The sequence below is a fragment of the Monodelphis domestica genome, chromosome 8 (assembly GCF_027887165.1).
Source record: "Monodelphis domestica isolate mMonDom1 chromosome 8, mMonDom1.pri, whole genome shotgun sequence".
Taxonomy (NCBI): domain Eukaryota; kingdom Metazoa; phylum Chordata; class Mammalia; order Didelphimorphia; family Didelphidae; genus Monodelphis; species Monodelphis domestica.
Window position 1 is genome coordinate 16,565,907 of NC_077234.1, and position 72,089 is coordinate 16,637,995.

The 72,089-nt window shown below is 39.8% G+C and overlaps 1 long non-coding RNA gene across 2 annotated transcripts; it reads right to left on the reverse strand.

Annotated features, from left to right (window-relative positions):
- Positions 1-25,810: 25,810 nt before the first annotated feature.
- LOC103099620 (uncharacterized) lies at positions 25,811-53,711 on the reverse strand. 2 transcript variants are annotated; one of them, XR_008914147.1, is made up of 5 exons: positions 53,433-53,711; positions 36,484-36,580; positions 29,429-29,616; positions 28,610-28,694; positions 25,811-27,794 (listed from the first exon to the last, which is right to left on the reverse strand). It is a non-coding gene; the product is annotated as an uncharacterized LOC103099620 (long non-coding RNA). The 2 variants fall into 2 exon arrangements; XR_008914146.1 differs by having other exon boundaries at positions 25,811-28,694.
- Between the last annotated feature and the right edge of the window lie 18,378 nt (positions 53,712-72,089).

Consider the following 72,089-nt stretch of genomic DNA (forward strand, 5'->3'; position numbering starts at 1 on the left):
TTATGCACCTGTTGAAAGGACTTCCTTGTCTTTGATTTTCAAGAGGATCATAGATCATTAGTTTATCTGGTAATGCTAGTCTAATCAAGAAATTGATATTTTTACCCAGAAATTAGTCTCTTAAACGTTATAATTGTCACAGGGATCAGTTTAACAGCCAACAGCGTTTTTTATGCAATGGGCAAACAGGAGGGGTTCTCCCACTGAATGTAGAAGAGGAATAGTTAGCTAATATTTTTGTTTCAGTAATCCTTCATGCTCTTAAAAATTATTGAGAACTCTCCCCTAAAGAGCTTTTGTTTAGGTGGATTATAGCTATCAAAATTTCCTATGTTAGGAATTTAAAAGTCTTAGTATTATTATGAAAATTGTTTTCACCCCAAAGCCTCCCTAAAATGGTTTGGGAGACTCACTCCTAAGTGTCCCTGGATCACAATTTGAAAATCACAGTAGTAAAGCATGAATGCTCTCTTTCCCCACTATTGTTTGTTAGAGTTCTAGAAAAGCAAACCAAAGGAATAAAAAAAGAGAAAGAAATGAAAGGCCTAGAGATGAGCAAAGGGAACACAAAATTATCCTTATTTGCTGTTGATGCGATGGTTTAATTTAAAAAATAAACCTCAGGGAATCAGTAAGAAACTAATTGAAATAATGAATAGCTTTAGCAAAACAGTAGCATACAAAGTAAACCCACAAATATCAACATTTCTGTGTAGCAATAACAAAATCCAGAAGGGAATAATAGAAACAGTAGTCCCATTCAAAATGACTGCAAAATTCATAAAATATATAAAAGTCAGCTACCACAGCACACTCGATACTTGTATAAAGTTACAAAAGGCTCTTTAAAGAAATACAAAATATCTTACATACCACAAGAGATATTCAGTTCTCATGACTGGGCTATGCCAACATAATGAAAATAACAATACCTAGGTATCTATATTTTGAAGCTTTTCATGCAATATAGCTTAGAGATCATGTGTATTGGGTTAGGGCTAATATTCGATTTTAATTTTAAGGGTTAATATCAGATTAGGTTAATAATAGAGCTAATATTTTTAAAGCCTTTGCACAATGCCTAGCACATAGTAGGCACTCAATAAATGCTTGTTTTAAACATTCTTGTTAAAATGTGGTGTGGTGACATCTATTAAAATATTTTTCTTGAGTTTTTTATGAATCAATGATGTTTTCTGGTGATTATGGGTAATGATCTTTATAATGGTCCAGTACAATTTATTGATTGGGTTATTCAAGATATTTTGAACCCTGTGCTTGTATTATGGGGATTTGTTACCTCTCACTCCATGCCAGATAATTTGTTTCTGATATGTAATCCTAACCCATTCAGTAAACACCAAATACTTACCACATAAAGTGATGTGTTGCCTAGTTCCTGTCATTTCTTTGCATAATCTCAGTTGATTGCTATGTCTATTCTCCTTGAGAATAAGCCTTCTATAGTTCCTTGAAGCAAAAACCTGGTTCTAACTTGCCATAATCCTGTATTTTCATAAAGATATTTTCATGACTCAGTCTTTTGCTTCTCATTCCATATATTGTTGACAGAGTTCATGTAGTTTGTCGCCATTGGAACCTTTTGATTCCAATCTCAGATCTTTGTGATTGTGCAGGTCACATCTGGAGGCAATTCATTTTCAGTTGCATTTGAGAAATCCAAAGACATTGTATCTACTGTCAGCTCTACTACTGCTCAGTGAAGTTATATCTCCTTATTCTAAAAGTGTCTCAGTAAGTGTTTGACCTATTTGCCATGTTCTCTAAGAATGACTTTCAAACCTCTTCCTTCCTTTTGGAATGATGTAGTCTATCCCCTATGCCAGTAATGGCAAACCTTTTAGAGACTGAGTGCCCAAACTGCAACCCTCACACCACATATAAGCCCCCTGCCTTACCCCAGACAGGGGAGGGAGGAAGTGCTTCCATTGGGCTGCTAAGCAGAGGGGTGGGTGAAATGAGAAATGTCCTCCGGCACAGTGGAGAAGGGGAGGGGAGCAGTCCCCTCTGGAACATGTGCCAGAGGTTCACCAACACAGCCCTATACCCTGTTGCTTTCCTCCCAGATTATATAAAGAAACAGAAACCATCATGACACAAAAAGTATTTTCCCTGCTGGACCTGATCATCTATCCCCACTCCTTCCCTAGCACATGCCCACACACCCAAATCCATCTCACTGATTTTGCATTCCAATAGCTTTCTTTATGTTCATTCTGAAAAAGTTAAAGGGGAAGAGGATGTTATCTTGCACTGTTATACAACTTTATCATAATAATTATGCTAAAAAGCAATGATTCATTGTTCTAGGAATTAGCATAGCTGCAATTATAACTTAAATTTTATTAAATGTAAGAAAAATAAACTTTAGAAATGCTTCATTTCACTTTCAATGAAAGTCCTAGTCAAATCTTTTTTTTTTCACCATTTACTATGAAATGTCATTTCCTATTATAAGTGGATTTATATTTTATTGCCTTTTTCCAGGCACCAATTAGCTTCAGATAATAAGAACCAGCTGAATATCCACCCAGAGCAAGGTAGTTAGTTGCAAGTATTACCTTTAGGGGCCCCTTTTTTGTTTTGTTTTGTTTTTTTTCCTATGAAAAAGGGAAGCAACCATATATCTATTTCATGATGTCGGCTAGTGAGACCAGAACCATAGGGAATATTTCATCTACAGCTGGCAATATTCTCATATTTACACATTTGTGAGATGAAAAACTCGGCTCCCAGCACTTCGTGTTTATCATCACTTGCTTCTATCAGTTTTTCTAAAGCTTCATATGGTGAAAGTGGTGGGGAAATTACAGCTTTCCCAGGATCTCCTTTTCCATGCTAACAAGCATCTCAAAGTGGTTTGCGTTGTTATAATATTCTTTCAAGATGCTCCCTGCGTTGGTTAACTTGGGGAACAGCTAAGCTACCCTGCTCATCATATCCAGCTCTTTTTGCCTTCATCTAAAACATCAAATCAACAGCTTTTCATGATAAAAGTTTAAAAGTATTAATTGCCCACGACCAAATAAAGCTTTGAATTATAGAATCCACAAACAGCAATTCTTTCCCCCAGGGAGAACTAGCAATAATCCCATATGCTATGTGGGAGAGAGACTCAGTAAGAACTTCTCGTGAAATAGAAAGAACCCAGGACCCCGAATCCACTGGGCAGGATTAGGTGAGCTACCTCCACAGTCCCTTCTGATTCTGAGTATCTGTCCCTTAAGCCAATATGCAAAGAAGCTTCATCAAAGGGGCCTGGAGCAGGAAGAGAACTTCTGGGCTCTACTAGCTGTATTAGCATCCCCCTCAAATGATTCTCTCTTCTGTAATCCTTCTACTATTTTTACATTACTTTACAAATAATAATTTACATGAATTAGAAAGTTAATTTGAAGAAACATCCTGTGTTGTTGTTCCAATTGATGATTAATATATAACTTATGGTACTGTTTTCACTTAAGGGTACTGCCTGACCTTGAGCAAAATAATTTCCCCTCTCTCGGTCTTACCTCTCTCCTGTGTAAAATGAGGGACTTGGGTTGTTTCATCCTTTGTATTTTGTCACAGCTCCTACAACAGTGTCTGACACACAGTAGGTAGTTAAGAAATGTTTCTTGGGAGCTGCTGGGTGGCTCAGTGGATTGAGAGTCAAACCAAGAGATGGGAGGTCTGGCCTCAGACACTTCCCAGCTGTGTGACCCTGGGCAAGTCACTTAATGCCCATTGCCTAGCCCTTACCAATCTTCTGCCTTGGAAGGTAAGGGTTTTAAAAAGAAAGAAAGAAAAAAGAAATGTTTCTTGTTAGAGGGACTCTCCGAGGTCCCATTCTAGCTATAAATCCTGTAATTCACACAGGTACTCCATGAATATTTCTTGAAGATGTCAAACAGGAGTGTTTGAATGATTGAGTTCCCTATCGGAAGCAAGCCAACTGAGGCCAGAGCTGTCACAACAAAGAAAAAGCACATATCCAGTAAATAAACAAAGAAACTGGTATTTGGATGAAATTCACATTCTAGAAGATCTCAGTCGCTTGACATGGCAGCAGGGATTTTAGAGGCAAGTTGGCTGTATTTGCAAGAGAATAGGTGTAGCCTCCCAAATCTACATTGTGTTTGCATGCCAGAAATGCCAACATTTCCATGGCTTTGTGAGTTCCAGAGTCCCTGTGTAAAGCACACTCCTATTGAACCATCAGGTGTCATGCTCTGTGTGGCTTGTGAATGTCAAAGGGAATGACTAGCTGGTAATCAAAGCAGATTCCAGGCAGAGGACCCTTCTGTAGGCTTCCTGAAAAGAGACACCTGCCTGCCTCCAAATCCTTACCTTGGGGTTGCTAGGAAGGCATAGAGAGGAGTTGTTAAAAATAACTTCAGGAGGGAGAGAGAGGAAAGAAAATGATGAGCCTGGGGGGAGAATGAAGGAACTTGTCTAGAAAAGCCCCTGGGGAAGAACTGTAAATATGAGAAGAAAAACAAAACAAAACAAAAAAAAAAAAAACCAGCAGTTAGTGTATATGGTCTAGTAGAGAATTCAATGGCAAAGGAACCAGGACCTTTGGGTCCCAGACCTAGGTCTGCTATGAAATATCTTTGTGACCTTAGGCAAGTCACTTCCATGCTCCAGACCTTTAACTGTTCATTTGTAAAATGATAAATTTCAATGAGATAGTCACCAAATTCCAGTTCGGTAGGACACAGTCTCTACCAGTTTCCAAAATCCACCAAAAACAAAGAAAACCCCTAATCTGTTCAAATATAGTCTAGCTAATTCCTCTGCAATAACTTTTCTCCCCTTCTAGCTCCCAGAAATGAAAATATTTCTGATGAATATCATTACTATGCTGATTTAGGTTCCACTGGGTCCTTATACTCCATTTCTTTCTCTTTGTCTGGTAATGTGTTCAATATAAATGCGAATGTATTATAGAAAATGAATCATTTCCCTTTGGAGAAAGGGGACACACAAGAAATAGCAATGGGCTGGCTACCTGGCAGAGTGAAATTTATAAAATTCTAGAGTTGCTTCCTCTAGAACAAGGGATCTCTACCTGGATTTTGTGAACTTGTGAAAGACCGGCAGGCAGGCAAACAGAGATAGAGAGGTAGGTACATATATACATGCATGCATAGGCAAATAGATGGATCGAAAAGTACATAGTTAGACAGGTAGATAGATAGATAGATAGATAGATAGATAGATAGATAGATAGATAGATAGATAGATAGATAGATAGATGGATAGATAGATGGATAGATAGATGGATGGATGGATGAAAGGATAGATAGATGGATGGATGGATGAAAGGATAGATAGATAGATGGATGGATGAAAGGATAGATAGATAGATAGATAGATAGATAGATAGATAGATAGATAGATAGATAGATAGTCAGACGGACGGACGGACAGACAGACAGACAGACAGACAGACAGACAGACAGATAGATAGATAGATAGATAGATAAATGAAAGGATAGAGAGATAGATAGATAGATAGATAGATAGATAGATAGATAGATAGATAGATAGATAGATAGTCAGACAGACAGACAGACAGACAGACAGACAGATAGATAGATAGATAGATAAATGAAAGGATAGAGAGATAGATAGATAGATAGATAGATAGATGATAGATAGATAGATATAGAAAGAGAGAGATGACCATATGCCAGTATAATTGGTTTCCTTTGTCATCCAATATATTTCATTTTATGGATTTAAAAACAAAGATCTGAGAAGCCCAGAGGGTGAACCAGACTACCCAAAAGTCATGACACTAAGAAGGTTAAGAACACTTGCTCTAGAGTCATACCTTATAAATCACATGTGCAATTCTAATTTGTTGTAAATGCAGTTTGGGTCATTACTATTATTTTGCTATCTAAAGATCACTTGTTTGCTCTTGGGTTATTCCTTCTCTCCAAAATGAGGTGGTTGGATTAGTCAGTAATCTAAATATCCTATGGTGATCAGTACTTTTACAGGGAAGAATGGGGCAGGGGGAATAGACTGCTGCGAAATTTTTTAAATAACTTTGAAACTTCCTCCCAGTGGTTGTGGAACTGTTGGGGAAGCTATGAATTTGTCTTATTGTTTTGGAAAAAGTAAATTTGGGGGGGGGGGGGCAGCTGGGTAGCTCAGTGGATTGAGAGCCAGTCCTAGAGACGGGAGGTTCTAGGTTCAAATCTGGCCTCAGACACTTCCCAGCTGTGTGACCCTGGGCAAGTCACTTGACCCCCATTGCCTACCCTTACCACTCTTCTGCCTTGGAACCAATACATAGTACTGACTCCAAGACAGAAGGTAAGGGTTTTAAGAAAAAAAAAAGTAAATTTGGAATTTCTCTAAGATAGTGACTAGAATATTCATAACCTTTGAACCAGGGATCCCACAAAAGTCAAAGACAAAAAGAAATGCCCCATATGAACCAAAATATTCATAGCAGTGCTTTTTGTACCAGCAAAGTACTGAAAACAAAGTTGATCCCTATTGAGTAGGAATTGGCTAAACAAATTATGTTATGTAAATTTAGTAGAATATTACTATGCCCTTAGAAATAATATACAAAGTGAATTAACAAAAGCATAGAAATACTCATATGAATTGTTGCAGGGTAAAGTAAGTGGAACCAGAAAAACAATATGTACAATGACTACAATAATTTGAGCAGAAAGAATAATAAAAAGAAAATGAACAATGTATAATTATAATGACCAGGGGAAAAAAAAAAGAGAAGAGAAAATGCATTCCCTTCCTTCTTTGTAGAAGTGGAGGACTTTGTGGAACATTGCATGAATTGTCAAGACAAATATTTATTAAGGACCTACTATGTGCTGGTACTATGCCATGCACTGGAAATTCAAGGAAAAGTAAAACCAATCCCTGTTCTTAAGCATTTATATGAAAACCACTATATACAAATAAGCAGTATATGGGAGAAATTAAAGATGATGGTAAAGGGAAGGCATTAGTATTGGATGGGGAGGAGAATAGGGAAAGGCTTTCTATAGAAATTTTATTGAGGGTCTTTGGGGTCCTTTGCCTGGTTACTGAAAGGCCCTACTCTGACAAGGTTTGTAACTGAATTTTGGGGGCCTCCAGACCTTTTCATGGAAAGATGAGGACAAAGTTGATCATTTTTCAGTCATGTCTGATTCTTTATGAAGAAAAACCCATTTGGTGTTTGCTTAGGAAAGACACTGGAGTGCTTTGCTTTCCTTCTCCTGCTCATTTTTACAGATGAAGAAACTAAGGCAAACAAGGTTAAGTGATTTGCCCAGGTTCACCCAGTAAATAAGTGTCTGATTTGAATTCAGGAAGGTGAGTCTTCCTGATTCCAAACCCAATGATCTGTTGACTATCCCACCTGACTGCTAGATTTACAAGATCCTATCAGCTCTCACTCTGGGTCTTTGGTCACTGAAAGAGACCACTGATTAGTGACTGATAACCTAACTAATAAATTGATCATGCTCAGGTCCCTGGCTTCTTCCTGAGGTGCTAATATGCCCATTTTACTAACAGCTCAGCTCTCACTGTTAATAAATATCTTTTGCCTTGGAGGAGACTATGCTTCAGCATCATTATTATTCACTATCAAATATGTCAACCTTTAGGAGCAGAGGGAATTTTCTCATGGGGAGTTTCATATATGAATGAAATCACTGATGCTGACCGCATTCAATTCCACAGTACTTAGCCCAAGACCACAGATCTGAATTGAATTACCCCCTGCTAAATGGAATCAAGAGAAACATTTTATAATTAGGTGAATAGAAGGAGGCAAGCCAGAACTGGCTGAGACAAGCCTTGCTTTCCTCCATTGGTCACTGTCACTTTTAGTCCAAGGTGAAAGCAACACCAACTAATGTGTGACTGGATATTTTTTTTCAGGGAAATATCAGTTGTTTGCCAAGAGGCATACCAGCACATCCTGGCCGAAAAGGAGCCCTGTGTGAGCCCATTGGGAGTACAGACCCTTCAACAACTTTCCCATCACTGTATCTTTTGCCTTATTCCTAGAATGGCATCCCTGTGAGAGCCAGCTGTTAACCTAGTCATTCTTTTTAGATCAAGCTCAAATACCCAATCCTGTTAAAGTTTACTTGGTCCCTGGGGCTGGGAATTGGAAGCGACAATGATCTCTCCCCTCCCTCTCCTAACCCTCCTCCTCCACTTTCTCCTTCTCTCTTTCCTCTTTCTCTCTCTCCCTCATCTGATGTTATAGTTCTTTTGGACTTCTCTTAGAGCACATGATGCCCCAAAAGCGTCGGTACTCAAAGTTTTTGCAAATAAATCTTTAAGCACCCAAGATATAGAAGGTCAATATTTTCCTGACATGAATACATGTTTCTAAATATTCAATTCAACCAGCACTTATTGGTGCCTGACAATGGGCAGAATATTCTACTAGGACTTGGGAGATGGAGATGGGGAGAGAGAAAACAAGATGAAAGTAGAACAAAGAAAATGATTTCTATAAAGTGCTTTGCAGACCTGCATGGTACATTGGAAAGAAAACTGGATTTGAGTTAAAATTCCTGGTTTCTGATTCTAGCCCTACTGCTTAATCCAAGTGAGGTCTTGGGCAAATTATTTAACCCTTCTGGGTCTCAGATATCACATCCAAAAAATGATCAGATTGGAATTAATCCTTTCTTCACTTCCTACCAGCCCTATAATGATGACCAATATAATGCTAATATGAATTGTTTTCTAGTACAGTCATCCCTCGCTATATTGTAGTTTACTTTTCTTGGTTTCACTGTATTGCTGGATTAAAATATAGATATTGGTATAGACATAGATATAGATCATTCCGTATCACAGAATTGTTGCTATATTGTAGGATTTTGTGGATGAATACCATACTGTAACAATGGAAATGCAGTATGCCACTACCACTTAAGTTTGCCAGTGTGAGATTGTACACAGCACACTACTGACTGATGTAATAAAAGGCAACCAACCACAGCACTATGTTCTGTATCCTGGGCACTGAGTGGCTTATTGTTTATAAGAGTGTGGGAAAGGTTAATAAAGGTGTGCAAAATGTTTATAAGAGAGTAGGAAGGGTGTATAAAGCCTTAAAATATATATAAATAATAAAATAAATATAATGCACTATTTCATGGATTTTCATCTATTGCGAGGGCCTCTGGAATGTAACTTCCATGATAGGTGAGGGATCACTGTATTATTATTTAGTTAGATGAGACCTAGTCCCTGTCTTCATGGAGCTTACAGTCTATTAGGCAGATATCACAGAGACACAAGTAACTATTACAAAATTCTCTATGTTCTACACCTTAATCAACCTACTTAAACCTGAAACCATGACTGAATAATTTGGACATGATGTCCCATCTAAAGAATATTTAGGAACTTGATTGATAAGTTCCTATGAAGCAAATCAAGTCATTCTTACTAGAATTGTAGCTCTTATATCCCATTCATCCCTTTAAAAAATAGTTTATTATTCCAGAAACATTGAACAAGGGGGTAGTTGAAGGGATCCAGAATGGAATGAGGACCTTAATTTAAATAGGAAACCTTACTTTTGGCTATTATTTGTGGCTCAGTCATATTCACTCCTATCTATCTCTTTGTGACCCTTTTGGGGGGTTTTCTTAGCAAAGGTACTGGACAGGTTTGTTTTTTTCCTTTTCTGGCTCATTTTACAGGTGAAGAAACTGAGGCAGAGTTAAGTAATTTATCTAGAGTCACACAGCTAATTAGGGACTAGGGCCAGATTCTAACTGAGGAAGATGAATCTTTCTGACTCCAGGCCCAGCACTCTAACCACTGGGCAACCTAGCTGCCCCAGGAAACCAGACTTGTTTGTTTTGTTAATTCAGGGAAAGAGGAAAGACCTGCCTGGTCTTAGGGCACATTGCAGATCATAACAATTTCCCCTTTTTCTCAATATTCCCACTGCTTAGGAGAAAGCTCTTTTCCCCCCTAACCATTTGGCGTGAGATCTCTCTTCTCTCCCCAATCTCTGTGGAAAGTCTTCAAAGGAAAGGAAAAGCTAGGCTTCCTTTGCTAATATACCAGCTGAGCCAATAAAGAAGTGTTAGTGACATCATCAAAACCAAAAAGAGGGGGGAAAACACATGTTTAATCCTGTAAGTAAGCCAGTTGCACATTAGTTTGTTGTCCAGTATGATGTGGTAGGTAGAACACTAAATTAGAAGTCAGTAGACCTGGATTCTGGTTCCTGGCTCTCTTTGGGAATCAATCACTTGCTGTGTGACCTTGGGTGAGCTATTTTACCATTCTGGCCATCTCTTTCTTCCTTTTTGATGTTCTTTATGACCTTCCCAGATCTGCAATGCTGTCTGGCCAGTACTTTGGGATGTTCCAAGTGGATGTTCTTAATTCAGATCCAGAGCATCTTGGGAGTTGGGCTAATGCTCAAAACTTTGAAGTAGCTGCCCTTGCCAGAGCCCAAGACAGGGTGTTTGTCTTTCCCTGGCTAAGATGGAAGACTTCAGAATATCAATGCATGGGTGATCTCATTAACACGAATATTCCCTTCAATGAGAGAGATTATAGCATCCAAGTCATCCCATGGCACTCATATCTCTATCCTCCCACAAAAGGAGGAGACCTACCTAATACTCTCTGTGCCTTCCTTGAATGCTCTTGACATTGTGTGAAGGAGGAAGTGGGTTGTCCCTGGTCATCCCTTGCTCTCTCCAGTTGAGTAGCCAATCTGGTTTTGGTCCATTTATGCACTTTTTTGTTACCACCCTCTATGGATGAATCAATCTGCATTTGCTAAATGCCAGATTCTGATAAAGAAAGTAAGAAATATAATGGTCCCTGCCCTCAGGGAGCTTACATTCCATTAGGGGAGACCATTTTAAACACTGCACATATACAAGGCCATTTCAGGACAGTGGGAAGCACACTGAAGCCCATCTTTGTTAACAAGCTGCAGCCTCTAAAACCAACCGTGTGCCTGTCCACTGCCCTTTGGGGGATTTTCAACTTCCATTAATGTCAGGTGATTTTTTTTCTCTGAGCACATGATACTGAAGAGCACCTAAAGAAACAGAACAGAGCATCTCTCTGAGAGTTACAATAGATTGTGACTGGGCCATGTGAACTCGGAGGCATCTGTCGGCTGAGATTGACAGCATCCTAGCTGAGGGGAATTAATGAAGACTTTTGCTTGACATAAAAGATGAAACATCACCTGATTTTGACTTTTTTTCAGCTCTTACTTTAGATTGGATATTATTTGGGCAAAACTGGAAGCATTAGGCAGATAGGAGACCAGTAGCATTTCCAAGGAGGCAGAATAAACAAAATGGGTTTTCTTCTTCCCTTTCCTCTAGCTTCTCCCTTTTTTGTGCCAGTTCTACCCCCTACCCATAGGGTACTATCATTGGGACCCAGTAATACTCTTCTCATCCGCAACATTCCATAGAGCCAAATAGGGCTTATATTCCTTCTCCAAATCAGGTGTGCAGTTTCCTTTTCCATGTTTCCCCAGTATTGTTTGTCTTTTGGCTAGAGAAGCAATAAATAAGCCAAAGCAAATCACGATGAAGCATTAGTGGGCGATACTAGCTAAATGTATGGAGCACATAGGTGGCACTGGGGATAGAGTGCTGGCCCTGGAGTTAGGAAGGTACAAGTTCAAATCTGACCCTGATTTTTCCTAACTATGTGACCCTGGGCAAGTCATTTCCCTCAGTTTCCTCATCCATAAAATGATCTAAAGAAGGAAATGGCAAACCACTCCAGTATCTTTGCCAAGAAAATCCCCCAAAATGGGTCACCAAGAATCAAACATGACTGAAACTACTGGATGACAACTAGCTAAATGTGTGATCCTCCAAAGGAAATCTTGGAAGAATTAGAGGCACTGAAACAGAGCCTGTGAGGAAAACAAATGGAAGTTGGGGGAAAGAGTGGAGATTGTCCTTCAGGAGCCTGGACAGGTTCCTAATAGCATCACGGAAAGAATAGTTGAAAGAAACCTTTGAGATCTCCTCCATCAACCCCCAACCCCCATTTTACAGATGAGGAACCTGAAGCCAGAGAAGTTATAACTAACTCCAGAGAATCAGCATCATTTCCCAGCCCTCCCCAAACCCTGCCACCAACACTCTGCCCATCTTCCTCATCTCTTCCAGTTAGAACTTGGACTCTCCTCCTAGTGCATCCATTTCTGAAAGGTGAGCACACCCCTCCATCTAACTCCCCTTTATGTGTTGCCCTTCCCTGCCCCCATTAGGAAGTGAGCTCCTTGAGGGCAAGGGCTTATTTGTTTCCTTGTATTTATATCCCAGGTATTTAGCCCAGGGTTTGGCAGGTTTTAAGATTCTTTTATTCATTTATTCATAGGAAGAAGTGGCCACAGCTGACCCTCTCCTCCAACAACAATCTCTGAATGAGAAGCTTCTCTATATTTTGAGAGCTAATATGCCTAGCTTCTGCATGAAGACCACTAATGAGGGGAACTCCCTTTAGAAGGGAACTTCCTACCTCAAGAACCTCCCTACCTCACCAGCCCATCTCACTCTTGCATTGCTCTTATTCTTTTTTTTAATCCTTACCTTCCATCTTGGAATAAATACTGGCTATTGGTTCCAAGGAAGAAGAATGGTAAGGGCTAGGCAATGGGGGCCAAGTGACTTGCCTAGGGTCACACAGCTGGAAAGTGTCTGAAGCCAGATTTGAACCCATCTGTCTCATCTCTATGCCTGATTTTCAATCCACTGAGCTACCCAGCTGCCCACCCCCCAAATCTTATTCTTAACAAGTATTTTTTTTCTTTCCTATTAAGTCAAAATTTGACTCTCTGCAACTTCTGGCCCATTGTACTTCATTCTGCTCATATGGCTCACTGGAACAAGTCTCATCCCACTTCCATATGATTCCAATCCCTAGATACTTGAAGACAGTACTATCTCCCCAGCTCTTCTCTTCTCCAGGATAAATGCCTCTGTTCTATCAACTGTGTTTTTGGGAACTCCCAGGTTTGTCCCTGTCCCTTGAAAACTTGCCTTGGGGGAAGTCCCAGACTGAACAATAAACCTTAAATTACTTAATGATTTCAGTTTAGGTGGGATCAGTAGATAATCAAATCTTAAGTTCAGTATCCTTTTGGTCTTTGAAGTCCTCTCCCATGTAGCCCAGGCCCTGGCTGGAATCTTCCTTTTGTATCCATTGTAAAGCATCAGTCTCTCCCTGACAAACCAGCCTTGGACTCCTCCTTTCCTTGTAGCCATTGTAAAGCAATCAATCATACTTCCTGTCCTTACTTCCCCAAAAGGTATATAAGACCCCTATGTTCTATCATTCTTTAGAAATCATCTTTGGCAAGTGAATTTCCCAGAGTCCCAGAGCTTTGTCTCTGTGTGACATTTAGCACTTGGCTCTGTGTGGCAGCTGGTTAAGGACTCTTCTCTTATCCTGATTAAAGATTTGGTTTTTATGACTACTTTAGTGGTTCTCTGTTTTTCTAAGTTGACAGTTCCTTTGGCTAATCCTTCTATGACAAGCTCTCCAGAGCCTCCAACATCTTAATTTATGTCCTCTGGATTCTATCCAACTCATCAATGTCCTTCCTTAAATTCCACATTTTGATCCAAGCAGGCCAAACTAATGAAGTTGCCCTGAACCATTGAATTAGAACTTGGGAGATGAAAGTTATCATAAAGACCATCTACTTCAACATTATCATTTTATGCACCAGAGAAGTTAAGGGACTAGCTTGAGTTTACACAGTTTACACAGGTATTAAGTGAAAGAATGAAGATTCAAAGGCAATTCAGCCTTTTTTTCTACTGAAGCATTCTGGGTTGTCCAGCTAGAAAGTGAAGTGTAAGAGGCAGGACTTGAACTCAGAACTTCTTGTCTTTAAGCCCAATATTCTACTAGCCAGGCCAATCTGTGAGGAGCTTTGGGATAAGTCCTCTATGAAAAGTGCCACAGAATCACAGCTCTGGAACTAGAAGGGACCCCCAACGACTATTTAGATCAGCCTCATTTACATATATGAGGAAACTGAGGTCCTGGGAGATTAGGTCTGTAAGAGTAAACCAGTGTTCACGCTCATAAAATAAGGTGTCTCTAGTCATTTTGTAAGACAGATTAAATGTCATCTCTCATTACTCCTAGGTGAAACAATACTGTTTTCTTTCTAATGCTCAGGGAAATAAATGATGCCCTAGATTTGCCAACGCTACTTCTTCCCAGGAGCTTTCAGTGAAGTCACAGTCAGCCCCATTTTTTCCTCTCCTAACCCCCATTGCAACCTCCAGAAGGCCCCACTGGACCCACTTTGCACAATTGGTGACAAATTCACACCATGGGCCGTGGTAGGAAGAGGTAGAGTTCCAGTAGTCCCCTAGCTCATTTGACACCAGCTGCCAGCGTGGACTCCAGCAGGACTTTCACTGACCTTGATGGCACCCGGAGGCAACATGGTCTCCTTACTTCCCATTAAAAGGGCAGTCCAGCACAGAAGTAGCATGGCTGTCTAGTCTCTATCCACACCATCCAAAGGATCAGAAATCAACATCCCCAAATGGCACCAAAAAACTTCCACTCAATAGTTTGCCATGCAGGTTACATTATTTTTCTACTTGACCATGCTTGGAAGGAAGCCTTGGAGGTAGAGACAGAAGGTAATGACAGGCTTGAGAAAGCATACTGCCAGAGACCGAGGGGAAGCCATACTATACATGGATAAACAGTATGAAAGGGACTGCAGGTCATTAAGTCAGCCTCAGAGAGCCTCTACTTCTACTCCCTGTAAGCAGTACTACCACACCATGGCAGAGGAAGACAACCATATCAAGCACTAAGGAGTCACTCCTGGGGCACCATGGGAGCTGAGAGTGCTAAACCTGCTTCCTATTCTGTACTCAGGTATGTGGTTTAAACCTGGTTCTGGCTCCTGGGAATCTGGCTCTAATAAATTGGTTTAGACTCCAGTTCATCAAGTACTTTATTCTGTTGTTGCTGGTGTCTTTGCCCTAATTCTTTTTGTTTTAAACCCTTACTTTCCTTCTTAGAATTAATTCTATATATTTGTTCCAAGGTTAAAGAGGGGTACAGTAAGTATTAAAGAGTTAAGTGACTTTCCCAAGTTCACACAATTAGGAAGTATCTGAGGCCAGACTTGAAACTACAACCTCTCCTCTCTAGGTCTGGTTCTCAATCCTCTGAGTCACCTAGCTAGCCTTTCCTCCTATTTCTTTAAAGGATGGTTTATACTCAGGAACAGAATTCTTAAAAAAAGGGGGGGAGGATTAAAAAGTTATTCAAAGTACTGTATAAATCAATTATGGAACAGGTAAATTATTCCTAAAACAAATGAAATGCTAAATACAAGTGTGAAGATTAAATTTAACTCTCCCTTGACTATAACAATGAAACTAATGAATTCTCCCCTGATTGTAAAGATTACATTATAACCCCTGACTATTTTTAGAACACCCTACTTAAAGTTGAATATGGAGATCTGCCCATTTTTAGATCTAATCAGCAAAAGTATAAACATCCCACTTAATCATTGAATGGGAGGTCTATGACCCACATGTGGAATAGTGGGTGATGAATCAGGATCAACTGACTGTCTTCTGGGCAGTCCTAGAGCAGAGCATCAACTGTGATTAGTAGACATGAAATTAGGGGAAGACACAGGAAGTGATGCAAGAGAAAATGTCTCTAAAAGGTAGTAACATCTTCCTGAAGGAGTTCAATTCTTACTTTTGAGTTGAGGCTTGTGACAAGGAAATCACTTTAAAAGACTGATATATATTAATTTAAGGTCGCCAAGGAATTCAGCTATGTAATTCCTAAATGAAAACTCAAGTCAGCAGTCAAACTTTTATGGAGTTTAATTACAAACAGGATGAAGAAAGGTATTGGAGATAGAGAGAGAGAGGGAGAGAGAAAGGGGAGAGAAGGGAATAGGGCTTAAATACCCCTTCTGTTTAGGCTGGGCCAAAAGGCCCAAGCCCTTAGATAGCTGGGGCAAAGAAAGGAGATCAGTCCCTATTACTCACATGACCAAAATGGAGAAACAGTCTCAGGGGCCTCCACCTCCAGCTTCCTTCAGAGCAAGCTTCTCAGAGCACCTCTCCAACCACTCAGAGCCAAAACTCTCCAACCAACCACACCTCAGTCCTCAGACCCCTCTCTCTTTAAGCAAACCATCCAAGTTCCCTCCCCTCAGTTCTCACATCTACCAATCACTGTCCATGTCTTCCCTGTGCCAATGGTGGCTCTAGCTTAACACAGGACCGCCCAGAGGTCTGTGGCTTTGCACATATCTGTTGAAGGTCATATTCTCAAATAATTAAATCTTGATCCTTTGCTACAGCCCTTCCTAAATCCTGTTACCCTGAGTAGGGTAGAGATTGGAATAATTAAATTTTGATCTATGCTACAGCCCTTCCTAAATCCTGTTAGGACAGAGTAGGGTGGAGATTGTAATTTCCAAGACCTGGTTCTGTCATTCCAAGTATCTCTATTGTATCAATTCTAAAATCAATCATGACTCAAAGAAATTCCTATTCTATGCTTAAGCATAGGTCAAAGCCCTTTCCATTGTTCAGCAAAAGGTTTCTGTCCTAAAGTAATCTTAAGAAGGGAGGAGGAGGAACCTCCCATGACAATGGGGTTCACATTCCAATAGAGTTCCCATTATCAATAGGAAATTTTTCAAGTATGAAATTTCCCAATGGTGAAATTTCCAACATTTATAAGTCTAAGAAATTTTAAGGTTTACAGGCTGGTGAAAAGAGGCAGAAGGATCTGCTGACTGGACCTGAGACCCTGTTCCTTAGACTGACACATGGTGAGTGAAAAAGCTGACTCAACTTCTGGATATTCAGAAGAGATTAACCTCAGGATAGACCTATCCTCTTGAGAGAGATTACCTGCATCCCCAGAGCCTTGGCTACAAGGGCCAAAGCCCCTCTACTTAAGAACTAACTCTCCCTGCCCAGGGGCCAGGAGTAAATTTCTTAGTGCTTAGGCTAGATATCTTACCTTATCCTCTCTATGATTTCTTACTTCACTCTTTCTACATTTTGTAAATAAATTGTAAATAAAATATCTTTGGAATTAATTAAATTCCTGGCAACCACACTCTTAAATAATCAAGTCCAATCCTTTTAAAATTAACCCCACTTCCCCCTCACATTTTAATTGGCAGACCATATTGGTTGTGATGAAATACCCTCAATCTTTTTAACTTTACTAAACTTTTCCTTAACTCTTGTGACTATCCCTAAGTCAGCTTTTAATAGTTTATTTTGAGTCTACACAAATCAGCTGAGGAAGGTAAGTTCAAATTTTTTCCCTTTCCCCTACCCCCCAAAAAAATATAGCACAGCTACCTTTAATTTTATCAAATGGACCCTGAGGTCTCACCTGGGGAAACTAACAATGCCCCCCCCTCACAAACAACCCAATTAGCAAAGTTTTCACCTTGAGAAAGATTCTATCTTTTAGCTACTTTGCCTTAATTAGTTATGAGGACAAAAACCTGTAAGGAAAAGCTTTCACTCCTCTTAAGAGGGGTAAAATAGTCCTCCATATGCCCCAACAGAAAATCTATTTTCTGTTTTTCCAAATCCCACTGTCCATAGAGTTTAACTTAAGTGAGAAGTAAAACCTGGAGAGGTTTTACTATACAGTGAGGAAGACTAGTGTTAAAATAACAACAATAAAAAAAGCATTCTCTTTACCCTAAGAGGCTTTCACAGCCCACATAAGGTAAAAAATAATTTATAAAAACCTTTTGGACATGTGATCAACTCAAGAAAGCTGCCTGGAAGCTGCTTCTTGTAAGCATATGGTAAAAACATGTGATTCTAGCATTTCCCAATGAGGGGGGAGTCAGCTGCTTCCAGGTGCCCCTCCTATACTTAGCTTACAACAAAAGGAGTCAATCCTCTCCCACCCGTCAACCAAGAAGTTAATCAAATCAAGGTGTGACATTCTTAAAGGGACCACACCCTTACCTTTAATTTTCACACCCTGACTTTAACCCCTAGCCAGTAGCTCCATCTACTGACTAAAACCAGAATCATAAGCAATTTAATAAATAAAATATACATACATAATAAATAAATAATGAATGCTACATTACATGAAAGCTTTATGGCTTTTGAACAATTAGGAACCTTAAAGGTTTCAGAATGCCACCTATTCCTTATGTTCTAAGGTAATTTTATTTTTCTATTCCTAAATATTATGACAAGAAATGGTACCATACAAAAAATTAAAGCTGAAATGCAGGCAGACACACAAAACTAATTAGAGAATTTTAGATATTTTTCACATGGTCAAATGTCAAATACTGACCCCACCCAAAACATGTCTGATCTTTATAAGACTGTTCCTGAACCACTAAATGAGGAAAATCCTTCCTCAAAATAGAGATGGAAGACCCCTCTCCTATATTCAGCTACAGAACTATCTCTCTCATGCTCTGCAACTCTTTGCTGACCTTACTTCCCAAGGTCCTTCTACTGAAATCCCATCTTCTCCTGTTCCTTCTCCCACCCCATGACCAATTCCAGCCCCAAGGAAATATTGTCCTTCTAACAAAACTGTTCCTCCCCAAGCTGACTCACCCTTACCCAAATCAAAAGAAATTCCTTTTCCCCTTAAGGGAATAGGACACAATGGGGAATGTGGTGATACTAAGACACCATATACCTTTTACTCCCCAAAACATAAATGAATTGACATGAAATATACCTACTTTTGAAGCCTATTCCTTTGTGGTAACGAAAATAATGGCTGACATTTTTTCAGTATGATCCGTCTTACAAAGATATTGAAAATCTACTCCAGGCTTTCCTAACAGAACATAAGAAAAATAAAATTATTTCTCATGTTAATAATGTCTGGGGTCACAATGTAGCACACTGGCCATTGCAAGATCCTGGATGGGATTATAAAATCTCTGAAGATTATTTACAACTATTTCGTTGTAGGGAGGCCATTTTAACTGCAATGAGAGAGTGCTCTGAAAACACAGATAATAGACAGAATTTGAAAAACTTAAGCAATCAGATGATGAGACACCCTCCAGATTCATGGAGAGACACATTGAGTTTGGAGGTCGATTTCTAGACTTTGATCTTTCTAAAGAAAATTACATAAGACAAATTAGAAGACACTTTGTTAATAACTCTTGCAAAGTGATTAAGGATTATTTTAGAACTCATTGCCCAAGTTGACTTGAAATGGATCTTGGTGAATGGAGAGAAACTGCTGTTTATGTTTCAAAAGGCAACAAAGAAAAAGAGGAAGAGACCAATGATTTCATGGAGACAATTTAAAAAAATTGAAATATTTAAGAAATAAGTTTGATGAACAGGAAAAAAGGACATGATACTCAACCAATGGCACTTGCCCCTCTCAGAGAATCTAACTATCAATTCATTACCTGCCACTTCTGTGAGAAGGGCCACAAAATAAGGGACTGTAGAAATTTATTCAAGGCAATCAGAAATAATAATTATAGAAATAACTATAATAATTATTATAATGATTGCAATTTTAGGACTAATAAGTCTAGTAGAAAATGGGAAAATGATAACTCAAACCAACTAACTCCACAACAGTATAACTTAAGTGGAGCTCATCCAAAAATACTCAGGATGCCCCCATGTGGGCAGAAGGTGGTACCTCTTAGACTATTGTTTTTATTGATATTAACCCTTTTCAGTTTTGTCTCCCATCCATATAGTAGTAAAGAAGAAGAAGGTTTTTGAATACAGTACCTCTGTGATTATGAAATATACACATTTTAACATTTTTGTTTTTCTTCCTATTTGTGGTATACAATATTTAACAATTTTTCTCTCATTTTTGCATTTGAAGCACATGTAACCAGTACTGAGAAGATATTCTTTTAACTACTTTTGATTCTTGCAATAGAATAAGCTAGATATCCATTTGCTTAGCATATAAATGCATACCCAAAAGCTTTAGACAATGGAAACCTGCCATTTATTGATAAATGTTATGGGACTGTGATTAATGTTTGTGTCTGATTCTAGGAAATGGGATTTAAAAAGCGGAGCACAGACTTTTTCTACATAGTGCCATAGAAACACAGATTTAACCTGAATAGTGCCAAAAAGAGCATGCAGATCAAAAAAGAAGAAACCAATCCAGGTGGGATTGATAAACTTCTATGACAATATGAAAAGACTTGAACCTAGTGTGAGATTCAAGGTTGTGGTGCTTGACATATGTTAAGACACAGGACTCCTTGAAGTACACTCCTTGTAAAATAATTTCTATGAAAGTACCTAACAATTGGCTGTTCTGGCTCCCTGTCCCTGAGAAATGACAAAAGATCAGATCAGGGAATGACACTTCCCTCTTACACAAAAATCTAGTCCTTTTTTCTCTCTTATAGTATGGCAACTTCCTGTAGCCCTGGCTTATAATGGGTAAATAAAATATTATTGCATTTTTTTCCTACAGAATTGTGGGACAGAAATTTACTTTAATTGAACCCTACAAACAAGCACACAAACACAGAGCAAAATCCTAAGTTAATGTATTTTTAAAAATAAATAAAACCCTTACCGTCCATCTTAGAATCAATGCTATGTATTGTTTCTAAGGTGGAAGAGCATGAAAGGCTAGGCAATGGAGGTTAAGTGATTTGCCCAGGGTCACATAGCTAGGAAATTTCTGAGACCAGAAGTGAATAATTAGTTAGTTTATAACTACTAGTGCAATCAGCTAGAAGGTCTATACTTAAACTTTATCAAAGATGAAACAATTTGTGGAATTTATGATTAGGCATTTTATATCTCACCTTGGCTGTACACTATCACATCCCTTCAAAACCAAACCTTTTCTCTCCTTCCCACTCAGATGATTTCACAATCCACTATTCCTGAATCTATGGCAGCCAACTACTCCAACTTCTGCCATAACCAAATGCTCCTTTCATTGACCCAGGACCTCAGTATCCAGGACCTCAAATACATCAGGTCATTTCTAATCTTTATCATCTCCACCTTGTGTAAATTTTAGATTTTCTACACCCTGACTAGTTTTTAAAATCCTAACAAACAGGAATGTAAACACCCCTACTTAAGGATTAAGTGTTGAGGAGGATGACCTATGACAGACATGTGCTAGCAAGTGACAAATAAGAAACAACTGACATCCCCCTGGGCTGTTCTAAGTCAAGCTTAAGCTACCATTGGTACATATGAGATGCAGGAAGTGATGTAAAAAAAAAGTCTATATATTCATGTCACTTCCTCTTGCTGGTCTCTTTGGTGCTAGAAGAGTTGAGTTCTGGGTCACTCTTTGGTGGAGACATGGCTCTGGCTCTTTGTGCTGGGCAGTGTTTGGTGTCTTGGCATTTTGGCAGCTTGGCATGAGCATGCTAGGTGACTGAGTTTAGGTTGATTCTTTTTTTTTCCCTTTACCTTTCCAAACACTATCCTCTTAGGAAGACGAGCTAGTTTTTATCTTCTGAGGAGGCCTCGTGCCTGAGTTCTCTAAATTTCCATTGGCTTAGGCTAGAAAGGAGAAATCTTATACCCCTTTCCCTCTCTCTTCTTCTTAATTCCTTCCCTTTATATTAATTAAACTACCATAAAATTCCCAAACTGACTTGAATATTTTTATTGGGATTGAATTAAATCCCTGGCAACCATTAGTATAATATATAAGTCAAAACTGCAAAATTTACCCCTTACACTTGAAAACCAAGATCAGTCACCTATTCAGAATACAAAGCAAAAAGGGGAGAAAGTCAACCAGGAGATACCATCTAGTAGCCTTATGTGTTGAAAGATGACACAATGGAAGAACAAGTGCCATCCATCTTTCCCTTTCCATTCCATACGAGTCTAGAGACAGAGTATACCCCTTATCATGTGAAACAGTTGCAACTAAGCAGGACAAGCCAGAAGCTGTTCAGTTAATTGAGCTGTACAGTGCATTGGGTAGATGTTTTATGGAGGATTTATGGGCAGAGATGGACCAGAACCACACTAGAAGAGGTAACATCTGGATCCTTTTAAGGAATAGTGTTTGTTCCTTCCTCCTCAAATTATTTTGTCCTTTTTCTGTTTACATGTGATAATCCCAATCCCTACCAGAATGTTTGCTCCTTGAGGGCAAGATCTACTTTTCATTTTGTCTTTGTATCCTTAGTGCTTAGTACAGATGTTACACACAGGAGGTGCTTCATAAATGCTTATTGGAAAGTGGGAAGAAGGAAACAAGCATTTATTATGTACTGAAGGCTTAGTTTTACAAAACCCTCAGGCACCTGGAATCATCCTAGTAGGATTAGTAAATTTGTCCTAGACTGAACAATAAATCTTCAAGTACCCAAAGATCTCAGCCTAGATATGAGTAGTAGATACCATCTAATCCGAAGAATCCTTTTGAAATGGAAGTTTCTCCTACTGTATCTAAGCTGGCTTCTCCCAGGTATTTTAACCCTGGCTGAATTCCTCCTTTGTCTCCATGTAAGCCAATCAGTGCGCACACACACACACATACACACACACACACACACACACACACACACACACACACACACACACACACACACACTATGGGCTCCTGACTTATATACAATTAAAATTGAAGCTCCTGGAGGACAAGGAGTGTTTCTTTTCCTTTCTTTTGTATGGCAGGGCCGGGTCTTTCTAACCCTACCATAGTATATACCATGGAGTAGGTGCTTAATAAATGCTTATTTAACAAATACCAGGGCAATTAGGTGGTGGGTTGGTTAGAGTACCAGGCCTAGAGTCAGGAGGTCTCATCTTCCTGAATTCAAATCTGGCCTCAGACACTTAACCAGCTATATGACCCTAGGCAAGTCATTTCATGCTGTCTGCCTTGGTTTCCTCATCTGTAAAATGAACTGGAGAAGGAAATATCAAACCACTCCTGAATCTTTGCCAAGAAAACCACAAATGGGGTGTGGAAAAATATAAGATTTGTGGATTCTATTATTTAAAATATGTATAATAGACCTCACTATAATCACTGTATAGGCTTTAGTTTTCATGAAATAGAATGTGATCCTCAAGGAATATATCACACCTTTACTAAATTCCAGGAGCATAGATCCATGGTTTCTGTTGAAAAGTCAATAGACTCTGATAAGACTTGTTGAACTAGTTCCAGACAAAGCCCAACCAAGATATCCTGATGAGATATCCCAATTAAGGAACATCAGGTCTCTTTTGAATTCCAAAATCTCCAAACTTCCAACTTTGAAGATTTGCCAGCCTGAACATTTGGCGCTGATTTGCAAACAAACCAACCAAAGACTGTTGGGGCCAGATATCTGGAGCAGACATCCACAATCAAATTTCCTGAACTCTGCTGAGCATCCCAAACTGTCCCTGCATAAAAGAAGTTCTTTGTAACTTAGAATCAAGGCTACTCTTCACCAGGGTCTCATCTTTACTGCTCACTTCGTTACTATGTTCTATCTAAAATAAATATTTGGATTTTCTGTGATATTTTATGTGTAGGCTTATAATTATGATTTTAAGAAGAATAATTATTATTTTCAACAGGGATCATGAAGAACCAGATGCCACTGACCAACAAAAATAAGCATTGAGATCACAAGATCTAGTACATTATAATTTGTTTATTGATTAAATCATTCCAATCCAATCCAATCCAATGTACATTTATTAAGTGCCTATTTTGTGCCAGGCACTGTACTCAGTCCTTAGGGATATAATTAATAAAACAGAAGAAAGTCTTGACCTCAAGGAGCTTACAAATGCAAGGGATAGAAAACACATAACAGGAAGCAGGAAAGATAGGGTAGGACAACTTAATGTACCCAATCTCTCCCAAAGGGCATCTTGTTCCATGGAGTTGAAACCAGGAAAGATAATAGATGTAAAATGAAGTTATCTGAGAATCCAGTTTCTGTACTCTATAAAGGAAGGCATTAGGAGGAATTTGATACTCTGCTTTCTAGTTCACCAGTTAGAGGGGAAAGAGGCAAAGGGAGGTAGTGTCAATAAAGCTTGAGTTAGCTGCATAGTAGTGAATTTAGAAGTGATGAGCTTCAAGACAGTCTATGATAAGCCCAAAGATCCCAGTTTTGGGGACCAAAACTCACTATTTGATAAAAACTGCTGGGAAAATTGGAAGACAGTATGGGAGAGATTAGGTTTGGATCAACATCTCACACTCTAAACCAAGATAAACTCAGAGTGGGTGAATGACCTGAATATAAAGAAGGAAACTATAAGCAAATTAGGTGAACACAGAATAGTATACTTGTCAGATCTTTGGGAAAGGAAAGACTTTAAAACCAAGCAAGAGCTAGAAAAAAATCACAAAATGTAAAATCAATAATTTTGATTACATCAAATTAAAAAGTATTTGTACAAACAAAACTAATGCATCCAAAATTAGAAAGGAAGCAACAAATTGGGAAGCAATCTTCATTACAAAAAACTCTGACAAAGGTCTAATTACTCAAATTTATAAAGAGCTAAACCAGTTGTACAAAAAATCAAGCCATTCTCCAATTGATAAATGGGCAAGGGACATGGATAGGCAATTTTCAGTCAAAAAAAATCAAAACTATTAATAAGCACATGAAAAAGTGTTCAAAATCTCTTATAATCAGAGAGATGCAAATCAAAACAACCCTGAGGTATCACCTCACACCTAGCAGATTGGCTAACATGACAGCAAAGGAAAGCAATGAATGCTGAAGGGGGTGTGTCAAAGTTGGGACATTAATGCATTGCTGGTGGAGATGTGAATTAATCCATCCTTTCTGGAGGGCAGTTTGGAACTATGCCCAAAGGGCACTAATAGACTGTCTGCCCTTTGATCCAGCCATAGCCCTGCTGGCTTTGTACCCCCAAGAGATAATAAGGAAAAAGATCTGTACAAGAATATTCATAGCTGCTCTCTTTATGGTGGCAAAAAATTGGAAAATGAGGGGATGCCCTTCAATGGGGGAATGGCTGAACAAATTGTGGTATGTTGGTGATGGAATACTATTGTGCTCAAAGGAATAATGAACTGGAGGAACTCCATGTGAACTGGAACGACCTCCAGGAATTGATGCAGAGTGAAATGAGCAGAACCAGGAGAACCTTATACACAGAGACTGATACGCTGTGGCACAATCAAATGGCACGATTCTCCATTAGCGGCAATGCAGTGATCCTGAACAACTTGGAGGAATCTACGAGAAAAACCACTATCCACATTCAGAGGAAAAACTGTGGGAGTAGAAACACAGAAGAAGAACAACTACTTGAATACATGGGTCAAAGAGATATGGTGGGGATGTAGGCTCTAAATGAACATCCTAGTGCAAACACCAACATGGAAATAGGTTGTGATCAAGGACACAAGTAATACCCACTGAACACATGTGCTACCCAGTGGAATCATGTGTCGGTTATAGGAGGGGTGGCGGGAGGGGTGGAGGAAAAGAAAATGATCTTTGTTTTCAATGAATAATGTTTGAAAATGACCAAATAAAATAATGTTAAAAGGAAAAAAAACAAACAAACAAGTAATAACCAATGAAATTGCGCGTCAGCTGCGGAAAGGGTGAGTGGAGAGGAGGGAAATAAGGTGATCATTGTAACCAAAAATAAATAAATTAAAATAAAATAATTAAAAATGAATAATAAACTTAAAAAAAAAAAAGAAGTGATGAGCTCATTCTGAGAGGGATATCTTGTTTCATAGAGTTGAAGCCAGGCAGAAAAACAAATGCAAAATGGATTTATTCAGTTCTCAGATTCCATAAATGTCAATGGTAGGTCTCCATGCTGTTAAGGTATATCCCCATACACAGGAAATACAACCAATCATTAAAAAAATAAAAACTAACAGAAAAAAAGGCATAACTCCCATCCATCCATGGGTGAGATGTCTAGTACCTGGTTTCCAGCAACAGATTAATTAAAACCAACTCCTTCTGGCCTTGCTTGATGGAAGGAAGCTTCTGAGTGTTTTCCTGGCTCACTGTTAAATCAGACTGCCTCAAGGCAATGCTTAATTGGCACTGGGGTCCTTTATTGAAGAGTCATTTAAATCCATAATTCAGAGTTGAGCCTTCTGATGTTAAAGAGGTAAAGGGAACCGATTTTATCAGGATCCTGGCAATCCCAGAAGCAAAGTCTGCTTTCCTTGTAAGACAAGATATCTGCTCTGGTAAGGAAAATGCCCAGAGCCTCACACTTCTACAGAATTACATCTAGGGTATGAGCTAGAATAACTGCCTTTAATTCCCAATTTCTGACTTCTGAGCATCTCTGGAAACAAACCATCTGAGAAAAAGCAAATAACCACCCAAATAGCCTCCCAACACCGGCTGTCACAGGACCCAATGTAGTCAGATGGAGGACCCAAATGGAGGGCTGGACTTGACCAGTTGACAGTACCTCAGTATCAATCATTGCAGAATTAATTATAGGAAATTCTTCGGGGATGCTTGGGCTTACTGACCTGCCTTAGGTACCATTGGTTCTTCCTCAGCCCAAGCTTATTGATGATTGCTTGGTACTAACCTTAGCTCTCCTGAACAAAATTCTCCAGGCATTTATGTCAGTGCTCTTTTTTCTAGAATATAAATTGAGCCACCTGATCACATCTTTCTAGGTAGCCTGAAGATGATAAATTTTTGGAACCTAAAGCAAGGTGACAAATAAAGGGCAGAGTAGATAGAGTGTTAGACCTAGAATCAAGAAGACTTGAGTTCAAATCCTGCCTCAAATGTATACCAGCTTTATGACCCTGGGCAAGTCACTTCATTCTATTTGTCTGAGTTTCCTCATCTCTAAAATGAACTAAAGAAGAAAAAGTCAAATAATTGTATTATCTTTGCCAAGAAAACCCCCAACAGAAGAAGTAATTAAGAGTGAGACATGACTGAAAATGACTAAGCAATAACAACACAGCAACATGCCATATAGTTTCTATTCTTGCATTATCATACCTAACATTTATGTGACACTAGGATTTGCAACAATAATTAGAACCCTAACATTTATTTATATAGTGCTTTAGAGTTGGAAAAGTGCATTACAAATATTATCCCTTTTCTTCATCACAAAAACCCTGGGAGGTAGGTGCTAGTCCCATTTTCAGATAAGAAAAACTAAAACAAACATAGGTTAAATGACTTGCCCAAGATCATGTAGCTGAGTAAGTAAGTGTCAGAAGTTGAATTCAGACTCAGGTCTTGCTACCTGTCTATCCAATGCATTAGCCTATCATCATCATCATCATCATCATCACCACTGCCACTACTATCATCATTAGTTCATGTTCTTATGATATTTTAAGGGATATTAATTACTGCTCACATCTTTGTAAGACAGACCTTAAGCATTTTTTTCAGATAAGGAAACAGGCTCAGCAAGAATTTTTTTTCATATTTATATATCCTATTATTGATTTGTTCATGATGATGTAGCCAGGAAATAGCACAGCCAAAATTCCACTCCAGATTCCTGACTCCCAAACCCACCCTCTTCCTACTACGCTACCTTACCTCCAACTCCTGAGTCCTATTAAATCCAGTGGCCTGACAACTGGTCCAACTCAGATTATTTACATAACGATTTAATACAAAGATCCATTTTTAATCCTGAACCAGCTAGACAGAAAGACAGAGTGGGCATACTGGTATACGACCTGATTTAATTACTGAGCACAGAACAAGATTGCCATTTCGGTTGAGCTTCAGGGATGAACGTACATCTGCCTTTGGCCTGAATCAGGATGAAGAAACCGTGGATTATTCTAAGGACACTAAGGAAATGGTGTTTTAGATACTAATAGGTACTACCCCCCTCCCCAAAAAATCTACACTAACAAAAGGATTTGAATTAGTGGTAGACAAAAGTCTAAGGGGAAAAAATACTGAAAATGAAAACAGTTGGATTTTTCCAGGCAATGTAACCCTCACAATTTTTCAGCTTCATAGACAGCCTAATTATCCCTTCCGTTTCTCAGCGGTGTCATCAGAAATGAGATCTTTCCCCACTCAGAGAGTCAGCACTGGCTTATGGTTGACAGAGACGTCATGGATAATTGAATCCATAGATAATCCCCAAATCTCATATTGGGCAAATTGTTTTTACCTCCCCCTCTCATATCTTTTCTCAGAGCCATCCCTTCTAATGGACAAAATACCAGGAGGAAAGAGGAGAGTCCAAAGGGTCTGATCACCCACAAATTGCAGAATTAGCCTCTTCCCCGTGGGACACTCTTGTTAAGTGAACTCCATGCCCTTTTCGGAGCAATCACAGATGGGTTAAGGGTGGCAGGAGTCTTGGGCTTCCAAGGCGCCAGCAGACAGCTACAAGTACGCCACAGCTCAAACTTTCCGATATGTAAAACTAAGAGGCATTATAGCAAAGAAAAAAATAATGCTGACTTTGGAGTCAGGGGATGGCTTTGAGCCTGGGCTTTGCCAGTTACTACCTGTGTGACCTGGAGAAAGTAGGGCCTCCCTTTGCCCAACTGTCAAATTAAGAGTTGGAACTAGATAATCTAAAGGGGACTGGCTCTAGAATCAGAGGACCTGGGATCAAGTCCTAATGGTGACACTTCCTGCTTGTGTGACCTTGGGGAAGCTGCTTCATCTTCAAGGGTATCAGTTTCCTTATCTGTAAAATGAAGAAAGACAAAATGACTTTTGAAGTCTCTTCTAGGTGTAGACCTATGATTGTTAATAATAGTAAAAACCAACCTTATTCAATGCCTACTGTGTGCCAGGCACTGTGCTAAGTGCTGCAATCCTATTATCTCATTCTCATGTCCTGTGATATAACTACTGACAGGGCTACTGATCTTCACTATCGTCTATTAAAGCTCATGTTTGTACAGCATTCTATCATTTACAGTGTCCCTTTCTCCAGAGTCTTCAGGAAATTCTTCTTAGGTGAGTACAGCTCTTTACTACGTTCCGAGAGAGAGTGACCTTGGAGGCTCCAGGGTTGTCTAGCCTCAGTGTGTCTAGTTTGCCCTGGACTCCATGTGAAGGTGCTGCTTTTAGTCACTATGGCTCTGTGGACATTTGATCTCACCGATGAGGAGAAAAGGGAAGGGAAGGAAACAGAGGCAGAGACTCTCTCCCACCCCCCAAACAGTTTCATCTCAGAAGCCTGGCTAGGTATGATCCATCATTATGCTGGATGCTGTTGGAATGCCAGATCCTGAATTTGTTGGTATGCTATTTTATGCAAGTCTCCTAGGATGGGGCTGAATCACTTAAGCCAGCCCTAAGACATTCCCCAGGCAGTGGCATCTACTATCATACCTAGTCGACCCCTTTGATTAATCAATTATATAACTTAGCCAAAAAGGTGTTGCCAGCCAATAAAGGTGTGGCATAGAATACCTTGTTTCTGAGGTTGAGGGATGTGCAAAGCCTCTTGTGCACCCCTATCTCACTCTCGTACGTCCTCAAAGCCATCGTATCTACAGTCCGATAGTCTCCTGACCGCTCTTTCGACAAGCCTCTTAGGACCACGAAGTCCCCTGCCAAAAAGCAGCACTGCTCTGACCCTCACCGGGTTCACATGAAAACTGGCAATGAGATCAAATAAAACTCACAGAAGAGAACACGGAGAAGACCAAAGGAGGCTTCTCAAAACCTGCCAGCATTATGATATTCATATTAATTCATCACCCCTGATCAAAAGCAAATGCTAACACTCCCCCATTTTGGAAGCTGGTTGTTAAAGTGTGAATGCAAAGAACTTGTTGAAGAGACCCGCCTTGCCATTTTGTTTTCAGACATTACACGAATTGGGTCAGTAATAAATATTGACATGATATTAGAAATATATCTCCTTCTCTTCTTTGCAGAAGACTATGAATGAATGAATGAATGAATGAATGAATGAATGAATGAATGAATGGGGGAAAAATATTCATTACTTTTGAAGCCTTGTGCTAAGACTGAAGAGAAATAGACAATTAAGAGATCCTGCTCTCAAGGAACAAACATACTAATTGGAGAAGACAACATAAAAACATTTCAGCTCCGAGTCAGATAGGCAGATTCTGTGGGTACATGGTGTCTAGGCAGATGGTAAGATATCTCTGTCCATGTCATTTCCATCGATAAAACCGTTTGTGTTTCTGTCATGGAACCTTGTGGTGGTAGCAAAGACTAACCTGTCAAGAACTTTCTTTTCCAGATCTTTAGTAGTGGTGGTCCCTGAAGAGGGAGGTCATGAAGCCCTTGATAGGGCAGTTCCCAGAGAGAATAGCCCTGGACAATGGCGGGTGGGAGAGAAGAAGCAGAACCAGTGGTTTATGGAGAATGGGGAAGTGGAAGAGAAGGATTGCTATTCCTCAACTATGGAATATGGGGAATGTTTAATACACTCAGTTGACATGTGGATTGGTTTTACTGAACCATTCATTCCTCCTACCCCTTTATCTTCCTTTTTTTTATTCCTTGTTATAGGGGATAGAAGAGGAATATATAGAGGAAATGAAGGCAATATCAAAACAAGATATTAGTAAAAGAACATTTAAAGCAGTGAGTACCACTGATTAAAGTGTATGTGTGTGTGTAGATATGCAGCTGATAACATTCTTGATCTCCATCCCTTGTGCCCCTCAGCTACCATGGAACATGGAGTCCCTTTGCACCATATATCATTCTAACAATCCCTTAGAAAACTCATTGGTCACATTCCTGTCAGAGGAGTCTGCTTTGAGTATTTCTCCCCCCAGCCTCCCCCATGGCTGAGTGAACCGAATGGCTGTTCTGCTTTCTCTCCTGAGGGATCTCAAGCATCACTCTTCAAGTGGATTTTGTGAACCCTTTGTGAGAAAGTTGAAAATGCAAGTTGTCTCTCCTCTTAAAGATCCAGCCTTTTTTGGTCTTATTTTTGTATGCATCTTAAGGAGGGAATCCCAAGTGAGAGAAGAGGGCAGCATTAGAACTAGATTAAAGCACCCACGGCAATATTCTAGCCTACCGACATTTAAAGGACACTCACAACACTCATAGTCAGTCAGTACGCAGCTGGGCATCCATCTAGTGAGAAGGATTAGTTGAGATAGAAACCTACTTAATGGAAAGTTCCCCAGTGGTCATGTCCCAAGTAAGCTTGCCCAGCCAGTCTATCTCCATCATATACCACCTTCTAGACCCACTTCTTTAAACACATTTGTCATGGAAAAGCAAGATAATGTAATGGATAGAGAGAAAGCCATGGAATCACAAAAGACCTGAATTCAAGTCTTGCCTTTGATATACTATATATGTGCTACTGGTCAAGTTGCTTAGCCCCATAGTGCTTTGGGGCAAAACTCTGAGATTACAAACAACTGAACTGAACTGGTAGAAGGAGTTTCCCCAAAGGGAGCTCTATATTCCAATACAATTACAAGTAGAAATCAAGTTTTGTTTTGTTTTGTTTTTTTGAGGGTATATTTCTTGCCACTTGCCCTGGGCATAAAAATCACTAGTTATGACTCTGTTGTGGGGGGAGGGGTCTTGAGATGAACCCCTGGGTTTGGGATGGGTACCCTTTGCAAGAATGCAAGACTCCATAACTTAGATTAGAAATAAAAAGAGAAATTTATTAATTTGGAATTCATGTTGAATTTGGCTGGGAGGAGAGCATAACTGGAAAAAGCTGCCTCCTCAAAGGGATCAATTCTGAGGTTTTTATACCCTTACATCAGGTGATGCATGACTTGAGAAGGATATGAATTTAGGCACGAGTGGGGGAATTTGGTCACTTGACTGGGGTCCAAGCAATGTCTTATGTCCTGAAGACATAGGAGTGATCCACATAGTTTAGGGGACAAATACATGTCTTAGGTACAAGTCAATGGTATCAAAGCATAGCCTGAAGACATCTCTCTGTGTCCAGCTCAAAACCTAGAGGAGAATCCAAGAAGGATAATTCTCTCAAGGGACTTGCTCTTGGACAGCCGGGGCCTTTTCAGGTGTTCTTTGATGTTTTAGGGTCAGTAGTCCCAAGAATTTAAGGAAGCAAAGGAATTTTCTTGCTTATAGTTTGACCTGAAGTACTTCTATAATTTGGGTGTACCACGGCCCATGCCAACTCTGCAAAGCAGTATAGGTATGAAAAATACATTGTCCATACAATAGCAACTCAATTCATATCTTTGTCTACGTTGCTCCAATGAGAAAGCAAGAGGGAAAGAAAACTGTAAGGAAGTGGCTATGGGGTGAAGCAGGTATAGCTAGAGAAAAGAGAAGCTTCTCAAACTAAACGAAAGGTGAAGAATATTCAAAATGGGGCACGTTGGGGAGCAGCCCTCCTTTCAGAGAATCCACATGGCTCTTGGTAAATACAGTAATACAGTATTCATTAAATCAGCTGACAAATGTCCTACTGCTAAGCCCTACTACCAGTCCTTCCAGCAGCCACCTACTATTAAAGGTCTAATACCTTAAATTAGGCAAGAAGGAGAAATGTCAAAGATGGAAAACTCAGACCTTAGTAATGGGAGGTCTATTTGTAATTCATTAAAGTTTCATGGCTCCATCTGATTAATTATGAATGCTTTGACTTCCAGCTAAACTTAGAACAAATTGTTTATTTCATTTAGAATGAAAACTTTATTAAAATTTAATAGTTTAAAGTCGAATCTATATGAAGTACTTTTAAGAGGAAGAAAAAAATGGGAAGCTTCCCGTCCTGGTTGATTTAAAGGATAGTCTCTGCTTGGGGTTATTTACAAGGGAGCTCTGGGGTTTTGCAAATGCATATCGAAAGCAATAAAGATGAACTTTCTAACAAAAGCAATGGCCAACTATCTTTACACTAATGGTTTTCAGAGAAATTACCTGTGGATATCACAGCTCTTGTGAACTTTTTTGGTTCAGATGGTCTCTGGATGAGATCTGACATTTTTGTACCTGAGTAGAAAAGTCCTTCAGAGGAAAGTATTTTCATGCTGATTATTAAATGAAAATAAATCCAACATGCATTTATGATATTTCTGCTGCATACGAGATGCTGGGAATATGAGGTAAAGAACAAAGTAATCCTTGCCCTCTGGGAACTTATTGGAGGAGAAGAGCTATAACATGGACACAGAGAAGTTAGACAAAGTCTATATGAAGGGATTCAAAGACATTTAAAGAGGAAGCAAACACTAACAAATGGAAGGATTGTAGCTCTAGACATGGAAGGGAACTTACAGGCACTTCTGTTTAATCTGGTCATTTTAGAGGGGAGGAAATCAAGGTCCACATAAATGACTTAGCCAAAGTCATACAGGCAAGTTAGGAAGGAAGTTCTCCTGTTAAGCAATAGAACTCCTATTGCACTTTGGGAAAAGCTGAGGATTCTAGGAAGTAGAGACCAGTAGGAAGGAGGGACCACTTGAGCAAAGACACAGAGTAAGAGATGGACAGCTATGAAAAGGGAATGGCTAGTTAACCAATTTGACTAGAACAGAGAGTGTGTGAAGGGAAGTAATGTCAAATCTCCCTGAGTAGGCAGACTGCAACAAGATCATAAAGGGCTTTAAATTTTAAAGGGAGGAGTTTGTATTCTATCCCAGAAGCGACAGGAAGACCTGAAAATTCTCATGGTTTAGGAATATTATTTGGGCCTCCATGTAGTAGATGTATCAGAAACAAAAGAAAACATAAATGAGACGAACAATAAAAGACTTTTGTGATGATCCAGAGGAGATATGAGACAGACCTAAACAAGAAGATCTTCAGAAAGAGAAATAAGAGGGTGGGAGGTATCCTAATAATTTGAGAGAAGGGAGTGAATGAGAGCAATGTTGAAGTGTAAGATCTAGTTTTTTAATTTGCAGGCCCAATTCATTGACTTCTGCCCTCCTTAATTTTTTAATATATGAATTCAAGGATATAAATTTCCCCCTGAGTACTGTGAAGTATAAGATCTAAAAGGACTGGTGACAGAGTAGATATGAGCCACGAGGTAAAAATTAAAAAAACAAAGATGGCGCCATCATTGGTAATAAACAGATAATAACTGGATAACCAGAAGGATAGAAGTATCCCTCTACTAAAAGAGGAATAAATCAAGCAAGGACAGGTGGATTTGGAGACAAAAGAGTTGACACAGAAAAGTAGAGCAGTTGTGTTCCATTTAACATTCATTCTAAAAGTATACACAATGGAAGTGAATTTCTATATATGATTCTCTTTTCTGTTCTTTTTTGTATGTTGAAATTCTGTTTTTGTTGTTCTAAATCAAATTTAAAAAGATAAAAAAGTTAACATTGTTTTCAAAGGAAATATAAGATATATTTTGGACGTAGTGAGTTTGAGATGCCTAATGGACATTCTGGTGGAAATATTGAACAATAAGAGACCGGGAGTTTAGCTGTGAGATCCGGGCTAGAGATTTAGGAGAATATAATTGTAAATACACATTTTGGAGAATAGACAAGAATCTATTAATACATTAAATGCCTCTAGCACCATCTTGGCTACAAAGCACAGGTAGATCAAAGAAGAAGGCTTTGTTATTTCCCACCTTTATTTTAAGACAGTGATGCAGAGGATCTTATCAGTTCTGAAGTCAAGATAACCTGTGTTCAAGTCCTGCCTCTGACTTGTACTGTGACCCTAGAAAATCATGTAACTTCTTAGTCAGAGGCTAAGATTCCACATTGAGGGATAGATAGTAACCTGAACTGGTAGAGAGAATTTTCTCTCTTTGATAGAACTCCATACTGGGCAGCTAGGTGGCACAGTGGATAAAGTGCAAGGCCTGGAGTCAGTAATGCTCATCTTTCTGAGTTTGAATCTGGCCTCACACACTATCTAGTTATGTGACCCTGGGCAAGTCACTTAACTCTGCTTTAGTTTCCCCATCTTTAAAATGAAGCAAAGAAGGAAACGGCAAATCACTCCAATGTCTTTGCCAAGAAAACTCCAAATGAGGTCATGAAGAATCAGACATGACTACAAAGATTGAACAACAGCATTGCCCTCAAGAAGCTTACATTACTCTTGGTAAGAAAGTGCCCCAAATAGCATGAGCTTTTTTGACTGCCAAATCACACGGTTCTCTTTTGTATTAGCTCTCTGTTCTTTCCTTGACTCCCTGCAACAGTTCTGGGCTGTCATGCTCTGCCAAGTTAGAAGGGGAAGAGGAAGTAAAGCAGGGTTCAGTGGCTGTGATCTATGAAGAACGTCCCTTTTCAAGAAAAGAATAAACATCCCAGATGGCTTCAGGGAAGACGCGCTCATGACATCGGAGGCCATCGTTTTGACACTGAATTTTGGGAAGGAAATGGGGACTTTGAGGATGTCTGTAGCAAATACTGCTGTGGTTCTCCCCTAGAGTACAGCATGACTCGGTATCAAAGAAACAAAAACAAAACCCCAAAACTGTCAGCAAATACACAGCGGCAGACTATTGTTTTGGAAGAGATGGCTGCTATTGGCATAAACTCCATAGCCTTCCACCACTAGGACCTGTACACATTCAAAAGGCTTGGAAAGAGGATCCTGCACTCGGTACAAAACACGGACACATGTACTGTGGGTCTGGCTCATTGGCTGTGGGCAGGAACAAAGGGGGGACTTAGAAAGTGTTTTACTGAAGATTGAAGCATAGACTGTCAGAGAGGGAAGGCATCAAAGGGAGAGGCCATAGGATCTCATTGAAAGACCTCTGAATTTGGGGGTCAGAGAACTTGGTTCAATACCTTGCTTTGAGCCTTCTTGGCTATGTGACTTCTTCTTTCTACCTCAGTTTCCTCATCTGTTAAATGGAGAGTAGAGTCCTTGTCCTACCTACCTCAGGGAGTTCATAAGATCACAAAGCTAAAAATTGGAAAGGTCTTAAGAGACCATATAATGCAACTCCCTCACTTTCTAGACAGGAAACTGAGACTCTGAGCAGCTGTTTTGCTGCTTAGACCAGAGACTGTCCTGAAGGAGTTGAACTTTTCATCTCCAGAACTCCAGCTCTGGGACCTGCTCTCCAGATGGTGAGTGCCTCAAATGGGCAATCAACAACCAGCCAGCTCCAGCCTTGCTTCACTTTCCTCCCTGGCTTTCTCCTCACTAGTCACCTCAACATAGGTCATGGCACCTTTGGTTGTCTTCCTTCTCTTTCACCTTTCCAGTTCTAAAACCATAATCTAATTGACACAGCCATTGTTTCTGGAAACCCCATGTTAGTGTGCATGCTCCCCTCTTCCTCCACTTACTGTCCTTATAACTTTCCAAATAAAAATACCCCACCATGGCCACTATTCTCCTAGCTTCGCTTTTGTATATGTAGCCTAAGCATGGAAAAAATATATTTGACAGATAACAAACTTTTAATATAATCTTTTTTCCCCAGTTAAATTAAAAGATAGCAGCTCTTAATCTGGGAGTGATTTCAGAAGCCACTGAATCCAACCCTTTCATTTTAGAGAGAAAACAAATGCAAATAAAGAAATGCAGTAGCTCACCCAAGATTGCACAGATAATAAACAGGTGGTTCAGGATTTGAATCCAGGTCCTCTGATGCCAGGTTCATTATTCATTCCACTGAACTACAGGAAGAAACTGTAGTGAAGGAAGCATACTGAGAATCTGAAATTGGCCATTAATGTTATTAGCATCTAGTAAATCATCTCATTTTCTAGAAAGGGAATCTGGGACCCAGAAAATTTAAAATACTAGCTCAAAATCATCTAAGCAGATCCAGAATTTAGACCCAGCCCTAAACTCTTCAACTAGTTTCTGGACCATAACAAATGTGTAATAAGTATTTGCTAAAATAAATTCATTTCCTGACTTCCAATCCATGATTCTTTCTAATAGGCCATATGGTCTCATAGAAGTGAAGCAAAAACTTAAAAAATAATTTTTAAAGTACTTTAGATGGAAATCTTCCTTCCTTCCTATACTAGAAGTGAAGCAGCAGCTACTCAGAATTAGACCTACTGAAGTCCAGAACTCCTAAACTCAAGCAATCCACCAGCCCCAGCTTCCTCTTGAAGGTGGGTCTACAGTTGTGTTCCCCCACGCCCAGTGAAGCCTTTCTATTATGTCCTACAAATTTTCCTTTTCTCCTAAATGAAACATACTATTTCTTGATGGCTCAAGGCCATTATGAACATTTTTTGTGCTGGTTTCAGAGTTTATTGAGGTGTGTCAGGCTGTTTGTCCCTGAGCTACATGGTCCCAACTTATTCTGCCATTCAAGTTGTGTGTCCCCTTATCATTTGTTCCTGTTTCAATTATATATCTCAGATCAGACTTATTACTTTATCATCAAACCTGCCTCTGAAAGGCCACACTGGCCCATTTCTAATTTACTGTTTCTCATGCTATAGCCTGGAAAACCAGATTGCCAAGCTTCAATCCAATTTAACCAATATTTGTGGAGAGAGAACGATGTGAAAGGCAACTTTTAAAAAGTTTAAAGTATGAAATGAGGGGGAGGTAGAAGATATACCTGGGATGGTCTCTCACAGAAGACTAGCTCAATACTCAAATGGATCTGTGATCTCATCTATTCATGAGTCCCACCAGTGATTCAGATGTCCACCCTCCAGGACTCTTACCTATACTTTTCCAAGTGTTTGCCATAGGGGACCTACTCCAGGTGCTAGAGGTCTTCCTCCAACAGTGAGAGAGAACACTAGCTGTCCACATCCTTGATTTTAACCTAACCAAGCCATCTTCTCTTCTATATGATTCCTTGATGTTGAGTCTCACTCTTGTTCTTCCTCAACGTTCTTCAGTGGATGTGTGTGTGTGTGTGTGTGTGTGTGTGTGTGTGTGTGTGTGTGTGTGTGCAGGCATGCAAAAAATTAGATTCTAGTAAAATGGGAGTGATTTCATTTAAAATGATCAGTACCTTTTATTGGTCATTTTATGGTCAGACTAATGAAATCTTGGAATAGTATCTCTAGGCTCAATCATTTAGTTATTCTTTATTTCCTGAGGAATCACACATTTGTACCTCTTTCCCTTCATTGCCAGGAGTTCACTTTTGTTCTGGAGTATATTAAGGAAAAGAATAGGACAGCTATGCTAAGGCAGCAGGGCTCAAAAAGACAGAACTGGAAAAGGATTGAGATAGAAGATAATATTGTGACACCTTTGTTTTCCAGCAAATCAAGATTAAGTAGCAAGCAAAGGTGGCTCAGTAGATTGAGTCAGGTCTAGAGATGGAAGATCCTGGATTCAAATCTGACCTCAGACACTTCCTGGCTATGTCACCTTGGGCAAATCACTTATCCCCCATTGCCTAGTCCTTTCTGATCTTCTGCCTTGGAACCAATACTTAGTATTGATTCTAGACAAAAGATAAAAGTGTTTTGTTTTGTTTTTAAGAAGATTAAGTAGCAAGAAAAATTAGAACTCTGATTCTCACAAAGCAAACCATAGACTCACCTTTCCTAGCTTGAGGGGTCCATTTTCTCCTCCTTGTAGAGAACCTACCATTTTGCCCAAATTTCCCCCTCAAGTAGTTTCTAAAAGGTGACTCTGGGTTCTTTTATCTTTCTTCACAGCAAATGTTTGGTTGGAATAAGAATAGCCTTTTGGGGCTAAAATAACTCAATTGACTAAGAGAGAAGTTCTTAACCTGGGGTGAAACTTTTTTGAATATGTTGATAACTGCATTTCAATAGAATTCCTTTCCTTACTAGTCCTGCATATTCTCTTAAATAGTTTGAAACATGATCCAGAGAAGGGATCCACAAGCTTCACCAGACTTTCAGAGGGTTCCATGACACTCAAAAGGATGAAAACGTTTGGCCAGTAGATGGCAATGGAGGGAAGCGTACCAGCCAATAGGAGGCATTGAACTTGTAGATGGCGCCGGGAATAGCTATGCTGGGTGGGTGACCCATAACAAGAGTCCAAGGAGGCCCCAGGGCAGTCAAAGGCAGAAGCAATCAGTCCAAAAGACAAGCTGACATAATAGAAGTTAAAAGTAGTTAGGGCTATCAAGTGGCCCCCAATAGATCTCTATTTTCCACCATGATCCTTGGAAGATCCAGAAGCAATAGTTCAATCCCATTGAGACCAACTGGTTTAAGCTTAAAGGATCTTCTTTGAAGCTGAGCCAAGGGGTGATCCCAAAGATCAGGAATGAGTTCTGGAAACTGGGAAGCTATCCTAGAACTGGGCTAAGTTGAGTTTTCCCTTTCACTCAACACATTCAAGTTGATTGATTGTTTCTAAGAACTCATCAAATCATGGCAGCACTCTTTGTACAAAACCAAGCCCAGTCAGGTCTCTCTCCTGCCCTTGGACATCTAATTACATTGGATAGTTCTGCAGTTCTTGCTATTATCAGTCACTGTTGCTGACTTGAATTATAAGGTCAGAGACTCCTCCTTCTGCTGAATGTTAAATAGAATTAAATTGGTATAGATCAGCTGACGTGCCCCACCACTACCAAAATGCATTTCTATTATCTGCAAGTATCCATGCCAGATGATTCCCAGTCACATGATCTTTATGCTTTGCATGACTCCAAATAGTGTGACTTTAACACTTTCTACCATGTTTTTTCTACTTAAGGGACCTGTTGCTGTAATAAGGCTTTGAATATATTTTTTTAAACCTTTACCTTCTGTCTTGGAATCGATTCTTTGTTTAGGTTCCAAGGCAGAAGAGAGATAAAGGCTAGGCAATGGGGGTTAAGTGACTTGCCCAGGCTCACACAGCTGAGAAGTGTCTGAGGTCAGATTTGAACCCAGGACCTCCCATCTCTAGGCCTGACTCTCAATCCACTGAGCTACCCAGCTGCCCCCTTGATTACATTTCTGACTCCAAATATTCTTCCACAGGAGAATGTGGGTACTTCACTAAGAACTTGGGCCCTCCCTTGGGTCTGTGACTCCACTAGGATTTAATATTCTTTGCTATGGAATGAAGATGCCATTTATGGCTCTTTCTGACACTTCCCATAGCTTTTTCTCCCAAGTTCCTTCTAATACTTTATATGTACCCTCACTAATAAATATCATTTTTTTTATTTTTTTATTTTTTTTAAAACCCTTTCCTTCCATCTTAGAGTCAATACTGTGTATTGGCTCCAAGGCAGAAGAGTGGTAAGGGCTAGGCAATGGGGGTCAAGTGACTTGCCCAGGGTCACACAGCTGGGAAGTGTCTGAGACCAGATTTGAACCTAGGACCTCCCGTCTCTAGGCCTGGCTCTCAATCCACTGAGCTACCCAGCTGCCCCCTAATAAATATCATTTTAACAATGTAAAACAATCCCATCCTCCTTGATTAGAGACCTGGTAATTTCTCTCTAATTGCTTTTTGAAACCTCATATCTTTCTAGAAGCTTTAACAGTCTACATTCTTGGGTAATTTACAGAAAAATGGATAAAGTTTTATCTTTTTCCTCTTACCCTTTGTTAGCATTTCACATCTTCCTAGATTATCAGCAGCATCTTCCAAAAGCCTCTTTGTAGGGACAAGTAGGTGGCATAGTGGATAGAAAACCAGGCCTGGAGTTTGGAGGTCCTGGGTTCAAATTAGACCTCAGACACTTCCTAGCTGTGTGACGCTGGGCAAGTCACTAAACTCCATTTGTCTTGCCCTTACCCTTGGAGTTATTACTAAGAGGAAAAGAATTTTTTATTCTTTTGATATATTCTTTATCAGTTGGTGGTGAGGAGAGGAAGAGTCCTGCTTCTACACTGCAGCCACATTAACACAGACGTCAACCAAATGTCAGGAAAAGGATTTTTTTAAAAATCCAGTGAATGTCTCCAAACCACATTTTGGGGGCATCTGGGCAAGTCAGTCAATTGAGAGCCAGATCTATATATGGAAGGTCCTGAATTCAAATCTGACCTCAGCCAATTCCTAGCTGTCAGAACCTGGTCAAGTCACTTAACCCCTATTGTCTAGTCCTTACTGCTCTTCTGCCTCAAAACCAATCAACAGATTCTAAGACAGAAGGCAAGGGTTTTATAAAAGAAAAAATGTCTCTCTGTATCTTTATCTCTTAACTCACATGGTTCACTCAACAGAAATGGCTCCTTTCTTCTTTTGACATCACTAAACACCAGTGGCTTAAGGCTACACCATCTACCATCTCGATTACAATATTGGTTTTCCAAAATTCATAATAGGTGCACCTAATGTATGCCAATAGATATTAACTTTGGCCAATCAAAATGTCATTAAGGAAAATTGTCAGGAATTTGGAACTCAATTTTTAATGTTAAAAGTTGTTTTTACATGTAATTGGAAAAAATTAAAACATTTAAAAAAATAAAACGGCCAGATATTTTAAAGGAAAATGCACTAGAAATTTAATCAAAATACTTTTCAAACTCATAGATTCCAGTGAAAGCAGGATGTCCAATGATCCCTGATTAAGAATTTCCCCAATGAGTCCCTGTTAACACAAAGTACACCCCAGTCAATCCTAGATGAACTGCTATATAAGGTGGTAGAATAGACATAGCAATAAGTGTGTGCACCGGACCCTCCGATTTGTCTCCTCTTTCTCTCTTGGCTGGCTTGTTCTCTCAATCTACACTCCACCTAGTAGATTAGAGGGTTGTTTTCCCACAGAGATGGCTGGCTCCTGGGCTGTAAACTCTCAATGTTCCAAGGGTAACTCCAGGGTAGAGAAACTACAAGTCCATGATTCTCCTCTCCAGCTCCTGAAGCCCCTCCGGTGTGCTTCCATTTAAACAAATTGGACAAGATGACACCATTAAGCCTTAATCATGAAACAATTACTGGACACAATCAAAAGTAAGCGTAATTATAACAGAATAATCCATTCATAAACCTGGGTCATACTTTCTCACTAATGCATACGTAATGGACACACACACACACACACACACACACACAAACCAACTATGAAGGATGTCTCTGAGTAGGGAAACCCATTTACTTGTGGGCAATTCAGGACCATACTAGAAGCTTTGATGGTCTTAGTATCCTTAGGGAACAGACTGAGACAAAGTCACCTTTGGAGAGGAGCCATTTCTCTACTACACCATCTACTCATGTTGATTCTTAGCTGGACCCAAAGGCAATGCACTCTACGCAAAACAATTTCCCTAAGCCTTGGTCATGCAGAGCTCACCATCTCTGCTCTCCTTGCTGAACTCTAAGGGAAAGAGAGACCCTTTAGCAGATTTCAGTGAGCAAGGCAGAGAAGCATTCCCTTTCCCCAGCCACCTCTGTTAAAGAGAAGAGGATTCTTCTTCCTCCATTTAGCACCAAGAAAAAAGCTTTCCCTTCAATCACCTTAGCTCCAGCAATAAATACAATATCTATCTTTCCCTAGTCAGCTCAGCAGAGGAACCAGACACTAAGTTTTTCTCTGTTTTTCATTCAGTTGCTTTTCTTTTTTTTTTTTTAAATCCTTACCTTCCATCTTAGGATCAATACTGTGTATTGGTTCTAAGAAGAGTGGTGGGTAAGGGCTAGGTAATGGGGGTCAAGTGACTTGCCCTAGGTCATACAGTTAGGAAGTGTCTGGAGCCATATTTGAACCCAGGACCACCCATTTCTAGGCTTGGCTCTCAATCCACTAAGCCACCCAGCTGCCCCCTCAGTTGCTTTTCAACTAGCAATTCTGACTCAGCTGGGATCAGTTCTTTTCGAACAGCAGAGGATAGCATTTATTCCTCCTTCTCTGCATCTTCAGTCTCCTTCATCTCCTTCTCCAGTTTCTTCTGTCATCTCTGCTTCATTTCTGTCTATTAGCTCAAAACAAGAAGCAAGTTACCTCTGTCTTACAGTACGAAACAATAATTCACAATTTTGTCACAGACAAGCCACAAATGGGCAATCTATAATTGTCACAGAAGCACCAAAAATTCTAGTTTTAGGGTTTCCCAGCTATCAATCTCAGAATATTTGTAACTGTCATATGTAAAATAATTTCTGGGAAACAAGACAAACTGTCCATCTTTGCCAACATTAAGGACTTTTCTCTGGGAGCTGCTTTCTCTTTGGTTCTTTCAGAATTACCCAAGTTTCTCTCCCTACCACAAATAAATTTGTCTGAATCCATAAGGAGGGGTACCTTACACCTAAAGAGGGTTTGCCACAGTGGGCAATGAATTACTTGGTATGACTACATAGTTTGGACTGATTTAGTCACCAGGGGATGCAGAGGCTCTGAAATAAATTGAATGCAAAAGAACGGGAGGTCACAGTGTTCGTTTTGGATACTCTTTCTTTATGATAGTTTATGGATATTCACAGGTCTATGTATTAGACTGGATTTATGGTGTTTGCTCTTACATTGCCTTAATTCAAGTGCCTTTCCCCATCACTTGTTCTTCAGTTATTTTTCAATCATCTCTGACTTTTTGTGATGCCTTTTTGGGGTTTTCTTGGCAAAAATACTGGAGTGGTTTGCCATTTCCTTCTCTAGCTCATTCTGTAAATTAAGAAATGAATGCAAACAGAGTTAAGTGACTTGCCCAAGGTCACAAAGCTAGTAAGCATCCGAGGCTAGTTTTGAACTTGGGTCTTCCTAACTCCTATCAATTGCATCACCTTGTTGCTCTTCTCCAACACCTATGCTATATTAATTTATGCATACTTATTAGACAAACAATCTAATGCAACTTTCAATGCAATAGAAAATATTAAGAAATAAATATTTCTTCACTGTAAAGTTCTCTTTAGACTTGAAAGAAACCTTATCAGTACTTAATAAAATTCTCAAGAAAGAATGTTCTCTGCTAAATTATTTTTTTCCTTTTCTCTTAAGCCTAACCACTTTCTTTTAGGAAAATGTGTAGAAAGTTAAGAGCAAAAAAAAATGCTCTAGTCTTAGAGTCGAGAAGACCTGAGTTCAGATTTGACATCAGAAACTTACTAGTTGATCTAAAGAAGGAAACAATAAACCATTCTAATATCTTTGCCTAGAAAAGCCCAAATGGAGTCACAAAGAGTCTGACAACCACAACAGTTAAGGTCATTTCATATCCTCATGGTGGATGAAGGTAATGATCAAACTAAGAGAACATGAGTCTTTGATTTCTCCTCTGAATGGGAAGCTATTTTATCATTGACCAAATAAAGAGAATCCTTGAAGGTAGTGACCAATGAGGGATTTGATAGTTGTTAGGAAAATTATTTACTCAGTTAAGTGACTGTTGTTCTGTTTGATGAAGCAAACTATTAACTCTGGCCTAAACTATGAATCTTTGCTCAACTTTCTCTCTGACATAATCTTTGTTCACAAGTTCTATAAATTGTGATTTCAGAATTATTTGTACCAAAGAGATAGTTGAGGTCATGAGGGGACTCTGCCTTCTCATATCTTTCTTTCTAAAGGCACAAAAGGATTTAGATTTCAATAATTTTTGTCCATAAAATTGTTTCTAACAGGTTTGTGGCCCAAATGCATAGTAGAGTATTTTTCTTCTTCTGTATCATTTATGTACATTTTGCTTCCTGAGGCTTGAACCCCACCCAGGGTTAGAGATAAGAGCTATTGTGCTCTTGACTTGGCACATAGTAGGACCTTAATAAACATGTTTGATTACAATTGGTCTGATTCTGCTTTCATCAGGGCTATTGACTGAAGAATGAGAGGGAGGAGGCTAAATTGGAAAGAAAGCAAGCATAATCAAAGTCAGTGGTTTGGAAATAGAAATTAACTTCTCAACAAAGAGCTTGGGTTCATTTTTCTTTGACTGATCCAGTACTTCTATCAATCTCTCCTCATGGTATTCCAGGGTTTTTCCATCATTACAGCATACCAGTACTTTCAGATAATTCTCAATCAATCATTGGAGAAAGGCAAATATATTGCAGGCATGTATTCAATCTGGTAAAATCTAACCAGACAGAAAAGCTAGCTTATCTTTGTTTTCCTATGCTATAGGAGGAGCCACTTGGAGTAGTTTGGGGAGATGATGTGAGCAGGCTTGTTCTACCACTCCTCTCATCTTCTCTTGTCTTTCTTTCTCTTCTCCTGTGTTCTCTTCTCTTCTCTTCTCTTCTCTTCTCTTCCTTTCCCTTCCCTTCTCTTCTCTTGTCATCTCTTCTGTTCTCTTCCTTTCCCTTCCCTTCCCTTCTCTTCTCTTGTCATCTCTTCTGTTCTCTTCCCTTCCTTCTTTTATCTCTTCTCTGTCTTTGTCTATTTCTGTCTTTGCCTCTTTATGTCTTTCTGTCTCTCTCACCTCTTCCTCTTTGCTTTTCTGCTTCCTTCTTCCCCTCCCAACTGAACTCCCAATAAGTACACCTATGCTAGCAAGTGCTAGAAGTTGATGTTTTTAATAAAGACAAATTAAAGCTCCCAAACCAAGAAAGGTCAACAGCCTTTCCCAGTTGCCAGGGAGTAAGGCTTCAGGCTTCTCTGAAAGAATGAAAGGAAATATAGGATTATGACCTGGAGGTCTACAGTTCAGGGAATTTTAAGTAAGATAGTTTCTGTCTCACACTTTGGGGCCCAAATGAACCTAGCAAACCCATTTCCAAAGACTTTGCCCTTTTCCCTGGGCCAGGTGCTTCTGTCTATGCTTCTCCTTGACTAGCTCCACATGACTTCACATTGCTTTCTTTTCTTCAGCTTTGAAAGTCTTCTGTTTCTATTCTGATTAGCTTAAGAGACTAATTTTGGTCTTAATTTAGTCTTAAGAGAATCATTTTGATTTGGGTCCAAGGAGTCACTCTGAAATTAGGAAACCAAAAGACAAGGACATTAAATATTTGCCAGACTCAGCCTGACTCCCTCAATGCCTGACTTTATTTCAGCTGCTTCCATTTACTCCCTCCAACCAAAGACACTATCATAATTATGGGCAGGGCCTGCCAAGCTTCCTCCTGACTCAGCTGCCCCTAGCAGGCCAAAGGCTTATGTAGCAGTCCCCATATATGGCATTTACCAATATTGAAAACAAGAAATGACAGAGTCATAAAACCAAACCCAACTGAACATTGTCTATCCAATTGATATCAGCTTTGCTCCCAGTTTCATTTCTTTAGAGAATGGCCTGGGCAATCTAACAAAGCTTAGAACTTGACTGAGAAATAGGTTTCAGTGTTACTCTGTCATATGGTGATAAACAATCATAAAACTTGTTCAAAGGGTAAATAAAATTTAGTTGATGGAAGGCAGTGGATCTAACTCTATTAACTTTACTTTTGAGTGTACCATTTTGTCCAGAGAATTTTTCAGGGTGGAAATGGGATATCATTCTAGAAGCATGGACCTTTATACCTTGGAACACTGTAGATTTTAAGAGGAAAAGGAGTGAAGCTAATAGTTAACCAAAAGAAGATTTAAGAGGAAGACAGTTATAAATGTGCCTTCTTTCTAAATAACCAAATTCTTTCAATTAATGAAAGTCGGGAATGGCATATAAGGAAATCCATCCAAGTCTGATGATTGATTTTGTTTAAAATGCATGACATTGTGAGAAAGCTAATAACACAAGCTGTGTGATGTCACACAGAACCTATGCCTAGAGAGTAGAAAACATAAACTCAAGAATTTTAATAAGGAAAATGAAATCAGACTTCTTTAGGTGAAATATTTTTCAAAATGGCACTTTGAAGTCTATATCAAAAGGAAACCAAGTATATTCACACTATTAGAAATGCAACACGTCCAACAATGCCTCGCATTAAGCTGTTGGAATGAACTGGAGCACACGGTGTAGAGTCACAACATCCAGGCTGGGACACATACCTCTCATTGCCTAATTTCCACATCTAAGCTGTGGAAGGCTAGCCCGCTGATTCCTACATCCCGTGCTGTTTTATGCTTCTAGGAGAGAGGCCAGATGCCTGTGGGCCAATGCATGCTTGATTATACTCTGGTAAGCCAAGTGATTTATAACTGGTCATTTCTGTCTTGTCACAGTCAAACTGGCAAAGCTATTATGCTGGAAACTGCTTGCTTATGACTTAATACCAGAAGGAAGGTCAATATATGACATCAAGAGAAAGGGACAGTCCAGCTCTCAACGTTTACTTCCTGGGGAAGAAAAGGGAGGGGGAAAGCATTTATTAAGTACCTACTATGTGCCATGCATTGTTTTACAAACATTGTCTCATTTAACCTTGGGTAAAATCTCCACTCCTTGGTTTTCTCTTCCATAAAATTGTGTTTGTAATAGAAGAATCATATTCCTGAGTTCAAATATGGCCTCAGACATTTGCCAACTGTGTAACCCCAGAGAAGTCACTTAACTCTGTTTGCCTCAGTTTCCTTATCTTTAAAATGAGTTGGAGAAGGAAATGGCAAACCACTTAAATTTCTATGTAAAAAAACCTCCAAATGGGATCACAGGGAGTTGGATATGACTGAAACTTCTGAAAAATAACAACACTAGGTAATTGTTGCCTATCAGGGAGAAAGGGAGGGCAGGGGCCAGTGGACTAGGAGGAGACTTAACAAACCCTGTCCATAACCCTGTCAACACTTGGATGTGGGTAGGGGGTTAGAACAACTGCATATTTAATGTTAAAGGGGGATAATACTGTCCATGATTTCTTCCTGGGAAGTCTAAATCAGATTCTACTATCAAATGCAATTAGCTTTATAATTTTGCTCTTAAATCACGTGATAATGAATTAGTCATTATTTCAACTATGGAGAAAAAGAAGTGTTTACGTGACCCTGTGCAGGGGACACCAAATGTCAAATACCAAAACTGGGAAACAGAGAGAATCAAACAACTTCCTGTACCTCTGCATTTTAGTTTCTTAATGTAGTAGGGATTCATTGATTATGAATCCTTGCACTGAACAGCTTCTTGGATGATGCCACTCCTCACAATTCTCTAAAGTCCTTTCTTTTCCTTTTTTTTCTTTTCTTTAGAATATTTTTCCATGGTTACATGATTCATGAGTCCCTCTTCTTCCCTCCCCCCTCCCAGAGCTGTCAAGTAGTTCCAATGAGTTACACATGTATCATTGCTCAAAACTTATTTCTATGTTATTCATATTTGCAGTAGAGTGATCTTTTAACATCAAAACCCCAATCACATCCCCATCGAACTACATGATGGATCATATATTTTTCTTCTGCATTTCTGCTCCCACAGTTCTTTCTCTGGATGTGGATACATTCTTTCTCTTAAGTTCCTGTGAATTGTCCTGGGTCATTGCATTGCTGCTAGTAGAAAAGTCTATTACATTCAATTGTGCCATAATGTATGAGTCTCTGTGTACAGTGTTCTCCTGGTTCTGCTCCTAAGGTTCTTTTCAAGCCTATAATCTCATGATGCAAGGAATAGGAGCTGGGATGCCAGAGAGGTAAATTCCGTGGCTCGGTTCTCAAAGCAGTGTTTTTGTTAAAAATTGGGATGGTCAACTATATGTACATTTTCCTGATTCCAGCAATTGAGTATGAATTTATTGATGTGAAGTATAATGGAAGATTAGAAACAATCAGTATCACTTTACAAAGCAGAGAAAAGCAGTGGGGGAGAAAAACAAAAAAGCCTACAGAAATCTTGGCATGAGACAAGTTAAATCCAGGGAAGTTACAGAGGAACCTGGAAGAACAAAAGGAGACCAATTAAAACCAATTTCCACAGTAGTTCTACAACAATCAATTCCCACCTTCAATTCCAATGGAGTTACCATTTCTGGACTCAATCATCTCAGTCCCTATCCTTTAAATAAGGAAATTGAAAAATGGTACAAATTGTGAATTTCGGAAGAGCCCTAGGCCAGAACAACTATGTCCAGAAGAAAGTCATGATGAAAACATTGTGAAATTGATTAAAATATGTCAAAGATGGTACAATATGGAAAGAAGAGCAAAGGGAATGATCTGTGAGAAATAAAGGTAAACTAAGATACAAAGTTCCAACCATGATCAATACATTAGCAAAGCCAGCAACTGCCAATAAATTGGATCCTAGCCTCCTTAGTAGTCAAAGGCAAATTGAGGAGGTTAAGGTGAACATTTTTATGGTCAATAAAGAGAAACTATTTGTGAGATTAATGCATATTCATAAAGGTTAAGGAAATAAGGAAATGTTGACAGAAATTAGGCAGTAGATTGATTTGTAAGATTTGCTTAGGGCATTCCTAATTTCATTTGATTTTTAATAAGCCAGTGATCATTATTTTAAAATTTTTAAAGGACTTCTGCATATCACTGCAAGGATAGGAAATATCTCTTAAGAAATGTTCACAACATTACTTTCTTAATCTCATTTCTCAGACTTGTTTATCACTCAGATTATTGGGAATTTAGCAATTAGTAAACATCCTGCTAGCCTATACAGATTCATGTTACATACTTATTTTTTTAAAGAGTTGAAGTAAAGACTAACTCATCTTTGTATGATTTAAGAGCAAAATTATAAAACTAATTGCATTTGATTAATAGAATCTAATATTGACTTCTCAGGAAGAAACCATGGACAGTATTATTCCCCCTTGATATTAAATATGCTACAACCCCTATTTGCTATAGTTTTTTTCTAGCAGAATGCACGAGCATTGTAATAAAAATGTTTTCCTATGATTTGGTTTGGTTTGTGAATCTCAGAATACCACAGTTTGCTTGTGTATCTCAAAACACCACAGTCTATGAAGAATCCCAGCTTCAGAGGTCCCAAAGGGAAATAGAATTGTGTATAGTGTACGCAAGTAAACAACAGTACACTCTAGGGTCCGCCTGTTTGTAAGAAGTGATATAATAAAGGATATTGAATAATTGTATAAGAAAAGGAGCTGGACCAATTATATAGCAAGGGCAAAGGGGTAGAATGACACACAGGCATCTAAGTGCTACACTGGTGCTCAAAAATGTAAAAAAGAACCTGCTCATTGGAGATTCTAAAGGAGAACACAGATAATATGTATAGAAGATGAAAAAGTGTAGACTGATAACATTCTGGAGAGCATACCCAATTGGTGAAAAAGTGGGGCCATTAGATATTGAAATATAGGAATCTTTAAGATAGAATATCATCATTTCTCCCTGGGCTTGGGTCTGAAACAGGGCAAGGGAAAGATGGCAAATAGAGGGTGAGATGCATTCCTTGGAACTCAGATGGAAGAGAAATTCCAAGCTGTGTCTCTATTGTCAAAAAGTTGTAGTTAAATCAACATTACCAGGGTTCAGGCTTTAGTTTTAATATATACCAAAATGGGAATTATTTTTACACTAGATAGGAAAGTATTTAAATGCCATGCATTCATCCCTTTACACTTGTCTTTTCCAGAAACGATTCACTGAATATTAACTGACCAGAAGGGGAAAACAGGTATTAACTTACTGAGCAAGAAAGATTACTGTATCCCGAGGGACTGGCTGCAAAGAAAATTTCATGCAGAACCCAAGAAAATGAAATATTGAATTGCAATAACAGCCACGGCCCTTTTTCTCCATTGACCAGAATGGGTAGTGCCATGGAAACAATGTAATTATCATAATATATCAATAATTCAGTAGTCTGAAATGGTATTAAGCAGAAGAGCATGAATTTTAGAAATTTACTTTTCTGCCCCACCACTGTCTGAAATGAGAAACAAAACAAAACATCCCATCAGAGATTGGTTTATGAGATTAAGCATATTGCTCATTAATGCAAGTGATTTGCTAATATAAATTCACTCAAAATAATGGTCTTACATAAAAACAGTGTCTCCAAACTGGGAAATATCTGCTGTATTGTCTGAACGACTTCAGAGACACAGATTGTACTTATCTGGTTGATAGTCTTTACCTCATTGAAACCAGGGTTTCTCCTATTCCAGTTGGGAATTTTGATCCTTTATGTGAAGTGGGTTGTGGGCCTGAATTTTGCTTTAATTTATTTGTTTTTAATTCATCACAGAATCACAGAATTTTAAAGTTAGAAGGACCCTTGGGTAGCCTTCAAATAGAAAGAAACTGCCACATGTCAAAGTAGACCATTGCTCTCATGGCTACTGCGATTTGGGGGGAGATATTTCTTGATAGGAAGCTTAAATCGCTACTTTGCAACTTCTGCCCTTTTCTCTTGCTTCAGCAAGTCTAATTAATTCCTTTCCCCCTTGCCCCTTCAGATGCTTAAACGTGCCTATCTCTGTCTCCCCATGTCTCCCCAAGATCTTCTCTTTTCCTGCCTAAATATCCCCAGTTTCTTTAGCTGATCTTTATATGCTACTGATTCAAGTCTTCTCATTATCCTGATTGCCCTCCTCTGGACAATATCCAACTTAAGAATTGTATAAATGGAGATTTTGAAACTTTGACTTCATTCCCCATAAGTCCTTAGTATTTCCCAAAATCCCCTATAATCTCTCCTGCATCTCCACATTGGTGAGATCAGGTTATTGGTATTTAACTGGCAGTAATGCCTCCCAGACTCTTTGTGTGAGTGTGTGTGTGTGTGTGAGTGTGTGTGTGTGTGTGTGTGTGTGTGTGTGTGTGTGATGTAGCATTAGTAGTGATGGTGGTAAGGTGGAGAAAATTTGAAAATGTCTAACCATCCATGGGAACGTGGTTTTTAATTTTGTATACTGTTTATTTCTTGATTTCTAATGATCTTTAATAAACCTCATGAAATATAATATTTTTGTTATTTGAGATATAATTTTTAGATTTTACAGAATGACCCTCTTAGACTTTGATGCCTCCAGCTGAGCACAGTATTCTTTATGAGAGCTGATGGAGGCAGAGGACCATGGATCAATGCCTCCTTATCTCTGAAACCTCCACTTCTCTTAATGCAGCCCGAGATCCCACTGACTTTTTGGGAATGCTATATTACTCCCTTAGCCCATCTCAAGATTGCAGATGACCAAAATCTCTAAATCTTGTTTTCAGATTAATTGCTTTCTAGTTAATTCACTCTCAGTCTATTCCATCCAAAAAGCACTGAAAACAAAGTGATTTTCAATATCTAATGAGACCAATCAATAAATGCTATACAAGTCAATATTGTCCAACCACCATATTTCTTATTGTTCAAGAAATTCTCCAAGAAAATAAAGCAATATACTTGAAGAGAATCCTGGCTTTGAATCATTTCCCTAAAAACTGATTTATTCCTTTTCCTTGACCCCCCCCCCTTAAGTACCATATCATTAAGTTATGAATGTGAATGTTAATTATATGAAATGTTAATCGTAACAGCGCTGGAAGGGAATTTAGAGGCTACCTTGTCCAATTCTGCATTTTAAGATGCAATTAAAGTTCAAAGGTTTAGACTTGCCCAAGGGCACACAGATAGAAAATGGTAGAACATGGATTGGCAATCAAGGCCTCTACTTCCAAATCTAAGGCAAGGCTTGAGGAGGAGGGATGAGGAGAGGAGTGACTTCAGAAGAATTTTCTTATTTCTTTAAGTGTTCTGTTATCAAGCTTTGGACTAACAGTTTAGTTGTCAGGCATTGGACTAACAATTCAGGCAATCCGAAAGTATTTAGTAAGTGCCCACTGTGTCAGGTATCGTGTTAGGCATAGGAAATTCAAAGACAGAAGCAAACCAGTCCCTGCCCTCAAGGAGCAATTCATTCGTGAAAAATATATGCCTATATAGATATATAAAAAATAGATACAAGGTGATGGTAAGGAAGGGAATCTTTCTTATACTCATCATATTTACTCATACACTCAATTCCCTCTGGAGAGAATATAAAGTCTATGAGATCAGGGACTTCCATTGTGTGCCATCATTACCCAGAACAGAGAAAGCTATCCTCTGCTTTAGGAAGACCTGAGTTCAAATCCCACTTCTGCTAGCTATGTAAGCCAGCACAAATCACTGGCCAGACAAGTAGAAGAGATTAATGGTCAGACAAGAGCAACCCATCTGTATCTGAGGAAGCTCCTTGCCCCAGGGGCTTCCCTATACCATTAAAAGTATTGGCTCAGGACAAAAATGAATGTGCAATGGAATTAATTAATTAAATCCTTGGCACTGTCTTACATAATTAATCAAGAAATATTTAATAAGTGCCCACTATATGCCAAGTATTGTGTTCAATAAAAGCTTGTTGAATTACTTCATCTTTGATTTCTTAGCATTTGTTACTGTTATTATTCAGTTACTATTTGTAACCACATTTCAGGTTTTCCTGAAAGATTCTGAAGTGGCTGGCCATTTCTTTCTCCAGTTCATTTTGTAGATGAGGAAACTGAGGCAAAAAAGAGTGAAGCAACTTGATCAGGGCACATAGCTAGAAAATATGAGGCCAGATTTGAACTCATGAAGATGCCTTCCTGATTCCAGGTGTAATGGTGGAAATTTCACCTTTTTTAAGATTGTTGTAATATTGAACAATGGCCGCCAAGGAATTTACTTATGAAATTCCTAAAATGAAACACTCAGGTCAGAATGGAGTTTATGGAGGTTTAATCACACTGGGAGTAGGGAAAAGGAGAGGGAGAGAAGAAGAGAAGAGAAAAGGGAAAGGGGCTACTCAACCTCTGACCAAGGCAGAGGGAGTTTTAGGCCCAAAGGGCCAAGGTGGAAAGAATCAGTCCTTAACTCACGTGAGTGATCTGAAGGAAAGCTGTCTGCGGGCGTCCTCCCTCTCCAAGCTCCTAACACCAACTGGCGTCTAGCTCTCTCCACAGGAAGTGAGCGAATTCCAGAGGCTGTTCCCTACCTCACTTCCTGTGTCTCACAAAATCCAATGGTTGACTCTAGCTTGGCTTAGGACAGCCCAGGTGGGCAGTTAGTTATTTCTGATTTGTCATTGACTAGCACATGCCCGTGTAGTGTGGGTGTGCACAATTTTTGGGTGCTAGACCAAGATGGAGACTTTTAAAATTCACATATCTACTGGGCCACCTAGCTTCCCTAGTGGTTAACAGTAGCTTAGTAAGAATCTGCTGAATTGAACTAAACATTCATGCAGAGTCATCTGTACTTATTAGGGTTCTTGTTTTTGGTTTTTGGTTTGAGAGGTAAACTAAGGCTTCCATTTTTGGGGGGCAAAAGATGTTGTGATACAGTATAACTAACCCAGAAAAGCACAATTATAAGGGATTTACCATCTGCTAATGACATATTTTGGGTGGAGAACCATGTCATTTTGAAAGTCTTCATACTACAAAATCAATGTTTTACATTTTAAATAGATCTCTCCCACATTTCACATGCCAACATTTAGACAGTTATTCCAGAAGACCATTGATTAATGAGCAGCTGCCTTTCCTCAGCTTGAACCGTATCCCATGGATACTGCGAGGACTGTGGTCTCCCAGAATCATCCTCAAATTAGCCAACTTCAAAACAGAGCTGTCTCTCAACAAATCGGGGTTTTTTCAGGCCTTTTTGGTACAGAGACATCTTTTCCACTCGTTATACACACATCATTGGTCTCATTGCTACTTTAGGATGCTAAATTTGCTCATTGAGGAAAAAGCCTGTCCTTGGGAGCAGATGCCAGACCAACCCAACTCATTTGCTTCCTAGAATCATTTATTAGGCTTGGTTAGCCAAGGACTCATGTTTAAATTCTTGTCTTCCAAGCAAAAATCTTCAAAAGAGACATACTAAAATATCAGAGCTCCATGGCAGTGTCTTGCAACTGGAGAAAATACTGAGAGGAGCTAGAGGTGGCCTTGAAGGTCACTTAGTCCAACATTGAAAAAAGAAGACAGTCCACCCTTTAGATTCTAGAGTCTAGAAGCTTACATCTAATGAAGGAAACAGCATGCAAATAGCTATGTATATCTCAATATTTTACACCATTGAGTGGAAAGTAATAAGTGACTTATCCAAGGTCACACAGCTAATAAATATCTGATAAGGATTTAAATTCAGGTCTTTTCATTGTCAAGGCCAGCCCTTTACCCCCTACTCTCTTCAGTGAGCAACAGAAAAATTGCTCAGTGAATAATTATCTTTGATTAACTCATCTTTAGCACTTGGATAACTTCTGCCAGTTTAGAGAATTTAGCTGAAATGAGTTGTTCATATCTTATAGCATCTCAGAGATGTTTGTAAACTGTTGATTCAGAGCTCTCATTAAATCCATCATCAGCACCAGTGACTGAGCCTAGAGATTTCTGTGGCCTCCTGGAGTGCCAGCATAGGGGCACCACTTGACACCAGCGATGCCATCTATGCAGCCAATGGGTGTTCTTTATTTAGCAGAAAAGTGCCAGAAGTCTCCGTTTTAGCCTCAGAGGTACCCTCCTAAGTCCTGGGGACCCTCAATTCTTATCCCATGCTCCAGCCTCCATCAGTGAAAACTTAAGAAGGTAATTTCTGCTTCAAATGTAGCTAGCCTTGTGCAGGATGCAGCTGAAAAGAGCCTCCCTCTCCAACATCAGCAGGCTCCCACTGCTCATCAGAACATCAGACCGCAGAAGGGAGCTGGAGATAGAAGTGCCCAAATTCTTGTAGCTGGTTACAAATAGCAAGGAAGAGAATCAACAACAGGCTGCAGCAGCCCTGAAAATCCCCAGGCACTATTGAATGGATTCTCCCTTTTACTTTAAATATGATATCTTTGTCCATAGTTTAATCTTCTTTAAAATGAGGAGGAGAGGAGAGCCAAACTGCTTCTGGAAATAACATCTCGGGATAGAAATGGCCCTTTGATTTAAAGAATTTATATTCATGTGGGCTTATCAACCACAGGGGCATTTCATAAACAGATATTGCTATGAGCCCTTTGTGAGGGGGAGGGGAAATGTCCTAGGAGGCATGTCATATCTTTATAGGGATATTTACGGCTGGAAGGGATTAGTAAAATAACATGATTATTGGCTGCAAATAACACTTAGGAGTTATCTTGCTGTTAACTCACTGTGTGTGCACATGTGTGTGAGCATGGGCACCCGGTTTGTGTTGAGTGTGTCCCATGGGGCCAAGAGCCCCAATTCTGCCCATGCCTCTCACTTTCAGCAGAGTCACCTCTGAAATCAGCATTAACTTTTTAAAGCCAGAATCATCAAGGAGCATTTATTAAACACCAACTCTATACTAAGCACACTGCAATGTAGTGGGAATATAAAGACAAAAATTAAACTAAGCAAGGATTCAAATCTTCATCCTCCAAATCCAGATTCAGCTCCCTTCCTACTGAACCACACTGCCTCTACATCTTCCATTACACCAAAAGGCCCCAGAATGTGGAGGGGCATACCCCCAAATGCTTCTTTGGGGGACATAAGTTAAAAGCCCTGCCTATTCCAATTGGGAACCCTCTCCATGTATTGAAATGGTCAAGTGGCCATTGGGCTAACAGCTCAATACCCTCACTCTGGAAACAGGAAGGGGGGATGCTTATTAATTGCCACCGTGCTTTTGGTCTACTAAGAAAAATAAATTTTAAAAGGAGAATGGAACACAGGGTAAGGAGGAAGGAAAAATTGGAGCAAGTCATCCCTCTAGAGTCCAAAAATAGGGGCCTGGGCTCCAATCCTAACTCATCCATGACTCCCTGTGTGACTGTGCCTCAGTTTCTTTTTTTGTGAAATGAGGGAGTTGGATGAGATACGTCTTTCTAACTTTAACTCTGTGATGCTATTGTGAGGGAGTGAAGTGGGAAAGAAGGTGACTCTGTGAGAGTTTAGAAAGGAAACCCATGATGGAAGAAAAAAGAAAAAAAAATCCAGGGAATGGATGATGGATGAAGGGTCAGGTGAGAGCTTTCTAGCAGAGAATACCAGAGAGAGAAAGAGCAGAGATGGACAGTGGCTGATGCCAGGCTTCTGAAAGAAACAAACAGGTTTGTTTGGGAAAGAAATCATTTTAGGCATAGATGAATGTATGAGAACAGAAAAGGGAAATGTACTCATCTGAACAGCCCTAAGTAAAAGGAAGTCTTCTTTTAATTCTGTTTTTCTTTTCTTAGAAACTCCAATCTTAGAGGGACCTCAGAGGTCATTCAGAACATCCACTATCCAAAGCACTCAGCATGCCATATGTAATTATCTTTACTTCAAAATCAAGCTTCGAAAATGCTTTTCAATACACTTATTTATGTACTTTCCTATAACATTTCTGTTCACAATGACTAACACACCAAGCTACTTGTAAAACTCTCACCTAGCTGGGAGAGAGAGAGAGAGAGAGAGAGAGAGAGAGAGAGAGAGAGAGAGAGAGAGACAGAGACAGAGAGAGAGAGAGAGAGAGAGAGAGAGAGAGAGAGAGAGAGAGAGAGAGAGACAGAGACAGAGAGAGAGAGACAGAGAGAGAGAGAGAGAGGAGAGAGACAGAGACAGAGACAGAGAGAGACAGAGACAGAGACAGAGACAGAGAGAGAGAGACCGAGAGAGACAGAGACAGAGAGACAGAGAGAGAGAGACAGAGAAAGACAGAGAGAGAGAGACAGAGAAAGACAGAGAGAGACAGAGAGACAGAGAGAGACAGAGACAGAGACAGAGAGACAGACAGAGACAGACAGAGACAGAGACAGACAGAGACAGAGAGACAGAGAGACAGAGAAAGAGAGAGAGAGAGAGATGGGGGAGAGAGACGGGGGGGGGGGGGAGATAGACAGAGACAGAGATAGACAGAGACAGAGACAGACAGAGATAAGGAGGGGGGGAGACAGAGAGAGACAAAGAGAGACAGGGACAGAGAATCTGATCTTTCTTGGCACTAATCTTGGTCCTCTGAGGTCTCAAGCAGGGATGCCCCATAGACTCAGACCATGGATATTCATTGACATCCAAAGTACTGGACATATGCCCAAAAGGAGGTCAAAGGCAGAAAATAAGGTCCTCTGTACAATCAACAGTGATTTTTGTGATAGCACTTTTTGTGATAGCAAGAACTGGGAACAAAGTGGGTTCCCATCAATTAGGGAATGGCTAAATAAATCATGGCACATGAAGTTAATGATATATTACCTCAATGTAAGAAAGAATAAATGTAGAATTTATTTTCAGAGATTCTTTTTTTCAGATTCAGAGATTGCATGGGAAAGCATTAAACTGTCTTCACACCTCCAGAGATGGAAGGGACTTCAAAAGTTGTCTTGTTCAACCCCCACGTTTTTCTTTTTTTTTTTTTAATTAAAAGAATTTATCCACAAGTGTACCAACCCCTCTCCCCCTTCCCTACATAATAGAAGGCATCATTCCGGAGACAGACATGTTCATACAAATTTGTCTTTCATGTTTCTACCTTTCAGATCACTCCCTGGAGGTCACACTCACAATTTATTCCTCAAGTATAAAATCTGGAGCTGTGTATGACACTTTCTTGGTTCTTCTCATTTCACTATTCACTCTCCCATGGGGTTCTTCCCAAGTTTTATTAAAATCAGCCTGCTTCTCATTCCTTATAAAGCAATAGTATTCCATAACAATCATATACCACAATTTGTTTAGGCATTCCCCAATTGATGGGCATTCCCATAGCTTCCAATTCTTTGCCACCACTACTCTAAGTATCTTGGAACATAAAGGTTCATTTTCTTTTTCCCTGATCTTAGGAAACAGACCCAACAATGGTATTGCTGGTCAACACCCACATTTTTCAGAGGAAGAAACTGAGACCCAGGGAGGTTATGTGTTTTGCCAAAGGTCATAGAGGCAGTCAGGATCAGAAGTAAGATTCAAACCCACTTCTCTTGCTCCAGTCACACTCTGTTTTTTTGCTTAAGAAACTCCTCCACTCAATGAAGAATAACTAAGCTAAATCAGGAAACCTCTTTGCGAAGATTTCTGTGGCATCAGCAGAAAGAATGATAAAGTGAAATGAAAAGATGTCAAATTCTAGAGCAAAGTTGGCCCTGGAGGAGAGTTGAGAAAATGAACCTCTTCATGAGGGAAGAACACATTGAAAACACATGTAATTTTTTTCTCTTCCTTTTAAATCTTCCTTATTAAGGATGGATCACTGGGCAAGAGAAGGGGAGGGACTTGGAAATAAATGTGTTGTAAAAATAAAAGATATCCAAAATTTTGAATATGTATGTTTACTGTGACCAACCGATAAATGTTTTGTACCCCATCCTGGAAGTTGTTTAAACTACATCTTTCCTGGTTCCTCTTATTTCTAGTGCCTTTTCTCTATAAATTATAACCAGTTCTTCTTGTATATACCTGGTTTATACTAGATGTCTGGGAAGCTATGCACAGTGGATAGAGTGCCAGGCCTGAAGTCAGAAAGACTCCTCCTGAATTCAAATCTGGCCTCAGACACTTACTAGCTGTATGACCCTGGGCAAGTCACTTAATTCTGTTTGCCTCAGTTTTCGAATCTGTAAATAAAATGAGCTGGAAAAGGAAATGGCCAACTACTCCATTGTCTCTGCCAAGAAATCTCCAAAAGGAGTCATAAAGAGTCAGACGTGACTGAACAACATCTAGTCACCTGCAGATTGTCTCCCTCATTGGACTCTAAGCTCCTAACCCTAATTCTAACTTTTACCTTTCCTTGCATCCTCTGTGCTTAGAACAATGACCAACACATAGTAGGCACTTAAATACTGATTATTTGACTGATTGATAGTGGCAGAGTAATGGACCTGAAGTTAGGGAAGATCTAGGTTCCAAATCTACCTCTGATATTGATTGGGTAGCCAAGGACATGTGGCTCAATTTCTGAACTGGTTTCCTCCAAATGAAATATATTCATTATGAAATGTTTGCCAGACCTAAAAGCTCTACCTTAATGCCAGTTGCTGTTATTGCTTTTAGGACATTGTCCATAATGCTTTGAGCCACAGACCATTAGAACAAAAAGATGCTTCAGAAATCATGCCTATTTGTTTTACAGAAAGGGGCTAGAAGAGGAGGAAGCCACAGATGGATAATGATAGATTCAGCATTAGGACCCAGGTCTCCTAACTCCAGGTCCCAAGCTCTTTCCTCCTGGCTTTATAACTAGATAAAGAACACCTCAATCCTTTTGGCCCAGATCCCAGCCAGCTTTGTCTTCAATGGCCTGGGGGTAAAGGAGATGGTATTTTTTTTTTCAGAGCTAGGAATGGTAAAAAGTATGATTTGCATAAGCTCCAGTTTCAGGATGCTCTTTTCTTAACAGGTAACTGTTGATTTTCCTGTTAGGCAATTCTAGTTACATTGTGTTTAATCATTTGCAAGTTCAACCAGGAAGAAAGCTTTGGCAGTTTGTTGAGACATTACTATCCACAGACTCTCTGGAGAGTATTAAGTCACCCAAATGAATGGGGCAGCCTCCTGCAGTCAAATTTGCAATGCAAAAACAGACCAGAAAGCAGAAGGTTCCCAATTAGAAAATCACGGCTTTCCTAAGCTGAAATTGTCCACTCTGCTTTCTGAAAATGGGCACAAAAGAAAGCTCTTTCATTTATTGCCTAACATATGTTGGCATATGTTTGATAATGGATGAGGCAACAAAAAATGTCTGGGGGAGCTTCAGGGACTGTATATTGAGGAGAGAAACTAACTATTCAACCTTCTTTTGCGGGCACCTTGGGCAAGAGTAAAAAGGGGTCAAACTGAAGTTTGTGACTTCATCCTTTCTATTAGTCACACTTTCTCCTTTTTCCATCCTTGCTCTCAGCTTTTAAGTCTTAGGATCACAGGGACTGGGGCTAATGATAAGACTCCAGCAGGAATGCAGCCAAATGCCTAGGTTTGACTCCAGAGTGGGGGTCAGGACTTTGGACAGCTCCCAATATCTGTAAGCCTCCCTTTACTCAATCAAATAAATATTAAAAGTCTACTATGTACTATTGTGCTAAAAGGAATAATGAACTGGAGGAATTCCATGGGAACTGGAACAACCTCCAGGAAGTGATGTAGAGTGAGAGGAGCAGAACCAGGAGGACATTGTACACAGAGACTAATACACTGTGGTACAATCAAATGTAATGGATTTCTCTACTAGCAGCAATGCAATGATCCAAAACTATTCGGAGGGACATTTGAGAAAGAACACTATCCACATCCAGAGAAAGAACTGCGGGAGGAGAAACACAGAAGGAAAACACCTGCCTGAGTACATGGGTCGATGGGGATATGATTGGGGATGTAGATTCTAAGGGATTGTACAAACACCAATAATATAGAAATAGGTCTTGATCAATGACACATGTAAAACCCAGTGGAATTGCGCATCAGGTACAGGAGGGGTCTGATGGGAGGGGAGGGAAAGAGCATGAATCTTGTAACCATGGAAAATATTCTAAATTAATTAACTAAAATTTTCCAAATTAAAAGTAAATAAATAAAAGTCGACTATGAACAAGGCACTGTAGGAGATAGAGACACACAAGGATAATAAAGCAGTGTCTGCCCTCATGGAGTTTACATCCTAGGGAAATATAGCACATTCTCACATAAACACTGAGAAAGTCATTTCAAAAAGGAGAGACTTCTAACAATTTGGGGAAAATCAGGACAGGTTTCACCAAAGGTAGGGCTTCTATAAAGAGGAAGCCAGGAGGAAGTGAATTCCAGTGATGGAAGAAAGCCTATTTAAAGGCATGGACATCTTATGTTCATCATCTGTAAAATGAGGAATGCATTGCTTGCATTCCTAGGTTGCCACCTCCATTTTGAACATGGGCTTCTTGAAGGTAAGGAGTGTTTTTTACTATCCCCAGGACTTAGAACAGTGCCTGGTACATAGCAAGTGCTTGTTGACTGACTGACAGTAAGGTGGAATAGTAGATAAAATGTTGAACTCCAAGTCAGAATGACCCAAGTTCATTCATAATCCTACCTAAAACAATTATTAGCTGTTTAACCCTGGGCAAGTCACTTCACCTGTTTACCTCAGTTTCCTCAATTGTAAAATAAGGATAATAAGGGCACTTACCTCTTAGGGTTATCATGAGAAACAAATGAAATATTTATAAAGTTCTTTGCAAACTCCAAATGCTATATAAATGTTTATTATCCTGTTTATCTTTTTCCTCTGTCATAATAAATGAACTATATTCTAAAGCATAGATTTCTCCTCCTAGCCCTAATCTTGACTTCAAAGCCATAAGCCTTACCACTTCATCCTAGAATTTCACTCCTAATTTAGGCTCTCCTTGCCTTCCTACTCCTACATCCTACTAGCCCTGACATATTCCTCTGTCAGACCTGCCCCACACCTTCTCCCTTTGATGAGTTCTTTCTGGAGCTCCCATTTTGTGGAAGGGCCAAGGCTGAGTTGTCTCAATTCTTCTTCTGGCCTTCTGGATTTGAAAACCTTTATTCCTGCTTCAATCCTTCCTTCCTTTAGTTTTCTTTTGTATGTTATCCTCCTCCATTAGAATGTAAGTTCTTTGAGGGCAGTCTCTGTCTGTTTTACCTATAATTGTATCCTTAGTGAGTAAGCCTGAATAAAGGTTCAGTTCCTTCCTCCCTTCCTTCCTTCCTTCCTTCCTTCTTTCCTTCCTTCCTTCCTTCCTTCCTTCCTTCCTTCCTTCCTTCCTTCCTTCCTTCCTTCCTTCCTTCCTTCCTTCCAGAGCTGTCAGATTCTTGGAGGAAGTGATTAAAAAGTAAAAATCTTGGTATCTGGACAGAAAGGGCATGTGCCACTGAGGGGTAAAAGGAACCAGGGAGAAAGGAGACTGTTGTCAGGACCAGATTGGAGGCACCCTAGACACACTTCACCTACTACACAACTTGTTTTGTTTTTTTCTCTTCATTAAGATCCACAGAGGCCACATACAGTTCATGTACTGCCCATGCCTAACCGTACCTTGCCCTTTTGGTGGTAGCAAGAACTAGATACAAAGTGGCATGGGACTCTGGGTTTCTCCTTTGTACACCCCAAACCCTAGAAGTGCTTCAGGTCAAATTGTAAGCAGGAAAATGCCTTTCCTTCCTTGTTAATCTTGTTAATGCTGAGGAAAAGGTGACCCTGGGTATCAAAGGCTCACAATAAGGAAAGACCCCTGAGAGGAATATTCTCTTTGGTTTCTCCCCTAGAATCCATGATGGACACTAATACCATTGTTTATATCTAGGACATCTACTTTTCCCCTTAACTATGAGGGTCACCCTCTGTGTCTTTGGGGCACAAACCCCAGACGGATAACAAACGTCCCAGGCTCCTGCCTAACTTCATTCCATCCCCTCATTCCTGGTCACCAAGCCCCAGTTGTCAAAAGATATAAAAAGGCCAGAACACATTCCCTCTAGGAAGCAGTGTCCTCCTAGCCAAATTCAACATGAAATCCAAATGAATCAATTTCTTTTTTTAATTCTAAACTGTTATGGAGTCTTGCATTCTTGCAAAGGGTACCCATCCCAAACCCCAGGGGACACCTCTAGAACCCCCCACAACAAAAATAGATCACCACTGACTGGGAAAAGGCTAGATAAATCATGATTTCCAAATATAATGGGGAATTACCACACTGCAAGAAATTATGCTATGAAGAATTCAATGAATTGTACTTGTCCCTTAATTTAATTCAACATGCAATTAAAAAGTTCTATATAAAAGAGGTACAAAGGCAAAATTGATTGGAAACAGTTCCTACTCTCAAGGAGCTTATATGCTACCAACAGTAAATCCCAAGGTCCCTTGGTACCTGTCCCTAAATCATTCCAGAGGCCAGGTCAAGTACCGAATGAGTTTGTTTGTTTTTTTTACATAAAGAATAATGTAAACTGAATTAATCTGTTCTAGACACTCAGAAAATTCAGGTTTTATAAGGCATTACTAGAGTTGTATTTTACTAAATAAACATTAATAATATATAGGCATGAATAAAAAAAAACAATCATCAAATTGAATTAAATAATTTTAATTAACTTTACCTGTGTTAAAAGGAGATGTGTTAAGGGGACGGTTGGGAGGAGAGATGTTATTGTCTGGAAGGGAAGCTCCCTGCCATAATGTGTGATGCAGTTGCCCTTTTGGAGTTCTCAATCTTTCTTTTTTTTCCCTTTTTTCCCCCCTTCACCACTGACCCCTGTCTGAGATTCACTGGGTGTAAACATTACAAGAAATCTATCCAATGATGTTCAGGTTTGTCTGTGTTTCAAATTTCCTCTAAAGTGGGAAATGGTCTGGCCATTTAGCCAATTGATAATCCTACTTGTTAAAACTTTATCAGGGATTGAGAGACAGGCCCATAGACTAGAGGTCCTGGGTTCAAATATGACCTCAAACACTTCCTAGCTGTATGACCCTGGGCAAGTCACTTAACCCCCATTGTCTAGACCTTACAATTCCTCCTTGGAACCAATACACAGTACTGATTCTAAGACAGGAAGGAAGGTGAAAAGGGTGGGTATCGTGCAGCGGTATCAAATTAAGAATTATGTTTGCATGATCCTTTCTCCTTTTTGTCTGGCTTTTAGCCAGAGAGGTTCATTTTCTGGGGCAATAGTCCAAATTACAAAGCCTCTTTAAGGGAAAAGATGGATCACTAATAGCCTGACTTAAAGAAATTCTGTTACTTAAAGAAATTCTATTACTTCAAAGGGCAACAGGGAAAATCTTGATTCAAAAAGGAATTGGAACCAGATTTATTAGAGAAACCAGAATTTTAGCAGGTAGAGAAGCTATTTATAATTAGCATATTGTGTGATTGCAAATTTTACCTTTAAAGTGGGCTTGTTAACATTTCCCTTGTTTATACTATTAATTGGATTAGCCAGTCCTTTTTTTTCCTTATCTACCCAGAAAATCCCTTTAGAAGGGTTTTGTTAATTCTGAAATTAATTACAGTTTTCTACAGATGGCCCCTAGTCAAACAGCTTTGTTGACCTGGTTACTACACAGCTAATAACTCCAGCCAACAGATGCTTTCTCTGCTTTACCTGCAATCAGAGCTAGCTGTGTCCCGGGTGGGTGGAGTACGAGCCCAAGGCAAGTTGTCTGGCCTCCTCTGTGTTATCAATAGTCTTTTACATCAGAGGTGTCCAACTAGTGATGGGTAAAAGTCCTTAATGTCTCCAGAACCAGATTCAAATGTAATTGGGAAATGATAATAAATATCTAGGCAGTGCAACATAGGTAATGTGAATCTGTGGATTTCCTAGTCAAAGTGCATCAAGGCAGGGGCTCTATTTGTTTATTTGCAGGTAGTTATTGGTAGAATGCTTCTGCCTACCAGAAATCCATCCATCTGCCGCCTGTGGCTTGTCATTCTGAGTCTTCTAGACCTGTGACTCTCCTTGGCTTACTGAAGAATCCCAGTTTAAAAGGAAAAGTTTTTGCATCAGGAAGTAAGTTGAGATCCATGCAAGCACTGCAGTCTAGCCCAGTGGCTAACTGCTTGATTCTGGACCTACCTCTAATTACCCATATGAAACACTGACACAGGATACACATGCATGAATAGATCCCATGGGATCTCCAGTCAATGGAAGGTGTGACACAGGGTTTGCACTCAAGGAAGAGTGGCAGCCTGAAGGGTTGCTGGATCTGCTCACCTCCATGGGGGATGGGCCCCAGGAGGTCTGGAATGTCGAATAGCCAGAAGATTCTGACTGAGATTCAGTTAGCTCTCTCAGCCTTGGGAAGCCTAGGAGGGAGGTCTGAGGAGATACTCACCTTTTCCTCTTCTGGTGACAGGACATGTTTCCCTCCACCAATTCCCAACTGAAGAAGACATTTGAGCCTCTGTCAAACTTACCTCAGTACTCCTGAACTGTGGCCAGGGGGCCAAGACCAGGGACCAGTCAAACCTGACTCTCTCTCTCAAGGGGCCCAGGCTGCCAAGGCCCAAGTTCCCCAAATTTGAGGAGGGAGGGAAAAGGGGTAGTTAGAGAAGGGACACCTTCCCCTGCTTTCCTCACTAATTCCCTTCCTGCCAGATATTTCTTTGTGTTACCCTAGCTGACTTAGTTTATAATAAAGTTGTTATCTTTTCCCAAAGTGACTCAAGTGTGAGTGGGACAGCTTGAGGGGGAGAGTAATCTCCCTGAGAATAAACCTGTAGGCTCTAGTAGTGGGGGAAGTCAAGAGCCAGTTTGTGAGAGCAGCCATAGCTGAAGAGGGAAGGCTGAAGGAGGAAACTTCTGTCTCTCTCTCCTCTCTCTCTCTCTCTCTCTCTCTCTCTCTCTCTCTCTCTCTCTCTCTGTCTGTCTGTCTGTCTCTCTCTCTCTCTCTGTCTCTCTCTCTTTCCCCCAACCTTAAACCTCAGCTGCCTCTCCTGGATCCTGCTATCAGGGGGAGATCTTCATTCTTCCTGTATCCCTTTTACCACCAACTAATTCCTCCATTACAAAAGTCAAATGCAATATGCCCTTTTCATCCATGCTGTTTATCTCATGTGGATGATTAAAGGACCTAATTTGCAATATTGTGGATTTTACTTAGGAGGACTATCCTCACTCCTTAAAATCAGCCAAACTTCATTTGCAAATTAAAGCACTTGGAATGTTTTCTTTCTTTCTCTCTTTTTTTAAACCCTTACCTTCCATCTAGGAGTCAATACTGTGTATTGGCTCCAAGGCAGAAGAGTGGTAAGGGCTAGGCAATGGGGGTCAAGTGACTTGTGCAGGGTCATACAGCTGGGAAGTGCCTGAGGCCAGATTTGAACATATCTAGGTCAGTTTCACTTTTTTAAGTAGTGAGTTGGGTTGTTGTTTGTCCTTTGTTTTGGAAGAGAAACAATGGCATCGTCATGTTGAGATTGAGGTATGGTATGTTGACTATGGCTGATCAGTGCAACATGAGTTGGGAGGACTCTACTACAGATCATGCATTAGTTGGTTGTTAGAACATTTGAGATGGAGATTCTCCAGACCTGCACATCTCAGGTTTTCCTTTGTGCTACTGCAATTTTGCTTTGCTCATGGAACATTTTGAGGCATGCCTGCCATGTTGGACAATCCTGTTCCAGTGTCTCCCATGTTTCACGGTTGATGCTAAGGTTCTTCAGAGAAACCTTGAGAGGCTTTGTATCATTTCTTCTGATCTATGTGTGAGTATCTGCCTTTTGTGATATAAAGGTAATGGCACTCCAATGGAGTGATGCTACCATCTTCCCAAATAGTACCATTTCTGTGTCTCTTTGTTTTCCTTCTCTTGAATCCAATTGCAAATGTTCTTAAGGTATTTGGATTGATCTATATCCATATATATGAGGAACTATCAATAGGGCTACAAAAATAAATTTTAAAATGATTCCTTCCCTCAAGGAACTTCTGTTCTATTAAGTTGGGGATGGGGGGGGGGGATGCAACTTATAAACAGATAAATATGTGTATGTAAATATATGTATATTTGTACATATATCCATGTATGTGTAAATATATAATCAACTGGGAAGTAAGGAATAGGCTACTTATTTTCTGTGTGACACTAGACAAGTCACTTCATCTCTCTGATCATCTGTTTCTTTGTCTGTAAATTGGACTGGTTTACCCATAAGGTCTCTTCTTATTGAATACACTACATATAATGTACATATAGGGCTTTGTTACATATTCTCTACATATGTTTACATTATATGTGTATACAAATGTGTGCATTATAACTATATGTGCATTCTAGTGTACATTTTAAAATATGTAAGTTGTGTTATAATATGAGTACTCTAATAAATTATGCATGTGTATATGAACATCATATATATTTCATGTGCATGTATATATAAACAGACATAGAAACATATAAAAATAAAGTGTTAACAAGTAAGGAAATCAGGGGAAATTTCCTGTAGAACATGACACACTAACTGAGCCTTGAGGAAGATGGGGAAGAAGTGAGGGTGAGCTGGGAATCTGCATTCCAGGCATAGGGACAGCCCATGGAAAGGCATGAAATCAGGACATGGAATTCTGAGTTTGAAAAACATGCCGGGGGCCTAATTTTCCTGGAAAATGGAGTGCTTAATGAGGAGTGATAGGCAGCAAACCCAGAAAGGTACTCTGGAACCAGGCGTTAAATTTTAGTCTGGGGAGTTGGGATTTTTTTCCCTAGAGACACTAGGGAACAATGGAAGACTCGAGCCTGGCACTGAGCTGGTCAGCCATGCTTCCAGAATATCGTTTGTGTTAGGTATCTGCTTCATGCCAAGCTTTCTGCCGGCTCCGGTCTTGTCAGCCGTTCTTCTGTATTTTCTGAGATGATGCCTTTTCTAACCTGCTTTCACTGTCCTCTGTTGTGTTTTGCAAACAAGCTTATATTCTAGTCCTTTGCTGTCTGTCCTTGACTCTGGGCTTCTCTCAGAGGCTATGGGCTGCTGGGCAAGATGGATTGGGGGCTCCTCATTGCAGTGATCATTAAACTTCTCTGGGAAATGGTGATGGAGTCCAAGTCCCTACTCATGTCCATTTCCTATTTTTCAGAGCTGACAGCTTATTACATCAGGCCAGGTTGGATCTGGGTAATCACAGACAGCGCCTTCCTCACCTGTGATTGCTTTGTCTCATCTGTAAAATGAGGAGGCTGCCTTTGCTGATCTTCGCAGCCCCTTCCAGCTCTAAATCAATGGCACTGTGATGTTTCCTTTGACCTTGGCTCTGACAAGCCCAGTGTCTGCCTCCACACACACACCACTGACCCAGAAACGAGTGCCCCATCACAGACCAGCCCATCCCTTGTCCTTCATTAAGACAGCATCAACTGAACTCATAACATGGTAGGTTAAAAGCTTCCATCTTTCCTTCAGCCATTATTTCCATTTCCCAAGCAAGCCGATGGGTTGGAGAGGGGGTCGCTCTCCAGCTATATTGTTCTGTAGGCTGGGCTCTGATTATGTTACCTCTCCCACCTCTGCACAACAAACTCCAGCATTCTCCATCACCTCCAAGATCAAATGGAAATCCCCCGTTTGAAGTTCTACGCCTTTTCTAAGCCTTTATGAGCCTGGTCACCTCCTACCTTTCCATCTCCATAATGATCAACCTTCTCCCTCTTTTCACAAGACACTCCATCTCTCAACTCAGCATTTTCTCTGACTCTCTTCCCCAGCATCCTCTCCTTCCTCATCTTGGCTTCTCTGGTTTCCTTCAAATCCCAGCTAAAATCCAGCTAAAATTCTGCCTGAAGCATTTCCTTATTCTCCCCGCCCCCCCATGAAAATGCCTTCCTTCTATTGATTGTCTCCAGTTTAGCCTGCATGTGACACGCTTGAACATAGATGTTTGCATGTTGCCTCTCCCCTATGATGCTTTGTAACATCCAGTGCATCCATGTAACCCATTTACCATTATTTGTGATAATTAGCAGATGGGAATCCTACTCAGGCTCACACTTATCAATGCATGCAATCAAGCGTGATTAGTTGAAGCACCAGATAATACCCTCTAAGGACAAACCACCAACCTCAAGGGGCTGGGCTGCCAAATCTCTTTCATAGCAGACTTGACAAGATGGTCCTTGGCACAACCAGAGGAGACCAGGAACCTCTCTCTCTCCTTGTAAGTCTCCGTCAGCATTGACCTCCAGCCCACACCAGCTGTCCCGTCTCAACCTTGGGGAATTGTGGAGCACGTCCTAGCCATGACCCAGGAACAGGCTAATGGCTGGTGCCTCGATGGGTTTCTTATTCTGTTAGCTATAATATTCTTAAATTGTTTACCATATATTGATTGGTGGCTTACTTGGACATTATCAACTCTCTTATCAGAGGGCTCCCATATGTCAGTTGTCCAAGAATACAAATATGTTGCTTACTCTAACAAAACACCTGGGTAAGCATCTTAGTCACAAAATGGAGGCTCAAAACAAAGCAAATTCAGTTTCACTAAACTAATAAACATTCCTATTATCTGTGTTTTTTTTTAAACCCTTATCTTCTGTCTATGGATTCCAAGTCAGAAAACAAAAAAGAGTGAAGGAAAAAAAAAACTAATTAATGAGAGCTAAATCTAGAGACTTATCTAGGGTCACACAGCTAGGAAAAATCTGAGTCCAGATTTGAACCCAGGACTTCCTATCTTTTGGCCTGACTCTCAATCCACTGAGTCAACTAGCTGCCCCCTCCCCTATAATTTTGTTAAGGTACTTAAAATTATTCTTACGATAGACAATGAACTTGAACACAGTACCTGACACACAGTAGGCCTTCAAAAATGCCTATATTCAATCGTGTATTTGAAGAATTGTATTCAAGGGCTGCCATAGATACATATTAGCTCTAAGACCCTGTGCAAGTTACTTACCCTCTCAGTTAGCCCAGGTAACTTTCTAAGGCTGTAAGGTATGGGATTTGCCAATTGGTAGAATTTCATTTTATAATTGGGGGGGGGGGGGACAAGTTTCAAAGCCACCATTCAAGTATGTGGATCTTAAAGGAATGAATTAGATTAAAAGCTAAGGTCATGGGGGCTGGGGTGGATTGTACTAATGAGGATCCACGAATACTTAGGGGATACATCTAAATACATGTGGAGACCCTGCCTTCGTCCTTTCTTTTTTTTATCAGGCCCCAAACCCATTGTTCTAGGTAGTTGCCTTGACATACCTGAATGTAATCCCCTTTTTTGCCCCTCTTCTATGGTTTCCTTAGAGCTTGGTCAGACCCCAAAGAAGCCAAAGTCATCTACTGCATCCCAGGCCATCGTTGGCTGTCCTGGCTTTTGTCCTGCCACTGGACTTTGGTGACTGGAAGAGAGAGTGAGGCTGACAGCTTTGTGCTACTCTGCCTCGTTTAAATGAAAGTTCACCCACAAATGGAGACATCATGCCATCACATCATGGGTCCTCTTCAAAAACAAAGGGTGAACAACAGCAGCCTGCTTTCCCCTAGCTTTTATTCAGAGATGCTGAAAGGAAAATGTGATGAGAGGAATAGAGAATTTCTTATTACAGAGCCAACAGAAGCAGGATGCCATTTTCTCACTCCCTGCAGAGTGAGCCTGTCTAGCCCTCAGCCCTCTTTCAATATGTGTGTATAATTTGTACAACCCAGTGGAATTGTTTGCTGGCTCCGGGAGGGGGGAGACAAGAGGGGAGGGAAAGAAAATGAGTCATAGAAACATGAAAGAATATCTAAAAATTAAAATTAAAAAACAAGTGTATAAGGTACATGTGGTCACACACATATATAATATATGTTATATATTACATATATAATAAAATTGGAGGAGTGACCAAGAATGCTTCATCACAGAGAAACTAAGTCACCCAATGAGCTCTCTGGCAAGCATTTCATCTCTTCTCTTAAGGAAGTCAAACCCAAGCTCCCCTGCATGTTCTGTGAAGCCAACAGTGGATACTTTTTTATCCCCAGAAGATTAACTGATGTGAACCATTTTGTCACATTAGACTATCAGCCTGGGGATGACACTGTGTTTGTTCCAAAATGCAATGGGACAGTGGAAGGTCGAGAGTCCAAATCATCTCTTCAGAAGCAATGCCAATCAATCTTCTCATTCCTCCTCTAGGCTACATCATCCCATTCTCCATGTTCACATCTTATTCTATGAGGCAGATAGAAGGCAGACTGGGAAATCATGGTGATGGGTACAGGTCCAAAGAGGGCTTTCTTTCAATCTTGTGATGGAGGGAGACCCATTTTAGAGATGAAACAACCAAGATTTGGAAAGGTAAGGCAAATTGTCCAAAGACAGGGGAAGGGTTAGGACTTGAACTTGGGGCTTTTAACTTCAAGCATGATGCCTCCTAAATCAGATCCCAAATATTGTAACTTAAATTGTCAGAGAAGTAGTGAAATCAACATTTTCCCTCTTAATACTCCAGGCAGAGATCATCTAGTCTAACCCTCTCATTTTATAGATGAGGGAACTGAGAAATTAGAAGTTAAATGTCTTGTCCCAAGGTCACACAGGGGAATAAGCACTTATATAGCACCTACTCTATGCCAGGCATTGTGCTATACAAATATTATCTTACTTATTCTACTATTTGTAGAGAGCTTTAAGGTTTGCAATGCACTTAAAACTAGATCTCATTTTAGCCTCATAACAACTCTGGCAGGGAGATACTCTTATTATTCTTTTTTTTTTTAAACCCTTACCTTCCATCTAGGAGTCAATACTGTGTACTGGCTCCAAGGCAGAAGAGTGGTAAGGGCTAGGCAATGGGGGTCAAGTGACTTGCCCAGAGTCACACAGCTTACTCTTATTATTCTTAATTTACAGAAGAGGAAACTGAGGTTGAGTGATTAAGCCACTTGCCCAGGGCCACACAGTTAGTAAATTTGAATTCAGGTCTTCCCCACCCTAAGTCTAGCACTATATCCATTACTTTGTCCCATTTTCAATGGGGAGTCATTTAGAGCTCTAACAGGAAAAAGGGAAAATAAAAAGGGAAGTTAATACTGGTAAGATGAGTTACAGCTGAAGAGGCAGAACATTTTGATAGAGAAAGAGGTGGCATATAGG